The following is a 72,089-nucleotide window of genomic DNA, read 5'->3' on the forward strand; positions in this document are numbered from 1 at the left end:
TGAGATTTTATGTTTAAATAGTTCTTAGTAGCATCATATTACATAGGAGCATCAAAAGCAATCATATTTGGAATATTTCTTTGAATATTCCTATGTTTTAGTTGATATAATCTGAACATTAAGATTTATTGTAGTTTAAATTGATTAGACATCTGGGCCATTTAATTCTACTTGCATATTCATCTACCAAATTCAAATATGAAAAGCAAATTTCACCTCTCTATATATAATTCAGTGTCTGCAGTGTCTCTTTCATGAATGTCCAAGAAGACAAATTGCCCTCATCTGTCAAACATGATTTTGGGCAAGGAAATGGCAGTAAAACCCAAAAAGCTGCCAAAGTTTGGATTTCACAAAACTTTGTGCCTCCTTCAGACACTATTGTAATCTGTCACCATGTGTCAAGTTGAATATGTTTCTTTGAGGCTGCATGTATTCATGTTGGCAGGAAAAACCTAACATTTATAATTGTTATAGTTCACAACTCATCCAAACTAGGGTTGAATCCAAACAGCATTAATGCTAAGAATACATTCCCAAAGGTAAGCCTCCTTCATATAGTCCTTTAGAGTTAAAGGCACACTACTCTCTTTATCAGACAGTACTTTGTTGGAAACGTATGTTTGTTCTTAATAACTCATAAAGTACTCAAAAACATGCAGTTATTAAGTAACTATATAGATTACCTAGTAAAAGGAAGTGGGAAAGTATAAATTTGTGAGCCTAGCCGTTAACGGCTGAGCCCTCTCTCTAGACCAAAAGTGTAAATTTGTAAGCTTGGAGGTTAGAGTGGCTAGAAATTATTTCACAGAGTTTCTTGTGAAATAAAAGTATATAAATTACTAGTTGTCTTTATCATTATTTAAAATTTTCTTTAAAACAAGACAAAGGTTAAAATGCAGTAATTTGATATAAATACACACATAACTTTCCATACCTTTTTCACCTTACATTAACTAGTAATTTGATTCCAATTTAATAACATAGAGAAATTATTGGGTCGTAGACTTGACTCATAAATTCAAAATGCAATTTAATTAACAAGTAATTAATTAGAAACATGAATTTTTCCATGCCTGAAGTGAAACAATACATTTTATGATATTTTCATTATCTATATTTCTTCAAATAAAAAAATTAGGAAAATGAAGCTTAAGAGTGAAAATCAGTTGTTCACAGGTGTTCTGTGGGCAATGTATGAAATCTCTAGCATCTTGTTGACTGACACTTTGTAGAAGTATTAAAATAATTATAGGGACTCATTAGATCATTAAGTAATATGCAATAAAGTACTTTTAATGTTACATCGTTTAGATAAAAAGTTGCATGCATAATCTTTTTACCAAACTGAACTTCACAGACAATAATGATGATAATAAAGAAGATGAAAATAATTATTGAATTTTACTAAATCTTTCTGTCAGACAAGTGACTTGCTAGCTATTAAGACTCAGTTAATCAATCCAAAAATTTCATAAGGCTGTAATACAATTTTTATTTTATAAACTCAAAACATTTAAATGCTTTTTGTTCTTAGACTGACGTAAACATCAGAGGGCAGAGCATAATTCCTAGGATATATGTAAATACATCTTCTAAGTGATTTATTGACATTTTTTTTCATTTTATTGTTTCCAAATGTATTTTAGATAATATAATTTTTGCTACTTGAATTTTAATACCATAATTGAAATCCATGACCTGATTTAGACTTATTTTTAAGCAATGTTTAAATTATAACATATCATATAAAAAATGAATTTAAATTAAAAAGTGAATGATCTTCATCTGATGCCATTGAACTTATTTTACTAAGAAAATAGTTTAGGAGTTCCCTGCTCCCAAATCCTGTGGGGGAAGAGAGCTGAACACCAAGGAGTGTAGACATCCTGAGACCACAGGACAGACTGCTACTTCTGCACACCTCTGCCCACATGCCCAGTCCAAGGTGAAACTGCACAATGCCTCTGGACACAGGAATATAGGAACAGACAGCCGTAGGTACCCGCAGTTCTTGTCTGTGCCCAGGACCAAGCTGAACCAGTCCAACAGCTCCCTGCACCCAAATACCATAGGGGAGAGAGCTGGACCCTCAGAAGTGTGGACACTCCTAAGAAGTCAGAGGAGACTACCCTCTGCCCACCGTCCAGACCCATGAGCGAATTGCCTAGTGCTGACTCTGCCCACTGGATGCAAGGACCTAGGAAAAATGAGGGGCAGGACCCTTCGATTCCTGCCTGCACCTGGAGTTGAAAGACAGTCTCCAGGAGCTCCTGCACCTGAGAGCAGAGTTAAGACCCAGTTTTCTGCTAAAAAGTGACCTGCCTGGTGGATTCAGGACACACAGAGGCAGAAGTTCCCTGGGTCAGAACACTTCCTATATCTGGCTCTGCCCAGAAGTGAACTGATACAATCCAACAGTTCCCTGCACCCAAATTCCATGGGGAAGACAGCTGAACACCCAGGAGTGCAGACATCCTGAGACCACAGGATAGACTGCCATGTCTGTACACCTCTGCCCACATCGCCAGTCCAAGGGGAAACTGCACAGTGCCTCTGGACACAGGAATATAGGAACAGTCCATCAGCTCAGGAGAGAACTGAAATGGCCAAACAGCTCCCTGTACCCAAATCCCATGGGGGAGAGAGCTGGACCCTCAGAAGTGTTGAAGACTCCTGAAAAGTGAGGAGTGTACCCTTTGCACACAGTCCAGACCCAAGAGGGAATTGCCTAGTGCCAACTGTGCCCCTTGGGTGCAAGGACCTGGGAGAAATTAGAGGCAGTGCGCTTTGACTCCTGCTTGCTCCTAGAGCTGGAAGACAGTGTCCAGGAGGACTGACACACCTGAAATCAGAGCACCTGTTCTCAGAAAAGGCTGAAAGAAAACAGGAAAAACAGTTCTACAGGAGTGCTGACACAGAGGCCTACAACAGGGTCAAGTCATTTTCAGAAACAGCAAGACAAGCAAACGCCAGAGACAACCCAATGGCTAGAGACAAGCACAGGAACCTAAGCAACAGAAATCAAGAATACTTGGCATTATGAGAGTCCAGTTCTCCCAACAAAGAAAATACTGGGTTTCCAAACATACGAGAAAAGCAAGATTTAGATTTAAAATCACAATTCGATAATGATGGAAGACATCAAGAAAGATATAAAGAACAATCTTAAAGAAATGCAGGAAAACACAAGTAAACAAGTAGAAGCCCTTAGAGAGCAAACACAAAAATCCCTAAAAGAACTACAGGAAAACACAACCAAACAGGTGAAGGAATTGAAAATGGAAATAGAAACAATAAAGAAAGCACCAAGGGAGACAACCCTGGATACAGAAAACCTAAAAAATGGGACAAGGAACCGTAGATACAAGAATCACCAACAGAATAAAAGAGATAAAAGACAGAATCTCAGGGGCAGAAGATACCATAGGAAACATTGATACAACTGTCAAAGATAATGCAAAATGCAAAAAGCTCCTAGTCCCAAATATACAGGAAATCCAGGACACAATGAGAAGATCAAACCTAAGGATAATAGGTATAGAATAAAATGAAGACTCCCAGCTCAAAGGACCAGTAAATCTCTCCAACAAAATCATAGAAGAAAAATTCCCTATCCTAAAGAAAGAGATGCCCATAAACATACAAGAAGCCTACAGAACTCCAAATAGATTGGAGCAGAAGAGAAAATCCTCCCATCACATAATAGTTAAAACCCCAAAAGTACAAAACAAAGAAAGAATAATAAAAGCAGATATAAAGGCGGACCTATAAGACTTACCCTAAACTTCTCACCAGAAACTGTGAAAGCCAGAAGACCTTGGACAAAAGTCATACAGACCCTAAGAGAACACAAATGCCAGCCCAAGTTACTGTATCCAGCACAACTCTGAATTAATATAAATGGAGAAACCAAGATATCCCATGACAAAACCAAATTTATACAATATCTTTCTACAAATCCAGCCCTATGAAGAATAATAGATGGAAAATTCCAACACAAGGAGAGAACTACACCATGCAGAAAGCAAGAATATAATTTCCTTGCAATGAAACCAAAAGAGAGACAAACAAATATAATTCCACCTCTAACAAAAGGGTAACAGGAAGCAACAATCATTATTCCTTAATATCTCTCAACATCCACAGACTCAATAATCCAATGGAAAGACAGAGTAACAGACTGATTATGTAAAGAGAACCCAGCATTTTGCTGCCTACCGGAAACACACCTTATAGAAAAGGACAGATACTACCTCAGGGTAAATGGCTGGAAAACAAATTTCCAATCAAATGACCCGAAGAAACAAGGTGGAGTTACCATTCTAATATCAAATAAAATTAACTTTCAACCCAAAGACATTAAAAAAGATAAGGAAGGACACTTCATATTCATCAAAGGAAAAGTCCACCAAGATGAACTCTCAATCATAAACATCTATGCTCCAAATGCAAGGACAGCTACATTCATAAAAGGAACCTTGCTAAACCTCAAAGCACACTTTGTACCTTACAAGATTATAGTAGGAGATTTCAACACCCCACTCTCATCAATGGACAGATCATGGAAACAGAAATTAAACAGAGACATATACAGACTAAGAGAAATCATGAACCAAATGGACTTAACAGATATTTATAGAACATTCCATCCTAAATCAAGGATATACCTTCTTCTTAGCACCTCATGGTACCTTTTCCAAAATTGGCTATATAATCAGTCACAAAACAGGCCTCAAGAGATACAGGAAGGTAGAAATAATCCCATACATTTTATCAGATCACCACAGAATAAGACTGTTCTTCACTAACAACAATAATGGAAGAAAGCCCACATATAAACGAATGTTGAACAATGCTCTACTCAATGACAACGTGGTCAAGGAAGAAATAAAGAAATTAAAGACTTCTTAGAATTTAATGAAATAAAACTACGACATTCCCAAATGCATGGGGCACAATGAATGTGGTGCTAAGAGGAAAACTCATAGCACTGAGTGCATGCAAAGAGAAACAGGAGAGAGCATATGTCAGCAGCTTGACAGCACACCTAAAAGCTCTAGAGCAAAAAGAATAAACCCACGAGGAGTAGATGGTAGGAAATAATCCAACTTAGGGCTGAAATCAACCTAGTGGAAACAAAAAGGAATATACAAAGAATCAACAAATCTAGGAGCTGGTTCTTTGAGAAAATGAGCAAGATAGATAAACTCTTAGCTAGACTAACCAGAGATCAAAGAGAGGTCACAAAATCAGAAATGAACAGAGAAACATAACAATAGAATCTGAAGAAATTAAAAAAAAATCATCAGATCCTACTACAAAAGCCTATATTCAACAAAACTGGAAAATCTGGAGGAAATGCACAATTTTCTAGGCAGGTACCAGGTACCAAAGTTAAATCAGGAACAAACAAACCATCTTAACAACTGCATAACTTCTAAAGAAATAGAAACAGTTATTAAAAGTCTCCCAACCAAAAAGAGCCCAGGTCCAGATAGGTTCAGTGCAGAATTCTATCAGACCTCCATAGAAGACCTCACACCAATACTGTCCAAACTATTCCACAAAATTGAAACAGACAGAGGACTACCAAATTCCTTTCTATGAAACAAGAATTACTCTAATACCAAAACCACACTAAGACCTAACACAGAAAGAGAACTTCAGACCAATTTCCCTTATGAATATTGACTCAAAAATACTCAATACAATTCTAGCAAACTGAATCGAAGAAGACATCAAAATGATCATCCATCATGATCAAGTATGCTTCATCCCAGGGATTCAGGGATGGTTTACTATATGAAAATCCATCAATGTAATCCACCATATAAACAAACTCAAGGATAAGAAACACATGGTCACTTCATTAGATGCTGAGAAAGTATTTGAAATGTTCAAAACCCCTTCATGATAAAAGTCATGGAAAGATCAGGAATTCAAGGCCATATCTAAATATAGTAAAAACAATATACAGCAAACCAGTAGCTAACATTAAACTAAATGGAGAGAAATGTGAAGCATTCCCACTAAAATCAGGGAGTAGACAAGGCTGCCCACTCTCTCACTACTTATTCAGTATAGTTCTTAAAGTCATAGCCAGGACAATCAGATAGCAAAAGGAGGTCAAAGGGATACAATTTGGAAGGGAAAGAATCAAAATATCAATATTTGCAGATGATATGATAGTCTACTTAAGCGACCCCAACAGTACCACCAGAGAACTACTATACCTGATAAACAACTTCAGCAAAATGTCAGTGTGTAAAACTAAGTCAAACAAATCAGTAGTCTTCCTCTACTCAAAGGATAAACAGGCTGAGAAAGAAATTAAGGAAATGACACCCTTCACAATTGTCCCAAATTATATAAAATATTTTGGTGTGACTTTAACCAAGCAAGTGAAAAATCTGTATGACAAGAACTTCAATTTTCTCTAAAAAGAAATAGAGGAGGATCTCAGAAGATGGAAAGTTCTTCCATGCTCATGGATTGGCAGGATTAATATAGTAAATATGGTCATTTTGCCAAAAGCAATGTACAGATTCAATGTAATCCCCATCAAAATTCCTACTAGATTCTTTGTACAGATAGGAAGATCAATTTACAAATTCATTTGGAATAACAAAAAACCCAGGATAATAAAAAGTATACTCAAAAATGAAAGCACAACTGTGGGAATCACCATCCCCGACTTCAAGCAGTATTACAGAGCAAGAGTCAAAAAACTCTATGACATTGGTACACAGACAGTGGATAGATCAGTGGAACAGAATTGAAGACCCAGAAATGAACCTACATACCTATAGCCACTTGATCTTTGACAAACTAGCTAAAACCACCCAATGAAAGAAAGATAGCATTTGCAACAAATGGTGCTGGTTCAACTGGCAGTCAGCATATAGAAGAATGCAGATCGATCCATTCTTATCACCCTGTACAAAGCTTAAGTCCAAGTGAATCAATTACCTCCAAAACCAGATACACTCTGACTAATAGAAGAAAAAGTCGGGAAGAGTCTCGAACACATGGGCACTGGGGGAAATTTCCTGAACAAAGCACCAATGACTTATGCTCTAAGATCAAGAACCAACAAATGGGACCTCATAAAACTGCAAAGCTTTTGTAAAGCAAAAGACACTGTAATTAGGACAAAAAGGCAACCAACAGATTGGGAAAAGATCTTTACCAATCCTACAGCTGATAGAAGGCTAATATCCAAAATATACAAAGAACTGAAGAAGTTAGACTCCAGAGAGCCAAATAACACTATTAAAAATGGGGAACAGAGCTAAACAAAGCATTCTCAGCTGAGGATTATCAAATGGCTAAAAAGCACCTAAAGAAATGTTCAACATCTTTACTTATCAGGGAAATGCAAATCAAAACAACCCTGAGATTCCACCTCTCACCAGTCAGAATGGCTAAGATTAAAAACTCAGGTGACAGCAGATGCTGGCAAGGATGTGGAGAAAGAGGAACACTCCTCCATTGCTGATGGGATAGAAAACTGGTACAAGAAGTCTGGAAATCAGTCTGGAGGTTCCTCTGAAAATTGGACATTCCACTACCTAAGGTCCCAGTTATACATTTTTTGGGCATATACCCAAAAGATGCTCCAACTTACAGCAAAGACATATGCTCCCCTATGTTTATAGTAGCCTTACTTATAATAGCCAGAAGCTGGAAAGAACCCTGATGCCCTTCAACAGAAGAGTGGATTCAAAAAAATGTGGTACATCTACACAATGTAGTACTACTCAGCTATCAAAATCAATGGCTTCATGAAATTCATAGGCAAATGGAATGAACTAGAAAATATCATCCTGAGTGAGGTTACTCAACCACAGAAAAACACACTTGTTATGCACTCATTGATAAGAGAATATTAGCCAAAAAGCTCAAATTACCCAAGATGCAATCCACAGACCACAGGAAGCTCAAGCAGAAGGATGACCAAAATGCAGATGCTTCCACTCTTCTGAAAAGGGGAAAGAAAAAATGTAGGAGAGGATATGGAAGCAAATTTAGAACAGCGACTCAAGGAATGGCCATTCAGAGCCTGACCCACATATGGCCCATACATATGTATATGCAGCCATCAAAACTAGATAAGACTGAAGAAGCTAGAAAATGCATGCTGAAAGGGACCGTATATAGATCTCTCCGGAGAGACACATCCAGAGCATGTCCAATACAGAGGTCAATGCTAGCAGCAAACCACCAAGCTGAGAACAGGACCTCCTTGTTCCCCCTTGAGAACAGGGGAATTAGAGGACATATCGAAAGAGTTGAAGGAGGTTGCAACCCCATAGAAACAACAATGCCATCCAACTAAAACTTCCAGGGACTAAACCACTACTGAAAGACCATACATGGACTGACTCAGGGCTCCAACTGCATATGTAGCAGAGAATAGCCTTGTTGGGGCATCAGCAGGAGGGGAAGCCCTTGCTTCTTCCAAGGTTGGACCCCCAGTGCAGGGGAATATGGGCAGGTAATAAGGGGGACATGTAAGGGGAATACCCGTATGGGGGAGGGGAACGGGGAGGGGAGGCAATGTGGTCTTATGTACAGGAAACTAGGAAGGAGAATAACCTTTGAAATGTAAGTAAAGAAATATATATATAATAAAAAATTTAAAAAAATGCTTGCAAACCAAATCGAAGAACACATCAAAACAATCATCCATCATGATCAAGCAGGCTTCACTCCCAGGATGCAGGGATGGTTTGATATATGAAAATCCATCGATGTATTCCACTATATAAACAAACTCAAAGGTAAGAATCAAATTATCATTTCATTAGATGCTGAGAAATCATTTGACAAATTTCAACACCCCTTCATGATAAAAGTTCTGGAAAGATCAGGAATTCCAGGCCCATATCTAAACATAGTAAAAGCAATATACAGCAAACTAGTAGCTAACATTAAACTAAATGGAGAGAAATGTGAAGCAATCCCACTAAAATCAGGACTAGACAAGGCTGCCTACTCTTTCCACTATAGTACTCAATGTCCTATCCAGAGCTATCACATAACAAAAGGAGGTCAAAGGGATACAAATTGGAAGGGAAGAAATCAAAATATTTGCAGATGATATGATAGTCTACTTAAGTGATCCCAAAAGTTCTCCCAGAAAACTACTTAACCTGATTAACAACTTCAGCAAATTGGCTAGGTATAAAGTTAACTCAAACAAATCATTAGCCTTCTTCTACAGGCTGAGAAAGGACTTAGGGAAATGACACCCTTCACAGTGGTCCCAAATAATATAAAATTTCTTGGTGTGACTTTAAATAAACAAGTGAAAGATCTGTGTGACAAAAACTTCAAGTCTCTGAGTAAAGAAATTGAGTAAGATCTCAGAAGATGGAAAGATCTCCCATGTTCATTGAATGGCAGATTTAATATAGTAAATATGGCCATTTTGCCAAAAGCAATATGCAAATTCAATGCAATCCCCATCAAAATTCCTACTTAATTCTTTATAGAGATAGATTGGTAGAGGAAGCCCTTGGTACTGCCAAGGTTGAATCCTCAGTCCAGGGGAATATGGGGGAACAGTAGAGGAATGTATGGGTGGAATACCCATACTGGGGTGGGGGAGAGGATGAGGGCTTATGGATTGGAAACAGGGAATGGGAATAACATTTGAATGTAAGTAAAGAAATATGTCTAATTAAAAAACATCTTCACTAGGTGGAAAAACACTGAACAGTCAGCTCATGCTGACAAGAATGTGGAGCAAGCGGAACACTCCTCCATTGCTGATGATAATGCAAACCTGTACAACCATTCTGAAAATTATTTGAAAAGCATTTCCAGAATTTGTGAATTAAGGTCTACCTCTATACCCAGCTATACCATTCCTGGAGATATATCCAAAGGATGCTGACATTACCATAAGGACACTTGCTCAACTATGTTCATAGCAGCTTCATGTTCTGCTGGTCTATTTCAATATTTGGCAGAAATAAAAAAAATCTCAAAAATTCAGAATGTGTAGGGAGAAGAAGGCAGTTTTTAGTCCTATATTAAATTGTGTTTCATGTGTGTGCTGGTTTGTATATGCTTGGCCCAGTGAGTGGCACTATTAGGAGGTGTAGCCTTGTTGAAGTAGGTACTATAAGTATGGGTTTCTTGTCCTAGCTTCCCAGAAGCCAGTCTTCAGCTAGCTGCTTTCAAAAGCCCCATGTCTGCTTGGATGATGTGAGGATCCCACCTCTATGATAATAGACTGAACCTGTGAACCTGTAAGCAAGCCCCAATTAAATATTGTCCATAGGTGCCTCAGTGCTGGTGTTTATTCACAGCAATAAAACCCTAACTAAAACGATAAAAAGAAAAAAAAAAGAAAGAAAAGGAAAGGAAAGGAAACAGTTTAGGCTAAGATCTAGCCAATTCAGTCACTACCCAATTAAAATTAATGCATTATTCTATTAAAGTAACTAACACACTAATTGAGATAAATTAGACCATAAGCTGAACTGTTTATGAATGATAGCAGTTAATTCAGTGGGAGACAAATGAGAGTACCTTCATTTTTCTGTAGGAAATGTTTTTTTAATCATTATTAGCTGTAGCATTAGAATATTAATTTAATTCCTGCTCCACTCTTTGTCCTTGTATTTTCTCCTGTGAGGGGATATGGGAAAGGAGGGAAAGGGGATAACATTTGAAATGTAAATACGTAAAATGTGCAAGAAAGAGAAAATTACAAAAAGAAAATTAATTAAAAAATTTAAATCTTATTTTCTTAAACTGTTTTTTATTCTTTTGTTCAAGTTTGTTAATAAGGTTTCTAATCAAATGTATCTTCAAATCGTCTGAAATCTGTCAATAACACTTATTTTTAAAATGTTTGTGGCTCTTTGGCATTAGGGACAGTCTTCTATAAACAAGAATACAATTGAACTCCTTATGCAACAGAGAGTGATCTAGAAACCCTTATTCCTCTGCCTATACCTCTGATATGCTAGGATTAAACAGGTACACTACCACACTGACTCATACTATTTTTGAGAACAGACCCAATGCCCGAACCATTCTACATAAGCATTCTACCAATTGGGTAGTCTTAAACTTGATTTTATTTAAAATTTTGACCTTTTGATTTTTATACTATTCTCAGAACTCATACTCTGGTTACTATGTGAGAAATTGGTAAGTGATCAGCTAGTGTCTGTCAAAAAATTAAAAGAACCATATTTGAAAACAGGTAAGATTTTAGATGTATTGTTTTTTGTGTACATGTGTAGCTGTGCATGCAGTCATATGTGATGTCAATTCTATGAAATAACTGTTCTGTTGTGTCTGAAAACACTTTCACTCTAGTTCTCCACAGGCTCTCGGTCCTATATTCTTTTTCCCTTTGTTCTGTAATGATATTTGAGACTTTGGAAGAAGCTGTGTGAAACAAATATCCTAGTGAGGACTGAGATAATAATAATATTTATTAAGTTTTCACAAGGATAACTAGTTGCTTTGTGAGTCTATGTATTAGTAACTATAAACAGCAAAAAAATTACTGATTGGGTTTTATAGTGCCCTTATCTATGGTTATGATTATGTCAGTAGCTTTAAATTAAATATTGTGAGCATTTAGACATATAATAGTAGTATATTGTTTCCTAGGTTCAATAACAGTTGATACCTAGCTTCTGTCTCCTGTCCACAGTAATGATGATAAGTATGATTTCTTTTATCTTAATTTAGTGGGCCTTCATCTAATCATGACATTGTTACCTATTCCTTTAACATCCATTCTCTTATTGCAAAGGTAGACATATTTTTTCCAATTGCTTATTAGTGTAGCTCCAGCTAACCAAAATCACAGAATAGAAATAGAATATATTTAAGAAGCCCAATCCTGGGCACTCAAGATGCAGGTCCCCTGTGGTCTAGACCTCGCTTGGATCTGAAGGGACATGCTCAAACAACTCCCTGCACCAAAATCCCTTGGGAGGGAGAGCTAAACCTTCAGAGGGGCAGACAAGTCTAGGAAGCCAGAGGAGACTACTCTGCCCACATTTCTGATACTAGAGGAAAACGCCTAGTGCCATCTGGACCCCCTGTGCACAGGGTCCCGAGAAAAGGCTAAGCAGGCCCTTCTGGTTGCTGCCCTCATGGAGAGCTGAAACAGTGCCCCTGAGGAACAACTTCAGGCCTGAGACCAGAGGTCAGACCAAGTTTTCTGCTGCAAGTGACCTGACTGGTGGACTCAGGACACATGCTCACAGGAACAGTTGAAGACCAGTAGACAAGAACGACTACAGGCCTGAAAGCAGAGAACTCTGTTCCCATAACTGGCTGATAAAGAAGAGGAAAACATATCTACAGCACTTCTGACACACAGGCCTGTAGGACAATCTAGCCACTGTCAGTGATAGCAGAACAAGGTAACACCAGAGATAATATGATGGCAAGAGGCAAGTGCAGGAACCCAAGGAAGAGAAGCCAAGACTACATGACATCATCGGAGCCCAATTCTCCAATAAAAGCTAACACTGAATATTGAAACACACCAGAAAAGCAAGATCTAGTTTCAAAATCATATTTGATCATGATGCTGGAGGACTTCAAGAAAGACTTGAAGAACTCCCTTAGAGAGACGCAGGAAAACATAAATAAACAAGTAGAAGCCTATAGAGAGGAATCACAAAAATCCCTGAAAGAATTCCAGGAAAATGCAATCAAACAGTTGAAGGAATTAAAAATGGAAATAGAAGCAATAAAGAAAGCACAAAGGGAGAAAAACCTGGATATAGCAAACCAAAGGAAGAGACAAGGAGCCGTAGATACAAGCATCACCAACAGAATACAAGAGATAGAAGAGACAATCTCAAGAGCAGAAGATTCCATAGAAATCAAAGACACAACTGTCAAAGATAATGTAGAACAGAAAAAGATACTGGCCCAAAACATACAGGAAATCCAGGATACAATGAGAAGATCAAAACTAAGGATAATAGGTATAGAAGAGAGTGAAGACTCCCAGCTCAAATGACCAATAAATATCTGCAAAAAAATCACAGAAGAAAACTTCCCTAACCTAAAGAAAGAGATGCCAATAAACATAAAATAAGCCTACAGAACTCCAAATAGATTGGACCGGAAAAGGAACTCCTCCCATCACAAAATAGTCAAAACACAAAATGAACAAAACAAAGAAAGAATATTAAAAGCAGTAAGTGAAAAAGGTCAAGAAACATATAAAGGCAGACCTATCAGAATTATAGCACTAGAGACTGAAAGCCAGAAGATCCTGGACAGATGTCATATAACACTAAGAGAAAACAAATGCCATCCCAGGTTACTGTTTCCAGCAAAACTCTCAATTAACATAGATGGGGAAACCAAGATATTCCATGGCAAAACCAAATTTACAAAATATCTTTCTACAAATCCAGCCCTACAAAGAATAATAAATGGTAAAGCACCACTCAAGGAGGCAAGCTACACCCTAGAAAAAACAAGAAACTAATTGTTTTGCAACAAAACAAGGAGAAGATAAGCAAACAAACATATAGAGCATATATCAGCAGCTTGATAGCACACCTAAAAGCTCTAGAACAAAAAGAAGCAAATACACACAGGACGAGTAGAAGGCAGGAAATAATCAAAGTTAGAGCTGAAATCAACCAAGTAGAAATGAAAAGGACTATACAAAATATCAACAGAACCAAAAGCTGGTTCTTTGAGAAAATCAACAAGATAGATAAACCCTTAGCCAGACTAACCCGAGGACACAGAGAGTGTGTCCAAGTTAACAAAATCAGAAATGAAAAGGGAGACATGATTACAGAATCAGGGGAAATTCAAAAAAATTATCAGATCCTACTACAAAAGGCTGTATTCCACAAAATTTGAAAATCTGGAGGAAATGGACAATTTCCTAAACAAATACCAGGTACCAAAGTTAAATCAGGAACAGATAAACCATTTAAACAACCCCATAACTGCTAAAGAAATAGTAACCATCATTAAAAGTCTCCCAAACAAAAAGAGCCCACGTCCAGATGGGTTCAGTGTAGAATTCTATCAGACCTTCATAGAAGGCCTCATACCAATACTGTCCAAACTGTTCCACAAAATTGAAACAGATGGAGCACTACCAAATTCCTTCTATGAAGCCACAATTACTCTTATACCTACACCACACAAAGACCCAATGAAGAAAGAAAACTTCAGACCAATTTTCCTTATGAATATCGATGCAAAAATACTCAATAAAATTCTTGCAAACCGAATCCAAGTGCACATAAAAACAATCATCCATCATCATCTAGTAGGCTTCATCCCAGGGATGCAGGGATGGTTTAATATACGGAAAAATCAATATAATCCACTATATAAACAAACTGAAAGATAAAAACTACATGATCATTTCACTAGATGCTGAGAAAGCACTTGACAAAATTCAGTACCCCTTCATGATAAAAGTCCTGGAAAGAACAGGATTTCAAGGCCCATACCTAAACATAGCAAAAGCCATATATTGCAAACCAGTAGCTAATATTAAACTACATGGAGAGAATCTTGAAGCAATCCCACTAAAATCAGGGACTAGTCAAGGCTGCCTACTCTCTCCCTACTTACTCAATTTAGTTCACGAAATCCTAGCCAGAGAAATCTGACAACAAAAAGAGATAAAACAGATAAAGATTGGAAATGAAGAAGTCAAAATATTGCTATTTGCAGATGATATGATAGTATATTTAAGTAATCCCAAAAGTTCCACCAGAGAACCTAATAAACACCTTCAGCAAAGTGCCTGGGTATAAAATTAACTGAAATAAGTCAGCAACCTTCCTCTACACAGAAGCGAAACAAGCCGAGAAAGAAATGAGGGAAATGACACCCTTCATAATAGTTCCAAATAATATAAAATACCAATGTGTGATCTTAACCAAGCAAGTGAAAGATCTGTATGATAAGAACTTCAAGCTTCTGAAGAAAGAAATTGAAGAAGATCTCAGAAGATGGAAAGATCTCACATGCTCGTGGATTGGCAGGATTAATGTAGTAAAAATGGACATTTTGACAAAAGTAACGTACAGATTCATTCCAATCCCCATCAAAGTACCAATCTAATTCTTCAAAGAGTTAGGCAGAACAATTTGCAAATTCATCTGGAATAACAAAAAACCCAGGACAGCTAAAACTATCCTCAACAATAAAAGGACTTCCAGGGGAATCACTATCCCTGAACTCAAGCAGTATTACAAAGCAATAGTGTTAAAAACTGTATGATATTTGTACAGAGACAGGCAGATAGACCAGTGGAATAGAATTGAAGACCCAGACATGAACCCACACACCTACTGTCACTTGATTGTTGACAAATGAGCCAAAACCATCCAATGGAAAACAAATAACATTTTCAGCAAATGGTGCTGGTTCAACTGGAGGTCAGAATGTAGAAGAATGCCTATCGATCCATTCTTATCACCCTGTACAAAGCTTAAGTCTAAATGGATCAAGGACCTCCACATCAACTTAATTCAACCAAAGGGGTCATCAACTTCTCTTCATTTGGTTGGGTATAAATATCTGCATCTGACTCTTTTAGCCACTTGTTAGGTCTCTCGGAGGCAAACAAAAAAATGAAAGAAAAATAAGTGACTAAGTAATAAACACAATGATGAATGACACTGTTGATATTACTTGGACTATAGGTGAGCAACATACAGAGCTGGGTCATTTCATTTCTCCTTCTATTAAAGGTCACAGGCATCCGAATTCATTTGCCTCATGCAGCAAACTTTTATTTGAGTTACAGCCTGTCTTTTCATGGCCCTTAAAGCCTAATTGACAGATATGTCCTGCTATCTTCTGTTTAAATTTTAAGCACTAATATCTACAATCTAACATACAAATTTTCTGGGAATAAAACACATGAAGAACCTTTTATCATGGGCTGTGACAATTCAAAGTTTCCATCATGGATTAAAACTAACTCTCAGATAACTGGAATAAAAAGCCAATTTATATCCAGGTTTTGTGGAAAGATACTTTTAAAATAACCAGGGAATAAAGCTATTGCTTTATTCTTATTCTTTAGTTGAAAAGTTGAAGAGCCCCCACAGCACCAGAACAAGACACTAAAATGATTAGTGAAGTATATTTTCAACTGAACTACCTTCTGACATTGAAAACATATGTATTTTAATGATTATTCCTTTTATAGGGTTAGTGCATTTGAAGGACAGTAATGGAAAACTAGAAAAACTATCATCAGTGTAGCATTTTTTGGGTTTGTTTACATTTAACTGAATAGTTCATTATGCATTAAAAATTTTAAATGTCTATCTAAAGGAATTAAGTTGTAACATTACAATCTAGTAAGGCTAAGACTCCTTCTACTTGTCTAGGTAAGAGTAGTGCAAGAGCTATTTACTGTGAGGTACATTAGACAGTCTTAGAAGATGTTAGTCACCTGACACCTAAACATAAATTAAGAGTATTCCTGAGAATATTCTACTTAATTTTATCAGTTCAGTAAACAGTAACATTATAATCATGAGAAATGTCATTAAAGTGTGGTGTGCTATGCATGTTTTATTAACTTCAGAAGTACAAAACAAAAAGAACTGGAAAAAAACCTAAACAATCTACAAAACAACAATAACAACAACAACAATGAAAACAAAAACAAACCAAAACATCAAAAACAAGCGTTTTGGTTAAAAAGAGAAAGAGTGATCTTCGTGCTTTTTCTTGTCATTATGCACATTGTTGTAAGCCATAAGAAAGGCTAATGTTGACCAGAATGGGAATTCTGCCTTTCTCTATTTACGGGGAAAATAAGTTTACTCTTCTACATGATAAATATTTATCTACTGTTTATTAATTCTATACATATATTTATTGACATTTTGGTCTTTGAAGCTATCAGAGACAAAAGTAGGACCATTGGCTTGAATACATACACAAATATCCAAGACCATATCTGTGAATTTGGTCATTCATGCCATAACAATATTCTGAAAGCTGTCTATATATTAGTTTTGAGATAATATTTGTTTTTATTTATCCTAATATTGTCTTATGAGATAAACTAACCTGTACTCTCATTGAATATATACTGTTCCTTATTACATAAGTTTGTACATTCTTTTCAAATCAGGAGCTTCATCTGTCATTCCAAATTTGGATTTAATGCTAATATATTTTCATTCTGTATTTGTTATTTTATTTATATACATTACCAATGTAGTTTGCCTTCAAAGTTTCCCCTCCATAAGGCCCCCTAACTCCTCCCCTCCCCTTCTATAACAGTGTTCCCCTCCCAATCCTCCCTCCATTACCACCCTCCCCCACAACAATCACGTTTACTGGGGGTTAGTCTTGGCAGGACCAAGGGCTTCCCCTTCCACTGGTGCTCTTACTAGGCTATTCATTGCTACCTATGAGGTTGAAGCCCATTTTTTAATAGTGTTATTGGTTCTCTGATGTCTAACTTCATGAATTCTTTGTATATTTTGCATGTAAGTCATCTATCAGATGTAGGGTTGGTAAAGATCTTTTCCTATTAGGTGGAATGTTGTTTTGTCCTATTCAGAGTATCTTTCAGGGATGGAGAGGTGGCTCAGTGGCTTAGAGCACTGACTATTCTTCCAAAATCATGAGTTCAATTCCCAGCAAGTACATGGTGGCTCACAACCATCTGTAATGGGATCTGTTGCCCTCTTCTGGTGTGTCAAGGACAGTGCAGTCATATACATAAAATAAAAAACATTAGAAAAGAGAGAGAGTGTGTGTGTGTCTTTTGCCTTACAGAAGCTTTTCAATTTTATGAGGTCCCCATTGTCATTTTTTTAAATTTTATTTTAGAGCATAAGTCCTTCTTCTGTTAAGGGTATTTTTCTCTGTGCCAATAGCTTCAAGGATGCACTTTCTCTTCTATTAGATTCACCATATCTGGTTTTATGTGGAGGTCCTTTATCCACTTGGACTTGAGCTTTGCACAAAGATATAAGAATGGATCCATTTACAATCTTCTACATGTTGACTGCTCATTGAACTAGCACCATGTGTTGAAAATGCTGTCTTTTTTCCACTGGATGGTTTTGGTTCCTTTTTCAAAGATCAAGTGGCCAAAGGTATGTGGTCATTTCTGGATGTTCTATTTCATTCTATTTCATTCACAGTTCAATTCTATTTCTTTGATCTACCTGTCTGTCTCTCTATTAATAATATGTGGTTTTTATCAAAATGCTCTGTAGTATAGCCTGAATTCAATGATGGTGATTTTCCCACAAGTTCTTGTATTGTTGGAAATGTTTTTTGATATTTGGGTTTTATGTTATTCCAGAAAAACTGAGAATTTCTCTTTCTATCTCTATGAAGAACTGAGTTGGAATATTGATGGAGATTGCATTGAATCTGTAGATTTCTTTTGATAGGATGGCCAATTTTACTATATAAATTTGTTGACCCATGAACATGGAAGATCTTTCCAGTTTCTGAGTTTCTTCAATTTCAATGACTTTAAGTTGTTTTCATACATATCTTTCACTTGCTTAGTTAGCTTCACATCAACATATTTTTTTGTATGTGACTATTATAAAGGGTATGATTTTCCTATTTTCTTTCTCAGCCCATTTAAACTTTGTATAGAAGAAAGCGACTGATTTGTTTGAATTAAATTTGTGTGTTTCCAATGTGCTGAAGTTGTTTATCAGCTATAGTAGTTCTCCTGTGAATTTTTTTGATTACTTATATATACTATTATATCATCCAAAAATAGTAATACGCTGATTTTCTTCCAATTTGTATCCCTTTGATCTCAATTTCTTGCATAATTTCTCTGGCTACAACTGCAAGTGTTATATTGAGTAGATAGGGGTAAAACCTTGTCTTTTCCATGATTTCCATGGTTTTAATGGGATTGCTTCAAGTTTCTCTACATTTAGTTTGATGTTGGCTATTGGCTTGATGTATATTGCTTTTATTATGTTTAAGTGTAAACCTTGAATTCCTATTCTCTCAATTTCTTTTAGCATTGAAGTATTTCCTCAATGGTGTTTCAACATTTATTTAAATGATTATCTTTTTCTTTGAGTTTCTATTTATAGTATATTTTGTTGATGGATTTCAGTTTATTGAACCATCCCTTCATCCCTGGAATGAATACTACTTGATCATGGTGAATGACAGTTTTGATGTGTTCTTGGATTCAGTTTTCAAGAATTGTATTGAATACTTTGCATAAATATTCATAAGGGAAATTGGTCTGAACTTCTCATTCACTGTTGGGTCTTTAGTGATTTAGGTATCAGTGTAACTGTGGCTCCATAGAATATATTGGGAAGTGTTATTATGTTTCTATTTTATGAAATAGTTTTTGAAGTATTGGTATTAGATTTTTTAAGTTCTGATAGAATTCTGCACTAAAACAATGTGGTTTGGGGCTATTTTTTTTTAATGGTTTTTGAGACGTTTAATGATTGCTTCTATTTCTTTAGAACTTATGGGACTGTTTAGATGGTTTATCTTATCCTGATTTAACTTTGGTACAGGATATCTGTCTAAAGAATCATTTAATCTAGGTTTTTCAGTTTTATTGAGTATAGTTTTTTGTAGTAGGATCTGATAATTTTTTTTGTATTCACTTTTTTTTATTAACTTGAGTATTTCTTATTTACATTTCGAGTGTTATTCCCTTTCCCGGTTTCCGGACAAACATCCCCCTAACCCCTCCCTTCTTCTTTATGGGTGTTCCCCTCCCCATCCTCCCCCCATTGCCGCCCTCCCCCGCAACATATTTTTTTTTAATTTCTTCACATTCTGTTGTTATGTCTCCCTTTTCATTTCTGATCTCCCTAATTTGGATACTGTCTCTGTACCCTCTGGTTATTCTCACTAAGAATTTATCTATCTTTTTGATTTTCTCAAAGAACCTGTTCTTGATTTTGTTGATTCTTTGTATAGTTCACTTTGATTCTACTCAGTTGACTTCAGCCCTGGGTTAAATTATTTCCTGCTGTCTAATCCTCTTGGGTGCATTTGCTTCTTTTTTGTTCTAGAGTTTTCAAATGTGTTGTTAAACAGCTAGTGTATGCTCTCTCCAATTTCTTTATGGAATCACTCAGAACAATGAGTTTTCCTCTTAGTACTGCTTTCTTTGTATCTTATATGTTTGGGTATGTCGTGCCTTCATTTTTGTCAAATTCTAAAGTCTTTAATTTCTTTCTTTATTTCTTCCCTGACAAAGTTATTATTGAGTAGACCGTTTTACAGCTTCCACATGTACGTGGTCTTCTTGTTGTTTTTGCTGCTAATTAAGATCAACTTTAGTGTATGGTGATATAACAGAATGTATGGGATTATTTCAATTCTCTTGCATTTGTTAACGCTTCTTTGTGTCAGGTTATATGGTCAATTTTGCAGAAGGTATGTGAGATGCTGAGAAGGTATATTCTTTTTTTGTAGGGTACAATGTTCTGTATATATCTACTAAATCCATTTGGTTCATAACTTTTGCTAGTTTTATTGTATCTCTATTTAATTTCTGTTTCCATGATCTGTCTGTTGCTTAGAGTGGGTGCTTAAAATCTGCTAATATTATTGTATGAGGTGCAATGTATGGTTTGAGCTTCAGCAATGTTTGTTTTGCATTGTGTGAGCCCTGGCCTTTGGGGCATAGATATTCAGAATTGAGAGATACTCTTGGTGGATTTTTCCTTTGATGACTACTTAGTGTCCTTCCCCAACTATTTTGATAACTTTTAGTTGAACGTCTATTTCATTGAATACCAGAATTGCTACTCAAGTATTTTTCGTGGTACCCTTTCCTGGAAAGAAACTTTTGTCGGCCTTTTACTTTAAGGTTTCTGTCTTTGTCATTGAGGTGTGCTTCCTTTTTTCATCAAAATGCTGGGTCCTATTTACATATCCAGCTTGTTAGTATTTTTTTATTGGACTATTGAATCCTTTGTTGTTTAGAGATATTAAGGACTAATGATTGCTTCTTCCTGTTATTTTTGTTGATAGAGGTGGAATTATGCTTGTGCAGTTCTCTTCTTTTTGGTTTGTTGTGGAAAAATTAGTTTCTTGATTTTTCTGGTGTGTAGTTTCCCTCCTCGTGTTAAGGATTCGTATCAGACTAGATTGTTGGAAAGATATTGTTTAAATTTGGCTTAGTTGCCCAGACCCGGTGAGAGAGAAACCCAACCGCCTGGTCAGGTGGGCACTCCTGAGGCTGCAGAGCGGAAGAGACCACCAACACCGCTCACCCCTGCCCACATCCCTGGCCCAAGAGGAAACTGTATAAGGCCTCTGGGCTCCCATGGGGGAGGGCCCAGGAGCAGCAGGACACCTGCCAGAGACACCACCAGACTCTGAAGGAAACAGACCGGATAAACAGTTCTCTGCACCCAAATCCCGTGGGAGGGAGAGCTAAACCTTCAGAGAGGCAGACAAGCCTGGGAAACCAGAAGAGACTGCTCCCTGCACACACATCTCGGACGCCAGAGGAAAAAGCCAAAGACCATCTAAAACCCTGGTGCACTGAAGCTCCCGGAAGGGGCGGCACAGGTCTTCCTGGTTGCTGCCGCTGCAGAGAGCCCCTGGGCAGCACCCCACGAGCGAACCTGAGCCTCGGGACCACAGGTAAGACCAAATTTTCTGCTGCAAGAAAGCTGCCTGGTAAGCTTGGGACACACGGAAGCAGAATTTCTCTAGGACCAGGCACTTTCTGTGTTTACCGGAAGTCCCACACCCGAGGATCCCGGCCCGCAGCAGCTCTCTGCTCCCAGACCCGGTGAGAGAGAGACCCAACCACCTGGTCAGGTGGGCACTCCTGAGGCTGCAGAGCGGAAGAGACCACCAACACTGCTCACCCCTGCCCACATCCCTGGCCCAAGAGGAAACTGTATAAGGCCTCTGGGCTCCCGTGGGGGAGGGCCCAGGAGCAGCAGGACACCTGCCAGAGACACCACCGGACCCTGAAGGAAACAGACCGGATAAACAGTTCTCTGCACCCAAATCCCGTGGGAGGGAGAGCTAAACCTTCAGAGAGGCAGACAAGCCTGGGAAACCAGAAGAGACTGCTCCCTACACACACATCTCGGACGCCAGAGGAAAAAGCCAAAGACCATATGGAACTCTGGTGCACTGAAGCTCCCGGAAGGGGCGGCACAGGTCTTCCTGGTTGCTGCCGCTGCAGAGAGCCCCTGGGCAGCACCCCACGAGCGAACCTGAGCCTCGGGACCACAGGTAAGACCAAATTTTCTGCTGCAAGAAAGCTGCCTGGTGAACTCAAGACACAGGCCCACAGGAACAGCTGAAGACCTGTAGAGAGGAAAAACTACATGCCCGAAAGCAGAACACTCTGTCCCCATAACTGACTGAAAGAGAGGAAAACAGGTCTACAGCACTCCTGACACACAGGCTTATAGGACAGTCTAGCCACTGTCAGAAATAGCAGAACAAAGTAACACTAGAGATAATCTGATGGCGAGAGGCAAGCGCTGGAACCCAAGCAACAGAAACCAAGACTACATGGCATCATCGGAGCCCAATTCTCCCACCAAAACAAACATGGAATATCCAAACACACCAGAAAAGCAAGATCTAGTTTCAAAATCATATTTGATCATGATGCTGGAGGACTTCAAGAAAGACAAGAACACACTTAGGGAAGCACAGGAAAACATTAATAAACAAGTAAAAGCCTACAGAGAGGAATCGCAAAAATCCCTGAAAGAATTCCAGGAAAACACAATCAAACAGTTGAAGGAATTAAAAATGGAAATAGAAGCAATCAAGAAAGAACACATGGAAACAACCCTGGATATAGAAAACCAAAAGAAGAGACAAGGAGCTGTAGATACAAGCTTCACCAACAGAATACAAGAGATGGAAGAGAGAATCTCAGGAGCAGAAGATTCCATAGAAATCATTGACTCAACTGTCAAAGATAATGTAAAGCGGAAAAAGCTACTGGTCCAAAACATACAGGAAATCCAGGACTCAATGAGAAGATCAAACCTAAGGATAATAGGTATAGAAGAGAGTGAAGACTACCAGCTCAAAGGACCAGTAAATATCTTCAACAAAATCATAGAAGAAAACTTCCCTAACCTAAAAAAAGAGATACCCAGAGACATACAAGAAGCCTACAGAACTCCAAACAGATTGGACCAGAAAAGAAACACCTCCCGTCACATAATTGTCAAAACACCAAACGCACAAAATAAAGAAAGAATATTAAAAGCAGTAAGGGAAAAAGGTCAAGTAACATATAAAGGGAGACCTATCAGAATCACACCAGACTTCTCGCCAGAAACTATGAAGGCCAGAAGATCCTGGACTGATGTTATACAGACCCTAAGAGAACACAAATGCCAGCCCAGGTTACTGTATCCAGCAAAACTCTCAATTAACACTGATGGAGAAACCAAGATATTCCATGACAAAACCAAATTTACACAATATCTTTCTACAAATCCAGCACTACAAAGGATAATAAATGGTAAAGCCCAACATAAGGAGGCAAGCTATACCCTAGAAGAAGCAAGAAACTAATCGTCTTGGCAACAAAACAAAGAGAATGAAAGCACACAAACATAACCTCACATCCAAATATGAATATAACGGGAAGCAAAAATCACTATTCCTTAATATCTCTCAATATCAATGGCCTCAACTCCCCAATAAAAAGACATAGATTAACAAACTGGATACGCAACGAGGACCCTGCATTCTGCTGCCTACAGGAAACACACCTCAGAGACAAAGACAGACACTACCTCAGAGTGAAAGGCTGGAAAACAACTTTCCAAGCAAATGGTCAGAAGAAGCAAGCTGGAGTAGCCATTCTAATATCAAATAAAATCAATTTCCAACTAAAAGTCATCAAAAAAGATAAGGAAGGACACTTCATATTCATCAAAGGAAAAATCAACCAAGATGAACTCTCAATCCTAAATATCTATGCCCCAAATACAAGGAACCTACATACGTAAAAGAAACCTTACTAAAGCTCAAAACACACATTGCACCTCACACAATAATAGTGGGAGATTTCAACACCCCACTCTCATCAATGGACAGATCATGGAAACAGAAATTAAACAGTGATGTAGACAGACTAAGAGAAGTCATGAGCCAAATGGACTTAACAGATATTTATAGAACATTCTATCCTAAAGCAAAATGATATACCTTCTTCTCAGCTCCTCATGGTACTTTCTCCAAAATTGACCATATAATTGGTCAAAAAACGGGCCTCAACAGGTACAGAAAGATAGAAATAATCCCATGCGTGCTATCAGACCACCACGGCCTAAAACTGGTCTTCAATAACAATAAGGGAAGAATGCCCACATATACGTGGAAATTGAACAATGCTCTACTCAATGATAACCTGGTCAAGGAAGAAATAAAGAAAGAAATTAAAAACTTTTTAGAATTTAATGAAAATGAAGATACAACATACTCAAACTTATGGGACACAATGAAAGCTGTGCTAAGAGGAAAACTCATAGCGCTGAGTGCCTGCAGAAAGAAACAGGAAAGAGCATATGTCAGCAGCTTGACAGCACACTTAAAAGCTCTAGAACAAAAAGAAGCAAATACACCCAGGAGGAGGAGAAGGCAGGAAATAATCAAACTCAGAGCTGAAATCAACCAGGTAGAAACAAAAAGGACCATAGAAAGAATCAACAGAACCAAAAGTTGGTTCTTTGAGAAAATCAACAAGATAGATAAACCCTTAGCCAGACTAACGAGAGGACACAGAGAGTGTGTCCAAATTAACAAAATCAGAAATGAAAAGGGAGACATAACTACAGATTCGGAGGAAATTCAAAAAATCATCAGATCTTACTATAAAAACCTATATTCAACAAAATTTGAAAATCTTCAGGAAATGGACAATTTCCTAGACAGATACCAGGTATCGAGGTTAAATCAGGAACAGATAAACCAGTTAAACAACCCCATAACTCCTAAGGAAATAGAAGCAGTCATTAAAGGTCTCCCAACAAAATAGAGCCCAGGTCCAGACGGGTTTAGTGCAGAATTCTATCAAACCTTCATAGAAGACCTCATACCAATATTATCCAAACTATTCCACAAAATTGAAACAGATGGAGCCCTACCGAATTCCTTCTACGAAGCCACAATTACTCTTATACCTAAACCACACAAAGACACAACAAAGAAAGAGAACTGCAGACCAATTTCCCTTATGAATATCGACGCAAAAATACTCAATAAAATTCTGGCAAACCGAATTCAAGAGCACATCAAAACAATCATCCACCATGATCAAGTAGGCTTCATCCCAGGCATGCAGGGGTGGTTTAATATACGGAAAACCATCAACGTGATCCATCATATAAAGAAACTGAAAGAACAGAACCACATGATCATTTCATTAGATGCTGAGAAAGCATTTGACAAAATTCAACACCCCTTCATGATAAAAGTCCTGGAAAGAATAGGAATTCAAGGCCCATACCTAAACATAGTAAAAGCCATATACAGCAAACCAGTTGCTAACATTAAACTAAATGGAGAGAAACTTGAAGCAATCCCACTAAAATCAGGTACTAGACAAGGCTGCCCACTCTCTCCCTACTTATTCAATATAGTTCTTGAAGTTCTAGCCAGAGCAATCAGACAACAAAAGGAGATCAAAGGGATACAGATCGGAAAAGAAGATGTAAAAATATCACTATTTGCAGATGACATGATAGTATATTTAAGTGATCCCAAAAGTTCCACCAGAGAACTACTAAAGCTGATAAACAACTTCAGCAAAGTGGCTGGGTATAAAATTAACTCAAATAAATCAGTTGCCTTCCTCTATACAAAAGAGAAACAAGCCGAGAAAGAAATTAGGGAAACGACACCCTTCATAATAGACCCAAATAATATAAAGTACCTCGGTGTGACTTTAACCAAGCAAGTAAAAGATCTGTACAATAAGAACTTCAAGACACTGAGGAAAGAAATTGAAGAAGACCTCAGAAGATGGAAAGATCTCCCATGCTCATGGATTGGCAGGGTTAATATAGTAAAAATGGCCATTTTACCAAAAGCAATCTACAGATTCAATGCAATCCCCATCAAAATACCAATCCAATTCTTCAAAGAGTTAGACAGAACAATTTGCAAATTTATCTGGAATAACAAAAAACCCAGGATAGCTAAAGCTATCCTCAACAATAAAAGGACTTCAGGGGGAATCACTATCCCTGAACTCAAGCAGTATTACAGAGCAATAGTGATAAAAACTGCATGGTATTGGTACAGGGACAGACAGATAGACCAATGGAATAGAATTGAAGACGCAGAAATGAACCCACACACCTATGGTCACTTGATTTTTGACAAAGGAGCCAAAACCATCCAATGGAAAAAAGATAGCATTTTCAGCAAATTGTGCTGGTTCAACTGGAGGTCAACATGTAGAAGAATGCAGATCGATCCATGCTTATCACCCTGTACAAAGCTTAAGTCCAAGTGGATCAAGGACCTCCACATCAAACCAGACACACTCAAACTAATAGAAGAAAAACTAGGGAAGCATCTGGAACACATGGGCACTGGAAAAAATTTCCTGAACAAAACACCAATGGCTTATGCTCTAAGATCAAGAATCAACAAATGGGATCTCATAAAACTGCAAAGCTTCTGTAAGGCAAAGGACACTGTGGTTAGGACAAAACGGCAACCAACAGATTGGGAAAAGATCTTTACCAATCCTACAACAGATAGAGGCCTTATATCCAAAATATACAAAGAACTCAAGAAGTTAGACCGCAGGGAAACAAATAACCCTATTAAAAAATGGGGTTCAGAGCTAAACAAAGAATTCACAGCTGAGGAATGCCGAATGGCTGAGAAACACCTAAAGAAATGTTCAACATCTTTAGTCATAAGGGAAATGCAAATCAAAACAACCCTGAGATTTCACCTCACACCAGTGCGATTGGCTAAGATCAAAAACTCAGGTGACAGCAGATGCTGGCGAGGATGTGGAGAAAGAGGAACACTCCTCCATTGTTGGTGGGATTGCAGACTGGTAAAACCATTCTGGAAATCAGTCTGGAGGTTCCTCAGAAAATTGGACATTGAACTGCCTGAGGATCCAGCTATACCTCTCTTGGGCATATACCCAAAAGATGCCTCAACATATAAAAGAGACACGTGCTCCACTATGTTCATCGCAGCCTTATTTATAATAGCCAGAAAATGGAAAGAACCCAGATACCCTTCAACAGAGGAATGGATACAGAAAATGTGGTACATCTACACAATGGAATATTACTCAGCTATCAAAAACAACGGCTTTATGAAATTCGTAGGCAAATGGTTGGAACTGGAAAATATCATCCTGAGTGAGCTAACCCAATCACAGAAAGACATACATGGTATGCACTCATTGATAAGTGGCTATTAGCCCAAATGCTTGAATTACCCTAGATCCCTAGAACAAACGAAACTCAAGACGGATGATCAAAATGTGAATGCTTCACTCCTTCTTTAAATGAGGAAAAAGAATACCCTTGGCAGGGAAGGGAGAGGCAAAGATTAAAACAGAGACTGAAGGAACACCCATTCAGAGCCTGCCCCACATGTGGCCCATACATATACAGCCACCCAGTTAGACAAGATGGATGAAGCAAAGAAGTGCAGACCGACAGGAGCCGGATGTAGATCGCTCCTGAGAGACACAGCCAGAATACAGCAAATATAGAGGCGAATGCCAACAGCAAACCACTGAACTGAGAATAGGTCCCCTATTGAAGGAATCAGAGAAAGAACTGGAAGAGCTTGAAGGGGCTCGAGACCCCAAAAGTACAACAATGCCAAGCAACCAGAGCTTCCAGGGACTAAGCCACTACCTAAAGACTATACATGGACTGACCCTGGACTCTGACCCCATAGGTAGCAATGCATATCCTAGTAAGAGCACCAGTGGAAGGGGAAGCCCTGGGTCCTGCTAAGACTGAACCCCCAGTGAACTAGTCTATGGGGGGAGGGCGGCAATGGGGGGAGGGTTGGGAGGGGAACACCCATAAGGAAGGGGAGGGGGGAGGGGGATGTTTGCCCGGAAACCGGGAAAGGGAATAACACTCGAAATGTATATAAGAAATACTCAAGTTAATAAAAAAAAATAAAATAAATGAAATAAAATATAAAAAAAAATAAACTCATAAAACATTAAAAAAAAATTTGGCTTAGTCGAGCAATATCTTTGTTTCTCCGTTTATGGTAATTGCGAGTTTTTAAGGATGTAGTAGCCTGGGCTGGCATTTGTGTTCCCTTAGAGTATGATATCTACCCAAGATCTTCTGCTTTCAGAGTCTCTGTTGAGATTTCTCTTTTAATTCAGATAGGTCTTATTTTATGTTACTTGACCTTTTCCCTTAATGTTTTCATATTCTTACTTTGTTTTGTACATTTGGCATTCTAATTATTTTGTGACATGAGGAATTTCTTTTCTTGTTCTATTTGTTTGTTGTTCTGGAGGCTTCTTATATGTTTATGGCATCTCTTTCTATTGCTTAGGGAAGTTTGCTTCTATAATTTTTTGGAGATGTTTGCTGACCATTTGAGTTGGGAATCTTCACTTTTCTATACCTATTATTTTTAGGTTTGTTCTTTCTATTGTGTCATGTATTTGTTGAATGTTTTGATTAGGAGCTTTTCAACTTTTTTGTTTTTTATTTGACTGTTGTGTCAATGTTTTCTAGGGTATCTTCTATTCCTGAGATTCTCTCTTCTATCTCTTGTATTCTGTGGGTGATATTTGTGTTTGTGTCTCTTGTTCTCTTTTCTTGGTTTTTCCATCTCTAGGGTTGTTTCCCTTTGTGTTTTCTTTAATGTTTCTATTTGTATTTTTAGATCCTGGATTGTTTTGTTCAATTCCTTCACCTCTTTGATTGTGTTTTTCTATATTTCTTCAAGAGATTTACTTGTTTCTTATTTAAGGGCTTCTATTTGTTTATCTGTGTCTCCTGTATTTCTGTAAGTTAGTTATATCCTACTTAAATTACTCTATCATATTCATGAGATGGGATTTTAGATCTGAATCTCACTTTTCTGGTGTGGAAGAGTGTATGGAGCATGTTGTGGTGGGAAAACTTGGATCCGATGTTGTCAAGTGCCGTGCCCAACCTCGACCAGCAAGGTAGACATGACCAGCGAAGATCTTCTTCAAGCAGTTTTACTCAGAATCATTGATACAATCTTCTGACCCCGGGGAACGCCCACACCACACTTAAATAGCTAGCGCTGGCCAATCCTAGCAAGCCACATGGGTCATGCAGATAGGCTGTCACTATGTGGAAGCTAGCAGGCCAAGCAGGCATAGCCAAATAAGGACTTGTTTACTACAAGGAGTGCTCACCGTTGGGAGGGTGGAAGGCAGAAACCAGCACCATCTTTGAGGGGCAGCACGTCACAGCTCCCTACAGCCAAGTAGCTTTGGTTTCTGTTACTTATGTTCTTCAACATGCCTTTTGCTCTCTGGTAATCTCTACTGCTAACTGCCCTTATTGTCTCCAACTGGAGCCTACTCCTCTGTGATCCTGGTTGTATCATAATTCCTTGGGATCCATCTATCTCTGTGATTCTGGCATCATGTGAACCTGGAATCTAGGGTTATTAGAGCTAATGGGAGTCAAGATATCCTGGATCATGAGGTCTTCTGTCAGTGCTCCTAGGAGTCAAGTTTTCTCGGGGCTTTGCAGGACTGGATGGGGAACCAAAGTCCTCCATCTGCTCCGGGCACAGATACAAGCTTGAATGAACATGTGCCTCCTGTTTGGCTGGGGTTCCTGGTCCCTGGATCCCCGAGTGTTCTCAGTTATGCTGGGTGTTGTGGCAGATGTGGCCTCAACTGTGATTTTGGGTGTGTCAGAGCTCCAATGATCCTGGGTGTTTCAGATATCCTGGAAGATGACTTTGTTCTGTACTCCTGTGATCCTGCACTGTCAGAGTACCTGGGAGTCAAGTTTCCTCTTTGTGTTTTAGGAGTAGGTTTGGAGCCAGCACCCCAGATCTGCCCCAGCCACAGGTTAACACAGGATGGAACCTGTGTTTCTGGCTGGTTTTTGAGGCCCTGGATCCTGGGGTTCCCAGGTTTACTGGGTGTTGGGACAAATGTTGTGTCCTCACCTGTGATCATGGGCATTTCAGAGCACCTGGCAATCAAGCTTACTTTGGATCTTGTGGGGGTTGGTCCAAAGCTGGCCCCCACCTCTGCTCTGGGCATGGGGTCAAACTGGAAGGAACTTGTGCCTTTCATGCTTAAAATTTTTAACACTTTAGTTAGGCTAAAGATTTTATGTGTTTACTCATTTATTTATTTATACATTTTATGGCCATATGTAGATATGCAGGTAGAAAAGCTTCTTAGTGTCTCTGTCTAGGTGTGTGTGTGTGTGTGTGTGTGTGTGTGTGTGTGTGTGTGTGTGTGTGTGTGCATGTGTTGTGGATATATGTGTGCCTATGCCTGCAAGTGGTGCTACCATAGGTTTTTCTTGAGGGTGTCTTTTTCATAGACGCTCCACCTTGTATAATGAAATAGTGTCTTTCAGTAAACAGAGACCTGACATAATACTAGTTTTCATATCCAGGTTGCTCTTCCTAAGAATCAGGATTTTACATGGGCAATTACATTTGTCAGATATTTAAATGGAGCTTGGGGATTCCAACTTTTACGCTCATATTGGTATAACAAATTCATCATTCAATAAGCTTTTTTTCTTTCCTCTATATACATTTTTTTGTACATCCGGTATCCCAAATTTTTTCCTTTGACCCAATTGGTAAGATATAATTGCCCACCTAAACATACAAAGCCCAGTACCATCCATCCCTTAAGAACACTTGTAACAACCTGTAAAGGTACAGCGTGGAATCCTTATATCACCTGCCATATTGTTCTGCCATGGCTTCTCTCCCTCTTCTCTCCCTCCTGCCCCCTCCTTTCTGTTCTAGTCTCCTCCTCTTCCTTCAAACTTCTCTCTTGCCCATCTTTCCTTCTCATCCAATGACAGGCCTCCTTCTATATTGTGCCTGCCTCACCTGTGACATCATCCTACATTTCACCCTTTTTGTCTAATTAAAAAAAACTTATCTCTCAAATATAAGCTGAGCACAACTATTTTCATTTTGTATTTAAGAGCATAAAATATATCTAACACCCAGTCCAACACTCTATCAGTTAAACAGAACATTTAGTTATCCATTCCAGCTTAAGAAAGGCTTAAAATCTGTATTACATCTTGGCTAGCTTATATACTATCTGATAATTATCCAATAAAATATGTATATTTAGAGTTAAACAGCCTGACAGGCTATGAGACTATAATGTCTTCAACCAAATCAGAAATCTGGGAATGACCAAATAATTATACACATAGGAAGCCTAACACAGCTTCCAGAACTGAGAAGTTGTAGAGACAAATCTCCACTAGCACAGTCCCCTGTTAGCAACATATGAGCGCAAATCTTCAGCTTTCTGGCCCAAAATCAACTGACAGACCCTTGAAATGCAGATTTTGAAGGGCTGATCACCCTGTCTTGGCAGGGTTTATCAGTCAACTATTCTGCATAATTTGTCCTTTTCTGGACTGTATTAGTCTGCAGATGAAACAGGCAGTTTTGTCCAGTGGCTGCCCAGCCACAAAGTATTGCCTCACCTTGAGGTAGAAATGTTCAAATTCTTTGTTAAATCCACCAAAGGAGAATTTTTAGAAGCAGATATTTCTCAACAAAAGATAAATAACTTTAAATCTCAAATTTTGTATATTTCTGATGTTTTTAAAAACCATCTATCTATGAATATGAGTGCACTGTAGCTGAAAACCATCTATCTATATAAGACAATCTGGACTGTTCTATTTCTATCTTAATTATATCTTGAAATTTCTCACACAAAGTCAGTAATATGTTTGCTATTTGGTCCTTAACTCACATGTGTAATCAACTCAGAAAGTTTGTTATGACATCAATAGAAGGATTGACTCTGAACCTTGTACTTCTAAACTTTTAACAAATAAGTTCTATATCAAAGCAATTTTAGCTTAGTTACCAAAAGAGATTGTGACTGTATAACTCAATCTACCTAACCCCTCCCTGTTAAATTACAACCATTTCTAAATTCCTCATAATTCCCAACTTTAGAATAACCACTTTCAGCCCCCCAAAGTCCAGGGAATTGGGGTGACAACTCCTCTCTAACTTCTTCAAGCTGTACATGGGCGTTGAGATATCCTTGGGGGTAGGGGGTAGGAAGAATGAAATAAATTCTATAGCCGATGTGTCCTGATTGGACCCAGTTGAAACTCCTTGAGACCAGGAATCCAAGTAGGCAAACTCTGTAAAATACAACTCTTAAGACAAAAGTTTAGAATTGAGATATCTTTTTGTTTGATTCTCCTGAATAAATTTTTCAGGCAGTCTACCTCTATCAAATCTGATCAGTATGACTCTATGAGGTTTCCAGAGCCGAATCACACTTTTTTAAAAACACAAATACAAAATCTTTCTCTCAAAATACTGTGTTCCTTAGTCTGAAAACAGAAAAGCTTGTATCTTGCACTTTCTCCCAGAGTAATAATATAACCATAAAACTCAAAGTCACACCCATCATGAAGACTAAACAATTCTTTAAACAAGGAAGCAAGCCAAACAATGAGCCTGATAGGCTTTTGTACTCTATGATAGCAGGAAATGAATCCAAAATTCCTGTGGAGCCCATGTTAAGAGAATCCAAGCTTCCTGATGTGGTAAATATCAAAAAGTAACCACAAACCCTGGCTAACCAGCATCAACAAGCCATATGGCCTTTAGCAGGTTAATTCATAAAACAAACCAAATACCTTCTATCAATTCAAATATCAGTAAGCAACATATCAAACCAGGACTTTTGCCCAAAATATCTCAATCTGTTAAGCTCTCTACTCAGAGCCACAGATTTTTATTTAACCTTAATTACTTCTATAATATATGTCTGCATTCACTCTCCCTGGTGTTACAGACATTTATCACAACTCTCTACTTGGAGTTAGTGACCAATTTTTCCCTATCTAAGTTCTGAATCATAGATGAAAATCCCCACGTGATTCGGGTAATCTCTTTACTCTCCTTAAAACAAACTTAAACAACTTCTATTAATTCTAAAACCAATAAGCAACTTAAAACTCAGGACTTTAGCCCAAAATATATCCATCTCTTAAGCTCTCTACCCAGAGCCACAGATTTTTCTTTAACTTTAATAACTTCTATAATATATGTCTGCATTCACTCTCTCTGGTGTTACACACATTCATCACAACTCTTTACTTGGAAGTAGTGACTAATTTTTCCCTATCTAAGTTCTGAACTGTGGATGAAAATCCCCACCTGATTCAGGTAATCTCTTTACTCTGTTCTTTCTAAAAAAAACTCAATCACCTTTTAATAATACCTAAGAAGTAGCTTGTCTTACTAGGATTTCAACCCAAAATTTCCATGGAGCCCACATTAAAAAAAAAAAATATGAGTATCCTGAAAGACTTTCTAAATAACTTTCTTTAAAAAGCAGCTTTTAATCTCTAACTCTCTGAGCTGCCATTACTTATCACACAGTAGGGGACCTACAGTCTGCCAGTCTGTGCTGCTTCCCCATTTCTTTGTTCGAATTCCCGCCCTTAATATATCACATGACTTAACATGGCACCGACCTCCTCTTACTTAGAAAATAAAAACTTTCTCTCAACTCTTAGGATTACTAGTGGATTCTTGCCCATCACATTAGTTCGCCATCTGTTGCTGTAAAAATATAAAAATAAAAGAAGTATGGGTATCTTTTACCTTGCTAGGTCCAGCACCGCTGTGCCCGAAGATATCTGCTAGATATCTTGGCAGAAACACATCCCAACACCTCGGCTGCCCTGAGTCTCCTGCCGCCACACACTTTCCTACACTCAAATCATCACATAAAAGAACACATAACACAATAATCTTTGACCCAATTGATAAGATATAATTGCCCACCTAAACTTACAAAGCCCAGTACCATCCATTCCTTAAGAACATTTGTAACAACCTGTAAAGGTACAGTGTGGAATCTTAATGTCCCCTGCCATATTGTCCTGCCACGGCTTCTCTCCCAGTATCCCAATTTTTACAAATAGCTTATCCTTAGCTAAATATCCATGAACCCTGAGATTCTAAGAAAACTACATCAATGCTTAAAATTCTGTTTCTTTAATAAGAGTCAAGGGTTCATAAAGTTATCATGTTTTCTGACAGAGGTGGGGGAGTCTAAAATTGCCAGCTTTATTTAATGTGGACATCTGCTTTTTCCACTGCTCTGCATATTGGTCTTTAATTATGCTAAAACTGTGTCCTAGATTATTTGCTGAGCACTGAAACCATTTAAACAAATTATGTCCAGAGTAATAAGCTAATTTGCTTTCAATATATGATTTCATATCCATTTATAAGGCATATGCTCATAAACCTGGAGGTATTGTGCCATCTAATTGATGTATTCATTTCTTTATTAACTTGTCCATGTAGGTTACATATTACCTTGTGTTTTGAGGCCAATATTTGGTATGATAATCCAGAATAAAGTTGAATTTGATGCATACATGTGTTTATGTTAGTTATTAGTGGTAAAGTATTTGAATAATTTTCATAAATCATGTCATCTATGTCACTATAAAAGGTCAAATCAACAGAGTGAAAGATTCAGAAGAAATTGAGTTTCCAGAATATTTCAAAGTAGCAGCTCACATACTGACATTGAAATGACAATTCTATACATTTATTGCCAATGTTACATTAGTTCAGAAGAACTCCTACGTATTCTGATTAAAATTTTTTTACCTTAAGTGTTCACTAGAGAATTCTGTATTTATTTATTTATTTATTTATTTATTTATTTATTGGCCAGGGAGTTCATGATACTAAAATCATAAACCATTTTGCTTAATACTCACTGTTTCACAATCATTTCTAGTGCACCAAAGACACAGAGAAAAATAATTTCTATCAATTTTATTTGTATCACTTGTTCTGAAACTTCTTAAATATATAATTTTCCATCAATACGGTTTCTATTTGAGTGCCTCAACCTATCCATTACTCATACAGTCTATCAATTGTTTTGCTGAAAATAGGCAGATGGCACACAGTAGGTAACATACCTCTGTAACAACTCTTTGTGGTGAATAGGAGAACAGGTGGTCCAGTTGAAATTCTGTTATTTGTGAGTAACATCCTGGAAAGAATATGTGAATAAAGAGAAGGACAGCATAAGGTCATTTTGGAAAGTTTATGTTGAAAAGGGAAATTGAAAAGAGGGGAAATCAAATTTTTTGAAGAGCAAGTGTTCAGTGCTGGCCTAGTTTGGAAGAAATTCTCTTACATACTAATGCTGTCCAAGAACAAATTCTTCAAAGGAGAGAGAGTAAAAGTATAGTAAGTAAAGTCAATGAGGCAACAGCAATTCTTGAAAAATGAATACCTTGTCAGTTATCCGTCATAAACTACTATCATGTTTTATTTATATTCTACTACAGCATTAGCTGAGAGATGTTGGAGTAAAGTATAATAAAAAAAATACTGAACAAAGCTTAAAATAATTCTTTATTTGTACAAAATTTAGAAAAAGAGTAATTTTCTATAGTGAGAATTTTGCTTTCTTTTAGACCACAGTTATGTTATATGAATATTATTTCATTTTAATCCCAGGTGTGAAGTATGGGGCTGCTGCTTCAGTTTGACCACAGTATTAACCATGATTGTCTCATGCTTTAGCTCCCTAGTTTCATGCTTGCCAGTTTTCGATTCTGGGGACTCTGGACATGGTACTAATTTGAGAGCCCAGAGAGGGCCTGTGGTAGCTGCTGATCTCTCCTGCTCTTGCCCCTGTTGTTGTTTTACTTGTTATCACTAGATTGCTGAGTTGCTGAATTTCTGCACAGCTGGATATTTTGATGTTGAAGATTGGATTCTCCCAAGAAACAATGTGACCCTCATCGGCAGGAAGTTTTGAGGGTCTGGGTCTTTTGTACTCTATATTTATGTGTTCATTTTTAAGCTGAAACATTCCTTAGAGTCTGGAAAATGGCAGACCCAAGCATATTTAGTTACAACGTTATGCACAATCTCTGGTTGGTTAACACAGAACCATGTAGACATAGTTTTTTGTTTTTTTTTTTTTTGTTTGTTTTTTGTTTTTTATTAACTTGAGTATTTCTCATATACATTTCGAGTGTTATTCCCTTTCCCGGTTTCCGGGCAAACATCCCCCTCCCCCTCCCCTTCTTTATGGGTGTTCCCCTCCCAATCCTCCCCCCATTGCTGCCCTCCCCCCAACAATCATGTTCACTGGGGATTCAGTCTTAGCAGGACCCAGGGCTTCCCCTTCCACTGGTGCTCTTACTAGGATATTCATTGCTACCTATGAGGTCAGAGTCCAGGGTCAGTCCATGTATAGTCTTTAGGTAGTGGCTTAGGCCCTGGAAGCTCTGGTTGCTTGGCATTGTTGTACATATGGGGTCCAGAGCCCCTTCAGGCTCTTCCAGTTCTTTCTCTGATTCCTTCAACGGGGGTCCTATTCTCAGTTCAGTGGATTGCTGCTGGCATTCACCTATGTATTTGCTGTATTCTGGCCGTGTCTCTCAGGAGCGATCTACATCCGGCTCCTGTTGGCCTGCACTTCTTTGCTTCATCCATCTTGTCTAATTGGATGGCTGTATATGTATGGGCCACATGTGGGGCAGGCTCTGAATGGGTGTTCCTTCTGTGTCTTAGACATACTTTTTTTAAAGACTACTTTATTTATTTATTTATTTATTTATTTATTTTTATTGACTTGAGTATTTCTTATTTATATTTCTATTATTATTCCCCTTCCCGGTTTCTGGGCCAATATCCCCCTAACCCCTCCCCCTCCCCTTCTATATGGGTGTTCCCCTCCCCATCCTCCCCCCATTACCTCCCTCCCTCCAACAATCATGTTCCCTGGGGGTTCAGTCTTGGCGGGACCAAGGGCTTCCCCTTCCACTGGTGATCTTACTAGGCTATTCATTGCTACTTATGCAGTTGGAGTCCAGGGTCAGTCCATGTACAGTCTTTGGGTAATGGCTTAGTCCATGGTAGCTCTGTTTGGTTGGCATTGTTGTTCATATGGGGCCTCAAGCCCCTTCAAGCTCTTTCAGTCCTTTCTAAGATTCCTTCAACGGGGGTCCCGTTCTCAGTTCAGTGGTTTGCTGCTGGCATTCACCTATGTATTTGCTATATTCTGGCTATGTCTCTCAGGAGCGATCTACATCCAGTTCCTGTCGGCCTGCATTTCTTTGCTTCATCCATCTTGTGTAATTGGGTGGCTGTATATGTATAGGCCACATGTGGGACAGGCTCTGAATGGGTATTCCTTCTGCCTCTGTTTTAATCTTTGCCCCCCTATTCCCTGCCAAGGGTATTCTTGTTCCCCTTTTAAAGGAGTGAAGCGTTTGCATTTTGATCATCCGTCTTGAGTTTCATGTGTTCTGTGCATCTAGGGTAATTCAAGCTTTTGGGCTAATAGCCACTTACCAATGAGTGCATACCATGTGTGTTTTTCTGTTATTGCGTTACCTCACACAGGATGATATTTTCCAGTTCCATCCATTTGCCTATGAATTTCATAAAGTCATTGTTTTTGATAGCTGAGTAATATTCCATTGTGTAGATGTACCACATTTTCTGTATCCATTCCTCTGTTGAAGGGCATCTGTGTTCTTTCCAGCTTCTGGCTCTTATAAATAAGGTTTTTTAAATGCTTCTAACTCCCTTCTTACACAGGGCCACAGGTAGGCAAGAACGATGTTAAAAGGGTAACCTGTTTAGAAGTCCTTTTTTGAGGCAATTCTACTACTTTCTGTTGCTGGTTATCAGCTATCCAGACTGATAACAAACTCTAAATATGAATGAAGAATAGTACTCAATCCAGCAGAAACTGCAAGTATCAGTTGCATTGGCACAAGGCAGTGGAAGTGGCAAGAATCAACCAGAATACTACAAAAAGATCTTTACCACATTTCTCTCCTTAAAGTGAAGACCAGGAAGACCAAGAAAACATTTATAACATACAATACAAGAACACCCTCTCACTGACTATGGGGTGATATTTATATTCTTTCTACATATTGTGTGCTCTTTCAAGCATCCACTCCAACAAAATATCATATGCCCCCTTAAGTTTCTGCTTCAGCAAAACATCCTCTCATAAGAGAGATTCCAGGAAAATGTAATGTGTTAAACTGATTTTTCAAAGAAAGCAGAAAATTTCACTTCAGAGCTAATTCAGCCTATGACAGGGCAGGTGAGATAGGGAGACCAGACTTCATAACCTAGCCAGGAGTGCCAGGGAGAGATGTTAGAGAGAGGACAAAGGAAGTAGGGACCATGAAGCAGAGAGCACACATGGAGTGATCATGAGGTCTTTATGAGAGCACAGATATGAGGAGACAAATGGACCAGAACATATCAGGACAAGATTAGATTGACATACAATGGGGCATTTGTTTATTATTTACAGCCTTAGAAGGTTAAAATATCTCAGAACCTGCCTCCTGAAGGCTCACAACTTGTTAATACACTTAATAGGTCCTTGTCTTAATTTGTTGGGAAATAAGACAGTAACTGATATGACTTTCAAGCATAAATAACAGTCTACAAGAAGTAGTCTATAGAGGTCTATGTCCCCCTTTCTTTTCTAACATTCTTTCTTCATTATTTAGTGTTTCAGAAATGGAAGCTATTAGAGTGGAATAAAGGTTGGAAGGGAGTTAGAGATATTAAAACACAAAAAATCATATATATATATATGTATATATATATATAAATGCACATATATTTATATATACATAATTTTCAACTCTTTGAACAACAAAATCTCCTTTAAAAGTTATAAGGAGCTGCTCCTCCAAAATGTGCTTCTTCTATTCAACTTTCTCCTCATGGTCTTAATAGTTTATTATTTGCCTTTAGGAAGAGTTTTAAGAGAAATTCCTCTTGAAGTCTTATAATTTGAAGGAACACATATTTGAATAACAATAGAAAATGCTGAAAAAAATGGGATTCATATAGGAACCAAATTCCTAAATAAAAAAATACTTGAGTAAGAGTTATTACAAATATGATTAGATAATAGGCTTAATTTTTCAAAGAATATGACAATTTTAATCATAAATAACATGGGATAATTTGTGAATGAATGTTTGTGGTGATCAACTGTGAGGAGCTGTCCAAGGAGCTGTCCTCACATATGTGAGGAGCTGTCCTCACATACTCCATTACAAGATGGCACAGGCATCCGACAGAATGCACCTAGTAAAAAGGGCAATACGCAGGCACCTGGTAACTTCCCTACTCAAAGGGACACGTACGCTTTGGTATGTCATCTGGCATAATTGGCAATGACCAGTCAGAGAGTGACACGTCCTAGGCGAGGATAGTTTCCTATATAAGGGATGGTTATTCCTCACTCGGCGTCTCCACATTGTAAGCTTATGCTCTCCCTCTCAAGACGCATTAAAGCTTTTCTGCAGTAGGATCCTGTGTGTGCCGTGTCGTTCCTGCAGGCGAGATGTAGCACGGGACATCTGGTGCAGAAAACCTGGGAAAGACCTCGCCATCGTCAGCACCTTCGGAGATCCCTTGGCGACAAGGAGGATTCAGAACTGCAGGTAGGTACGTTCGGAGAGGCAGCCCTCTCTTGGACTTTGGTCTGGGGTTGTTACCACCTTGGGAAGGATTTGTTGAGGCTATAGTATTTGTCCTGGGAGCCACACTACTCTTTATGTTCTGTTTTCACCGTTTTTGCTGTTAAAAGGACGATCACAGCAGCTGAAGGCACATCTCAGTCTCTCGTATATAAGTGAGCTTCGCGCAGCTCCCTTTTACCTTCGATTTTGACTGTTGAGGAGCAAGGACGCGATAAGGCCAACGTAGATAAGCGGCACCGTCCGGGGAGGCGCATGTAAGACTCCCGTACATAAGAGAGCAGCGTGTCCGTCTCTACCCTTTCACCTCAGGCCTTGTCAGACGGACGTAGATAAGCCGCCGGCGTTCCTGGCCCATCATGGGATCCTCACAGTCTGTGGTCACGGCCTTGGAAACAGTGTTATAGCAGAGGGACATCAAAATTGGAGGAAGAACACTTAAAAACTTTGTGAAGGAGGTAGAGAGGGTGGCTCCTTGGTTTGCCTGTTCAGGCTCGTTTACAATTGCCTCATGGAACAAACTTGGAAAAGAACTTGACAGAAAATTGGCAGAAGAGGATCTGTGCCTAGGGACCAAAGCTATATGGAAGCTGGTTAAGAATTGTTTAAAGGATGAAACATGTAAGGCAGCAGTAGTAGAAGGACAAGCCACTCTCGAGGTAGTCCGGGAAAGTCTGTCAGAAACCGAACGTAGTGAGAGGTTGGGCACGCGCAAGAAAAAGGACGTCCTAAGAAAGAAAAAAGGCCCTCCTGGTAAGTCCGCAGACAAGGGAGCGTTGAAATTTTCAGATTCCAGCACTTCCTCCTCTACACATAAACCAGGAGGGGGAGCCAGCCTATACCCTGTGAAAGAGCTAGAAGCGCTGAACCTCGACAGTTCTGAAAGCTCTGAAAATAAAACCTTAGACTCAGAGGAGGAGGCCGAGCTAGATGAGGAAGCAGTTAAGTATGAGGAGGAAAGATATTACCCCGATGAATGTAGGGGAAGTAATAGAAGCCTTCTAGCGCGGCCGCCACCAACGGTGCCCCCTCCATATGAGACACGCTCACGCGCCTTCTCACTAGTCCCCGAGAGGGTGAGAAGAAAGCTGAGTATGACATTTCCTATCTTTGAGACTCCGGAGTGAGGACGGGTCCATGCCCCTGTTGAATATAATGAGATTAAGGAATTAGCGGAATCAGTTAGAAAGTATGGAGTCACAGCCAACTTTACTCTAACACAACTCGACAGGTTGGCCATGACGGCATTGACACCAGCTGATTGGCAGATGATTGCTAAGGCAGCCCTTGCCAGCATGGGCCAATACATGGAATGGAAAGCGCTCTGGTATGAGGCAGCCCAAACACAGGCCAGAGCCAATGCTACGGCCTTAATACCTGAGCAACAAGAATGGACTTTCGAACTCACAGGGAAGTTCTACCAAATACGCTCCCTGGAAGGCATGTCATATTACATGAGTGTTTCTGCCCCAGTTTTCCCTCCCTCGAAAAATGGCAGTGCGACGGGTCGGGAGTGCCCTGGGTCCCAACAACAGCCTAAGGGTATCTCTCTTGTACAGGTTCGCCAACTTTGTACGAGGATATGACCTCTGTCTTCGCCCTCCTATATCTGGGTGTCCTGTTTGCTTAAAAAAAAAAGAAAAAAGAAAAAAAAAGAAAAAAAAAGAAAAGGGGGAGATGTGAGGAGCTGTCCGAGGAGCTGTCCTCACAGATGTGAGGAGCTGTCTGAGGAGCTGTCCTCACATATGTGAGGAGCTGTCCTCACATACTCCATTATAAGATGGCACCGGCATCTGACAGAACGCACCTAGTAAAAAGGGCAATACGTAGGCGCCTGGTAACTTCCCTACTCAAAGGGACATGTACGCTTTGGTACGTCATCTGGCATAATTGGCAGCGACCAGTCTGAGAGTGACACGTCCTAGGCGAGGATAGTTTCCTATATAAGGGACGGTTATTCCTCACTCGGCATCTCCGCATTGTAAGCTTATGCTCTCCCTCTCAAGACGCATTAAAGCTTTTCTGCAGTAGGATCCTGTGTGTGTCGCGTCATTCCTGCTGGCGAGACGTAGCGCGGGACAATCAACTATAGAGAGAATGATGACAGAGTTTATAATGATGCCTAGGACTATGATATTGTTTAATAAAGGGTGAGTGCAATATATCTTCTCCCTTGAAGATATAAGCAAGTAGCTACTCAACCTAGATTGGGTACTGATAAGAGACAAATGAAGTAATTGGACATAAGTCTAATTTAGGGAGTCAACATTGGGACTCTTTGCAGGAGTATGAATGTGCTTTTTTGCTTTTTGTTTTTGTTTTTTCATTGATTATTATATTTCTATTATTATTATTATTATTATTATTTATTTGACACAAGCTAGGGTCATCTGGAAAGAAGAAACATCAAGTGAGAAATTGCATCCTTCAGATTAGTCCATAGAAAATTCTGTAGAACATGTTCTTGAGTAATGATGATGTGGAACTCTAGAGGTTCTATCACATTGAAAGCCTTGCTACACCTTGTTGGGTGGTCTTATGGTTTATAAGAATGATAACGATTCAAAGCAGGCAAGCAAGCAAATAAATAACTTTCTCATGTGGTTTCTGCTGTAATTATTTTACTCCAGGTTACCAAGTTTAATTCCTGTTTGAGGATTTCTGGGCCCTGATTTCCCTTTATGATGTACTCTAAGCTTTAAGATGAAATAACTATGTTCCTTTCTAAAGTGGTTTCAGACATATTGTTAAAATAAATAGAAATGAACAAGACTCTTCCAGTCTCCATCTGAGCTCAGAGCTAAGGCTATATTACAACACTCCTTAATCAAAGCCTGCCCAGAGAGAGCTAGACTCCCAGGAGTGCTTGCACTCCTAAACTCACAGGTGAGATCTCACTTTTGCTCCACTAAATGTCCAAAGAAAGACACACCAGGAGCACACAGGACATGGTACCATTGAGCAGCCTGGGACAGGATCCTTCCAGTTTTCATTTGCACCAAGAGTAAAGACTGTACACAGCCCTCCAGACCCAAACCCTGTTTAGAGAGAGATGGTCTCCCAGGAGTGCTCTTACTCCTACAACCACAAGCTCACAGTGCCACCAGATGGACAAGCAACAGTCACAGAAAGCAAGACTAATTAACATCAGAGATAACCAAGTGACGAGAGGCAAGTGTAAGAACTTAAGCAACAAAAACTAAGACAACTTGGCATCATCAGAACCCAGTTCTCACACCACAGTAAGTTCTTAATCATGAAAAGCAAGATTTGGATTTAAAATCATGGCTCATAATGATAATAGAGGACTTTAAGAAGGACATAGATAAATCCCTTAAAGAAATATAGGAGAACACAGGTAAAAAAGTAGAAACACATAAAGAGGAAACACAAATACCCATTAAAGAGTTAAAGCAAAACACAACCAAACAGGTGAAGGAATTAAACAACAACAGCAACAACAACAACAACAACAATCCAGGATCTAAAATGGAAATAAAAACAATAAAGGAAACACAAAGCGAGGCAACACTGGGGACAAAAATAAATAAATAAATAAATAAATATATATATATAAATACTAGGAAAGAGATCAGAAGTCATAGACAAAAGCACCACAAACATAACACAAAAGATAGAAGAGAGAACTTCAGGAAAAGAAGATAGCATAGAAAACATTGACACAATAGTTAAAGGAAATGCAAAAAGCAAAAAGCTCCTTAACCAAACCATATAGGAAATCTAGGGGACAATGAGAAGACCAAACCTAAGGATAATAGAGAGAGAAGAGAGCAAAGATTCCCAACATAAAGCACCAGTCAATATCTTCAACAAAATTATATAGGAAAACTTCTCTATAACCAAAGGAAAGAGATGCCCAGGAAAATACAAGAAGCCTGCAGAACTCCAAATAGATTGAACCAGAAAAGTGATTCCTCCTGTTACATGCTACTCAAAACACCAAGTACAAAAACAAAGAAAGAATATTAAAAGCAGTAAGGGGAAAATGTCAAGTAACATATAAGGGCAGACCTATCAGAATTATACCAGACTTCTCAGCAGAGACGATGAAACAAAGAAGATCATACAGACCCTAAAAGAACACAAATACCAGTCCATGCTACTATATCCCAAAAAACTCTCAATTAACATAGATGGAGAAACCAAGATATTCCATGACAAAACCAAATTCATACAATATCTTTCCACAAATCCAGCCCAAGAGAGGATAATGGATGGAAAATTCCAATACAAGGAGGGAAATTACACAATAGTAAAACCAAAAAAATAATTTTCCTTCAACAAAGCCAAAAGAAGATACCAACAAAAAACATAATTTCACCTTTAACAACAAAAATAACAGAAAACAACAATCACTCTCCCTTAATATTTCTTAACATTAAAGGATTCAATTCTCCAATATAAAGACATAGACTAACAGACTGGTTACATAAACAGGACAGAGCATTTTGTGGCATACTAGAAACATTCTTCAGTGAAAAAGACAGGTAGTACCTCAGAGTAAAAGGCTGGAAAACAATTTTCCAAGAAAGCAATACCAAGAAACAAGCTGGAGTGTAGGGAGCTGCGAGGTCCCACGCTCCGGGGATGGCGCCAGTTCCACGTTCAGCTCCTTGAGAAAAACAAGTCCTTATTTGGCTGTTCCTGCTTGGCCTGGTGGCTTCCGCATAGTACAACCTATCCGCTATCTCCACGTGTCTTGCTAGGATTGGCCAGCCCTAGCTATTTAAGTGTGGTGCGGGGATTCCTCGGGGTCAGAAGATTGTATCAAGGTTCCTGAGTAAAACTGCTTGAAGAAGATCTTTGCTGGTCTTGTCTTCCTTGCTGGTCAAGGTTGGGCACGACACTGGAGTAGCCATTCTAATGTCAAATAAAGTCAACATTCACCCAATAGTTATCAAAAAAGATAAGGAAGGGCACTTCATACTCATCAAAGGAAATATCTACCAAGATAAACTCTCAATTCTGAACTTCTATGCTCCAAATGCAAGGGCGCCTACATTCAGAAAAGAAACTTTACCAAAGCTCAAAACATAATTGTACAAAACAAATAATAGTAGGAAACTTCAACACCCCATTCTTATCACTGGACTATTCATGGAAAAAGAAACTAAAGAGAGACACAGTAAAACAAACAGAAGTTATGAACTAAATGTGTTTAACAGATATATGAATAGAAATTTTCATCCAAAACAAAAGAATATATCTTTTCAATACCTTATGGTACCTACTCCAAAATTAACCCTATTATTGGGCACAAAAATCACACCTCAACAGATACAAGAAGATTCAAATTAACCCATGCATCCTATGAGATAAATATGGAATAAAGTTGGTCTACAATAACAACAAAACCATAAGAAAGTCCATCCACACATAGAAGCTGAACAAAGCTCTACTCAATGATAACTTGGTCAAGGAAGAAATAAAGAAGGAAATTAAAGACTTTTTAGAATTTAATGAAATTGAAGGCACAACATACCCAAATCTGTGGGATATGATTAAAACAGTGCTAAGAGGAAAACTCATAGTTCTGAATGTTTACAAAAAGAAACTGGACACAGCAAGCACTAACAACTTGGTAGCACACTTGAAAGCTCTAGAACAAAAAGAAGCAAATACTCCCAAGAGGAGTAGATGACAGGAAACTCAAACTCAGAGGTGGAATCAATCAAGTAAATAAAAAGAACTGTACAAAGAATCAACAAAACCAGGAACTGATTCTCTAAGAAAATCAACAAGATAGATAAACTTTTAGTCAGACTAATGACATTTCACAGAGACTAGGTCCAAGTTAAAGAAATCAGAAAGAAAAAGAGACATAACAGGAGAAACTAAGGAAATTCAAATATTTATCAGATCCTACTATGAAAGCCTATACAAAAAAAATCTGTATGAAATGGACAACTTTCCAGACACATACCTGATTTCAAATTTAATTCAGGATCAGGTGTATCTTCTAAACACTCTCAAAAACCCTGAAGAAGTAGAAGCAGTCATTAGCAAAAAAAAATCTCAGGACTGATTGGGTTTAGTGCAGAATTCTATCAGAACTCCAAAGAAGATCTAATACCAATTTCTCTTCAACTTATTCCACAAAACTAAAACAGAAGGAATACTATCCAATTCATTCATTGAAGTCACAATTACACTTAGACCTAAACAACACAAAGAACCTCTAAAGAAAGAGAATTTCAGACCAATTTTCTTAATGAATATCAATGCAAACATAATCAATTAAATTCTAGCAAACAGAATCTAAGAACACATAGAAATGATCATTCACCATTATCAAGTAGGCCTCATCTAGGGATGAAAGAATTGTTCAATATATGGAAATCCATCGATGCAATCCACTATTTAAACAAACTCAAAGGAAAAAAAAATAACATCATCATCTCATTAGATGCTGAGAAAACATTTGAAAAGTTCAATACCCTTTCATGATAAAAGTCTTGGTAAGATCAGGAATTCAAGGCCCATAACTGAACATAGTAAAAGCAATATACAGCAAACCAGTAGCCAATATCAAACTTGAAGCAATACCACTAAAATAAGAAACTAGGCGAGGCTGCCCACTCTCTCCTTACTTATTCAGTATAGTATTGAAGTTCTAGCCAGAAAAATTAAACAACAAAAGAGAGGTCACAGTGTGCAAAAGAAGTCAAAATATCACTATTTGCAGAGGATATGATAGTATACATAAGTGACCCCAAAACTCCACCAGAGAACTCCTAAACCTGATAATCAACTTTAACACAGTCATTAGATATAAAGTTAACTCAGATAAATCAGTAGCCTTCCTCTACTCAAAGCATAAATAGGCTGAGAAAGAAATTATCGAAATGACACTGTTCACCATAGTCACAAATTATTTAAAATATCTTGTTGTGACTCTAACCAAGAAAGTAAAAATCTGTGTGACAGGATCTTCAAGTTTCTGAAGAAAGAAATTTAAGAAGATCTAAGAAGATAGAAAGATTTCTCATGTTCATGGGTTGTTAGGATTAATGCAGTAAAAATGGCCATCTTGTCGAAAGCAATTTATGGATTCAATGAAATCTCCATTAAAAGTGCAACTCAATACTTCATAGTTAGAAAGTGCAGTTTGTAAATTCATCTGGTATAACAAAAAATCCAGTAGAGCAAAAGATGTTCTCCACAATAATAGAACTTCTGGGGGAATAGCCATTCCTGACCTCAAGCTATATTATAAATCAATCATAATAAAAACTGTATGGTATTGGAACAGAGACAGGCAGGTAGATCAATGGAATAGAATTGAAGTCCCAGAAATAAATCCATACAACTGGTCAACTGATCTTGGACAAAGAGCTGAATCCATCCAGTGGGAAAAAAAAACATCATTTGCAACAAATGTTGCTGGTTCAACTGGACATCAGCATGTAGAAGAAGGCAAATCAACCTATTCATTTCTCCTTGTACAGAGCTCAAGTTCGAATGGATCAAAAACCTTCACATAAAACCAGATACACTGAAACTAATAGAGGAGAAAGTTGGGAAGAGCCTTGAATATATAGGAACTGAAGAAAATTTACTGATCAGAACACCAATGTCTTATGTTCTAAGATCAAGAATAAAAAAAATGGGACCTCATAAAATTGCAAAGCTTCTGTAAGGCAAAGGATACTCTCAATAGGACCAAATGGCCAGCAAGGTATTGGAAAAAGATCTTTACCAACCCTTCATCTGTTAGAGGGCTAATATCGAATATATACAAAGGACTCAAGAAGTTAGACTCCAGAGAACCAAACAATCTTATTAAAAAAAATGGGCTACAGAGCTAAACAAAGAATTCTCAAATAAGGAATATAGAATGGCTGTGAAGCACCTAAAGAAAAGCTAAACATCTTTAGTCATCAAGGAAATGCAATTCAAAACAACCCTGAGATTCCACCTCACAGCAGTCAGAGGGCTGAGTTCAAAAACTCAGGTGACAACAGTTGTTGTCAAGGATATGGAGAAATGGAACACTGTTCCGTTGTTGGTAGGAGCACAAGCTATTAAAACCACTCTGGTGGTTACTTAGAAAATTGAACTTAGTGTAACCTGAGCACCCAATTCTACCACTCCTGGGCATATACCCAAATTATTATCCAATAGATAACAAGGATACATGCTACACTATGTTCAAAGCAGCCTTATTTATACTTGTAGAAGCTGGAAAGAACCCAGATGCCCTTCAACAGAGGAATGGAAACAGAAAAAGTTGTACATTTACATAATGAAGTACCACTCAGCCATCAAAAACAATGATTTTGTGAAATTCTTAGGCAAATGGATAGAACTACAAAATATCCTGAATGAGGTAAACCAGTCACAAAAGAACAAACATGTTATGTATTCACTGATAATTGTATATCAGCCCAAAACTTGAATTACCCAAGATAAAATTCACAGCCCATGTGAAATTCAAAATGAAAGAAGATCAAAATATGGATGCATCAGTCTTTTTTTGTTTGTTTTGTTTTGAATTTTATTACTTTTTTCTCATTTTTATTGAATTATTTTATTTACACTTCAAATTTTACTCCCTTTTGCAGTTTCCTGTCCATAAGCAATTCTTTCCCTCCTCATTCTTCTATGAGGGTGTTCCACCTCCCCAACTATCCCCCCTTCTGCCCTGATTTTCCCCTACACTAACCAGCCTTGGGAGGATGAAAGGCTTCTCCTCCCACTAGTGCCCAACAAGGGCACTTTCTGCTACATATATAGTTAGAGCCCTGAGTCTGTCCATGTGTATTCTTTGGATAGAGGTTTAGTCCCTGGGAGCTCTGGTTGATTGGTACTGTTGTTCTTATGGGGTTGCAATCCCTTCAGCTCCTTTAAACCTTTCTCTAACTACTCTGGTGGGGACCCTGCTCTCAGTTTGAGGGTTTGCTTCTAGCATTTGGCTCTGTGTTTGTCATGTTCTGGCTAAGCCTCAGGAGACAGCTATATCAGGCTCCTATTAGCATGCACTTCTTGGCTTTTTTAATATTGTCTAAGTTTGGTACCTGTATGTGTGTGTGTGTGTGTGTGTGTGTGTGTGTGTGTGTGTGTGTGTGTGTGTGTATGCATTATCCCCAGATGGGGCAGGCTCTGAATGCTCATTCATTCAGTCTCTGCTGCAAACTGTCTCCATATTTCCTGCTACAAATATTTTTATTTCAGTCCTTCTTGTAGGGGAGAACACAACACTCACAGGAGGAAATAGAGGGACAAAGAGTGGAGTAAAGACTGAGGGAAAGGCCACCTGTAGACGGCCCAACCTGGGGGTCCATCCAACATACAGCCACCAAATGCAATCACTATTGCTGATGCGGAGAAGAACTTGCTGACAAGAACTTGATATGGACATCTCCTAAGAGGCTCTACGAAAGTCTTATTTATATAGAGTAGGATGCTTGCAGCTAACCATCAGACTGAGCACAGGGACCACAATGGAGGAGTTAGAGAAAGGACTGAAGGAGCTGAGGGTTTTGCAACTCCATAGGAAGAACAGCAGTATCAACCAAATAGACCCCGCAAAGCTAACAAGGACTAAACCACCAACCAAAGAGTATACATGGGGGGACTCATAGCTCCAGCCACATATGTAGCTGAGGATGGCCATACCTGACATCAGTAGTAGGAGAAGCCCTTAGTACTGTGAAGGCTCTTTTCCCCATTGCAGGGGAATGCCATGGTGTTGAGGTAGGCGTGGGTAGATGGAAGAGGGGGGCATTCTCATAGAAGCAGGGGAAGGGAAACAGATGGGAGAGGTTGGAACCAGGAAAGGGAATAACATTTGAAACGTAAATACATAAATGATCCAATAAAAGAAGAGATATGAAAAAAAGAAAAAAGAAATGAACAAGGACTATGGGTGAATCAGTTTCAGTTCCATCACTGGAGACTGATTCGACCATGAATGAGGATTCGTGAATGCTGTATCATGAAAACATCTCTCCATTCAAGGGTCTGTCGAGATACCTGATTCTACTTACATAGCCATGAGGCAGAGCCTTGTGAATTTTAAAATTTTCATTAGCTCCTTGAGTCTTCTAAGATCCGTAATTTTTTAAAATCATGAGTCCCTGTCTTTCTCCAGAAAAGCATGGTATAATTAGCATGAAATAGCGATACAACAGGCATTCAGGTGAATAATACATTTATCTGACTTTTGTGTTAGCTATAGTATTGTCCCATTTTCTTGTTTTATGTATAATATATATAGTAATGTATATGAAAGTGCTTATTCATTTGTGAATACTGAACCAGTAAGAGGAACTTTGAAATCACATTTACACATAAATAGGCACAAGTCTTAGCACATTTATAAATCAAATAAATGTTTTATTATGCTATTACCATACTAATTTTCATGGAACATTAACCTCAGGAAGAAGCTGTATTTGTTTATATTCCAAATATAAGTTGAAAACTTGTCTTTAAACTGCCTACTTATATATGTAAGAATCAGACACCAAATTTTTACCCATAGTATACTTTGAGAATCAGGAACCTTATTCTGAGTTATTTATAGGAATATAACTAAGATATCTGCACCACTGGAGCTACCTACATAACTTTCAAGAAGCTCTGCCAAAAAGATTCCTATCTTACATAACCATGTGTCGCTTATAAAGGCCATTGTAGGGCCTCACGAGTGGTGAGTTATTTGAATATCTCTCCTCTTAGAGGTGGTTTTTCAATCTAGAAGAATCAGTCATATAAAAATATTTTATCTGTTCTGCGATGCTTTATGTAAAAGGTTTGAATTGCATTCATTTTTCTAGTGTAACCATAGAGACATTAGACATCGTGACCTTGTTACATGAAATGCAGTTGACCATGGTTTTGAGCATATTTAAGGGTTCTCCAATCTGTGCCACCAATTTGTGGGCTAATTTATTTTCATATCACAATTCAGCACTGGCTATCACAGTTTTATAATTTTCATAGAAATCAGAAAGTGATATATTTCTAGATTTGTTTTTTCTCATAAGTACGTATGATATTTATATTCTCCTGTGATTTGCAGGGAACTGAGTACATAAAATATATTGATATAAATTAATCTTTTTTATACTACTAATAAAATATCTTAGATTGATCAAAAATACAATGCTTAACAGTTTTGGAATATAAGCCCTTAACTTTGAAGGGCTGATAAGTTCTAAAAACATCCTTCTTGTTTCTACATATAAAGTAGTGCCAGTCTAGAAAGTGAGCACATCATCTTTCTTGTGGCAACATTAGTCATTCCAAGAGAGTGTAGCATTCAAATCTGATGCAGTTTCTGTACCCAGTTTCCCCAGAGGGTACCTTTGGGATGATGTTATTAATACATACATTTAAAGAACTCATTTAGATTGTAACAAAAACACATAAAACTTCTAAACACTAGAATTGGCAATGCTGTTTTCAGTATCAAACAAAAGCCCAGGTTTAAATGTGGAAAATAACTATTACATTATAATTGTCTGATCTTCGTCAACTTCATACCTACATGTATTTTAATTACTTTCTTCTTCTGCCACTACTTATTGCCTCTCCCTCATATCATCACGCATAACACATCCCAACCCATTCCTTCTCAAAAGTCAAAATCTTTAGTCTGTTTTTCTATCACCAGTTTATTTTATCTGTGTGATCATTGTGTTGAATCAAAAGCTCATATCCATTTAACTGACTGGAGTTATCGGTGAGTACACATGTCTTAGTTAGGGTTGCATTGTTGTGGCAAAACTTTATGGCCAAAATGATTTGGGTGAGGAACTGATTTATTAACTCTTTGACCTTGTGATCCACCATCAATGGAGTCTGGGAAGAAATTTAAGTAACAAAGGAAAATAAACCAGAATGGAACAAATCAAAATAAAACCAAGTCTGTAGGTTTAACAGGTTGATAGATTATAGGGCCCTTCATCTCCTGATTTGCTCAGATAATTTTCTTTTGCATTCCATGACCATTTGGCCAGACATAGCAACAGACAAGTGGGCTGGACTCTCCCAAATCAAACAGTAACATGTTTCACAGGCTCGTGTACTTATTGGTCTTACAGAGATATTTTCTGATCTTCTCTGATTACTATATTATGTCACAAGAATTTTTTAAAAAAGGCAACAACAATAAAATTTAAAAATACTAACACTAGCCAGCATGGTATGCAAAGATAGTCCATATATCTTTGAGTCTTTCAGCACTCAATTAAGCAGAGAGAGTTTTAAGCAGAGAGAGTTAGTATTGTGGAAATCTTCAAATTTGGTAAGCCAGTGCAAAGAAAACACAACTCAATTAATGTGACTACAAATAAAATAAACCAGTCATTGTTACAAAAATATTTCAATATCTCATTTAAATACTGAAATTGAAGTAATGTAGTAGCAACTATGGAAAAATGGAGAAAATAACCATGTCTTTGGATTATTACAGAGATACAAAATTTACTGCATTAACAATAGTTTATGCGTGTGGTAGTCAAATCTAGGCAAGTCATGAACAATATAAAGACTAAAACAAGGAAACTACATTTTATATGAATATTTTGCACAATTGGTGTATTTTAGCTATTTTCAGTGAATGTAGTCTGGTTATTTACTGAGCTGTAGTTCATGCATATTGATCCCACATGCTTCTTCTTTTTTTTTTTTTCCTTTTCTTTTTTTCAGAGCTGGGGACCGAACCCAGGGCCTTGCGCTTGCTAGGCAAGCGCTCTACCACTAAGCTAAATCCCCAACCCCGATCCCACATGCTTCTGATCCGCATTTTTTCAGTAAACCACAGCATATTACTCTCTGACTGAGATGCCCAATAATATTTAAGATAAGATTGTAAATCATCAATAAACTATAATAGTTAAAGATTTCTCTGAAATAAAATGCAAATGTTGAACAGTGTTAGAAATTCTTTTACAAAATACCTGAAGGAGCAGGCTATTTGGAAACACATATTTGTGAGACTGAACACTGAATTTGCAATGTTGAGAGAATTGCATAAGTGATGTGGCAGAAGACATAGATGTTTGAAAACTCTTCTTGGTTCTGACATCTTCTGGAAGTGAGAACTTAGAGAAATCATTTACAAAACATTGACAAAAATAAATTTGTCTCATTATAGAGACATGGGGAAGATAAGATCTGGTATCACCTGTGAAATAATTTTATAAAATTTATAGTAATCTTTAAGTCACCATTTTCTTATTAATTGTTACCAAGAGCCTTTACACTTAGCACAGCGGTTACCTTTATGAAGCTGCCTTTTGTCTTTTCCAAGAGCACTGACAGAAAATTTAACTTCTGCATTTAGTAAAGATTTCAGTAGCTTTTCCCTGGAGTCTGCAAAGTCAAAGCCAAGTATAAGGAGCTCTGAGCACAGGTCTGAAACTGAACTAAAGATCAGGGAACTACTGAGAGTCTAGTTCAAGGTAAAGTTGCCTCTTGGTAGCTTTCACTGGAATGAAAAAAAAAATGAAAAGGTAACATGAAGAAAAGACTACAACCTGGAATGTAAGTCTTGATGTATAATAATGTCTGAAACTGTCTCCTTGAGAGGCGTTTAATCAGCTCTCACTTAAGAATGAGACAGGAGAAATGCCTGTCATTCCCTTCCCTGAGGAGAGAGGTCAAAAATTTGTCTCAGTTTAGTACAGCAATTAATCCCATGGCATTCTCCTTGTAAGATATCCTGGAGATGGAAAAGCCTTTCTACATATAGACTCTATATCATGATTATACATCCATGTTGCAGGGACAGTATGTGTCTGAATGCTCTGTACAGTGAGTGTGCAGCGCTGTGAATAGAGTACACATCCAAAGTCAGAAAAGATAAAGTGTGCTAAGTGTCTAATTGTTTGTTGCAGGTGCACTATATTTGTCTGCACAGTTGGCATTTGGAAAACACTTCTGCAGAATCACTTTCAGGAGACTTGAATGTGTAATCTCGGGCTCCACAGAAACATTGAGGTCAGGATTAATTAAAATCCAATAAGGATTTAATTGCTGCAATCTTTTTTTCTCACAATATAAAAATTAAGATGGAAAATGTGACTTTGGAAAGATTAGAAATTATAATCTATTGTACATAAGCACATACTGAACTAGAGAAGCACACATGTATTTCTCTTGCATATTTTCTTCTCATAAAAATAAATGCTAATTTTATTTACATGCACATGTGATTCCTTGACTGCACATGGTCATGTTGTGGCTTCGGGTACTAGAGAAGGGCACTGGATCTGCTGAACCTTAAAAAATAAGCTGTTGCAGGCTTCCTGATATGGATACTGGACTCTGACCTCTACTCTTCACATGAGCCCTGTTAACAAAGCATTATATTTACTACCATTTACATCCACATTATTAACTGCTATAACACAACTGTAACTGCATACAGTTAGACAATGAGTTATTTTGTCTTTTCTGTTTGTGTTAGGAATCTTTGGTCATGAGCTCACTCTTCACACTATTTAGCATGCAGACACACTTTCTTTGTAAATAGATGTATATTGATGAGCAAAAATCCAGTGAACTCCTCCTCTTCCTCCTCTTTTCACGTTGTGATACTGGGTATGCTGACCAAATACTATGCTCCTGAAGTTTTTCTGCCTTTGCCTGTGCTATTTTCTAAGGAAAAGGATGAATATCTACTGTTCAGTTGAATTTTCTCTTTCATAATCTTTAAGAGCAAAACTTCTTTTAAAGTCAATATAAATTTTGAGAAAGCTATGAAAAAGGCAATGGGAATAGTAGCACACAGAGGCTAGCATCACTTACTTCAATTTTGCCATCTATGGGAAATTTTATTTTTGTCATTTAATTTGTAGTAGAAAGGCATAGGATCCTGAAAAAGTGAATGACTTAGAAGGTCACAAAAATGAATTATTTTTAAACCAGCATGAGGCATTACTTCTTGGCTCCTAACCTTGTGAGCTTACTGAGTTGTATCATTGTCCAGTCTTAACCCCAGAAATAATTCTGTGCCAGATGCCTCTAAACAAGAGGAACACTTGTCCTATAAATGTCACCTTCAATATGCCTCAAGCCAGAAACTCTTATGTTAAATTTTACCCTTTGATTATATTGCTGTGTCCAGAGGAGATAATGAAGAGATCACCAACGCCTTTTTAAAGTATATTGGGTATAAAATAAATTCCATTTTCTGAGTTAAATTTTAATGTAGTAAGTAAACATTCTAATAAATATTTTGTGGTATTTTACCATAAATTCAGAAACGGTATTACTTTTTTAACCAAAACAATGGATATAAATCTTATATCATTGAAGCTGTTAAAACTAAGTAATCCCAGAAGATGATAAATAGTATCATTATAACAAAATGCTGATCTCAAAGTAAACAAATGCCACGTTTGTTCCATTGATCTCAGCCCGGTCAGTGGATTATCTCAAGTCACTTTGTGTACTTTCGGTTACCTTATTCCTTCTATCTCAAGTTTCTCAATAAATAATACTATAATCCTTGTCAATGTGGAGGCTAAATGATATGTCTATAAGGAGTTAGTCCTATAAATGGCCTATAGCAAATGATAAATACAATGTACTACAACCAGATAAATAGACCTATAGTCAATTTAATAAAAGGGAACAGACACAGTATGGAAATTAACAAAATCAGAAATGAAAAAGGAAACATAATAACATAAACTGAAGAAATTAAAAACATCCCTCAGAACCTACTACAAAAGCCTATGCTCAACAAAACTAGAAAGTCTAGATGAAATGGATGATTTTCTAGACAGATACTGCCAAAGTCATCTGAATATAATGCAGAATTCTACCAGACTTTCAAAGAAGATCTAATTCCAATACTTCTCAAACTTTTCCACAAAATAGAAACAGAAGGAATACTATTTTATGCATTTCATGAAGCCACAGTGACTCTGACACCTAAAACACACAAAATCCAACAATGAAAGAGAACTTCAGACCCACTTCCTTATGAACAGTAAGGCAAAAATACTCAAAAAAAAATGCTTGAAAAACTGAATTTAGGAAAACATAAAAAACATTCTTCACCAGAGCAAGTAAACTTCATCCCAGGGATGCAAGTTTAGTTTGATATGAAAACCCACCAAGTAATCAACTATATAAACAAATTTAAAGAAAAAAGCCACATAATCATCTCATCTGATGCTAAGAAAGGTTTTGACAAAAAAAACTAACCTTCATGTTAAAAGACTTGGGAAAAGCATGAATTCGTAGCACGTATTTAAACATTATAAAAGCAATATATAGCAAACCAAAACCCAACATCAAATTAAATGGAAAGAAAGTTGAAGGACGTTCACTATAATCTGGGACAAGATAATGGTTGGCATTCTCTCTCTATCTATTCTATAGAGTACATGAATTTCTAGCTAGAGCAATTAAACAACAAAAGCAGATCAAGAGGATACATGTTGGAAAGGAAAAAGTATCACAATTTGCAGATGATATGGTAGTATACAAAAGTCGAAGATACAAAAGACAGCCCTCTCTTGCCCTGGCGTCATGAAAAAAAGGCAGCCCTCTCTCCTCTGTCATTTAACTCCTGAAACTGAGTTTAACACTCCCTTCAGTGTTAGTCTCAGTGCACAGTTAAATGTTAGCACTCCACCAGGTACAGATGCCTCCTGTCTTTGAAGGAGGCAGAAACATAATGCCCTTGAAGTGGTAAGTCCCCCACTCTTGAGGTATGGGCAAGAGACAACCAAGCTTTCCCAAACAGCTGTGCCAGCTTGTAAAAATGCACTGGTCACTGATAATGCAATGAATTATTTCTTCACAGGTCAACAAGGTACTTTTCCAGATGTATGGTCCCTCCTTGCTGTCTGAACAAACGTTATTTGTTTTAAAGAATAGCATTACTTTACCCCTTACACAGTCTTGTAATGCCAAGGCTCGAAATCCGCAGCTTATGTATTTCCAATATATAAACCCAAGATCCTAGGCCCAGGTGTCATGTTCCTAATCTTCAGAGCAGGGAAGGTTGAATCCCAAGTTCAGAATAAAATAAAAGGCTCCTGTGTGTTTGTCATGACCTCTGGTGGTGTCCTGGAATTCTCTTGACTTGGGAATAATGTTCTGAGGTCTTGTCTAAGGGGATACTCTAGCATATCTCCAATTACCCGTCCTAGAGATTATAGTGCCGATGGATGAGTGTAGAGGGACATTATTTTTATATTGTCTGTGTCTGTTCTTGCTTTTAGTACTGAAAATGACTTTAGGTGTCTGAATAAGTGGCAGAAGGTGCCTAAGAGCTGACTTGCTGTAAGGTCACCGCCCTGGGGGTCAGGTAGATGTTCCTGATACCAAGGGTATAATGATTGATTACCCATCAGCGGAGGAAATTTGTGGTAGAGAAAGAGGAGCTTTGTCACAGGTTACTTTCCTCCCTTGTCACTTCCAGTTTCTGAGGCGACAATCTGTGTGTTCCATTGTTTGGTTTTACTTGTTCAATTGTGACTTGGACACTTTGTGCTTGTGCGTTTGTCTGCTGAGTTACATGTGTTTGGTTTTGCTCTGTACAGGACTTTGGCAGAGGCTATGTGGGAGATTGAATTTCACCCTCTTAATACTGTTTCAGTTCATTTTAAGAAGTTAGGGCTAACTACCCAAAGATTATACATGGACTGACCCTGGGCTCCAACTGCATACTTAGCAATGAATAGCCTAGTAAGAGCACAGTGGAAGGGGAAGCCCTTGGTCCTGCCAAGACTGAACACCTAGTGAATGTGATTGTTGTGGGAGAGGGTGGTAATGGGGGGAGGATGGGGAGGGGAACACCCATATACAAGGGGAGGGGCAGGGATTAGGGGGATGTTGGCCTGGAAACCAGAAAGGGGAATAACAATTGAAATGTAAATAAGAAATACTCAAGTTAATAAAGATAAAAAGAAGAAGAAGAAGAAGAAGAAGAAGAAGAAGAAGAAGAAGAAGAAGAAGAAGAAGAAGAAGAAGAAGCAGCAATACAAAGCTCCCAAAGAATAACAAAATTCTCTCAATATTTAATTTGCTGTACAGGGCCAAAAACAAAACAAAACAAAATACCCCAAACCTATTCTATATATTTTAAAAGTAAATGGGAAAATCTTTTCATAAAAAGAATACCCATGGGCCGGGGATTTAGCTCAGTGGTAGAGCGCTTACCTAGGAAGCACAAGGCCCTGGGTTCGGTCCCCAGCTCCAAAAAAAAAAAAAAAAAAAAAAAGAACCCCAAAAAGAATACCCATGATCAGGCTGAAATCTTTTTCTTTTCTTTTTTTCGGAGCTGGGGGCCGAACCCAGGTCCTTGCGGTTGCTAGGCAAGTGCTCTACCACTGAGCCAAATCCAGGCTGAAATCTTTTATGCCAGTTTTGTTCCCGGCTGTTTCAATTTTGATTTATAGTGAGTCATTTATTAGCACTTGGTAATGGAAATGCTGAAAGCTGTATAAATATTGCAAAGCTTGTGGGGAAAAAAACAAAACAAAACAATAAAGAATAAATTGCAAATATAAAAAAAGAAAAAAAGAAGAAGTTAGGGCTAGAGCTCGCATCTCTCAGTGGATGTGAGGAAAGGAGAGATGACCTTGTACTACAGCCCAGAGTGGCCATCTTATGAAGTTTGCAGGCTTCCAGAGGGGACCTTGTTCCAAAAGGCTCAGAGACACCCTATCAGGTACTATATTTAGTAGTTTGGAAGGGTTTGTTTACCTTGGATTAAGTCTTTCTTCATCCCCCTTGTTAGCTTTTCTTCATTGACAAGAACAGTGTTGGCCCTGGTGGCAGGAGAATGGAAAGGGGACATCCCCAAACCTCCCATACCTCTTTACCCCATCTTACAAGACAGCACACCTGAAGATGTCCTCTTTCCCCTACCTTACAGGCAGGTCTCACACCACCTGCCCTTTACCTGGTGCCAAATCTGTTACCTGCCTTGGCACCACCGGCACTTCCTCTGAATACCACCTTTGTGCCTGCTCCATCACCACCTGCACTTCTGGAAGTTGAAGCCTTGGAGGAAGCCCCAAGCGCCAATAGTGTTAGCTTCAGGGATAGGAGAGGGTCGGGGACAGCACAGGAATGAGAAGCATGCATGGGATGCCTCCTGAGACTGTAGAACAGGAAGCAGATTCTACTGTTTTACCCCTAAGGGAGACAGGCTGGTGAATCAACAAGGGAATAAAACCCACCATTATTGGTTCTTCACTATGACTGATCTTTATAATTGGAGGAGAGAAAATGCCTGATTCTCTGACAACCCTACAGAACTCATTGGTCACTTAGATACAATTGTATTCATTCAGCCCACCTGGGATGATTGTTAGCAGCTCTTGCAGATTCTCATTACCACCAAGGAAAAGAAACACATCATTTTGGAGGGCAGAAAGAATGTTCCAGGAGCTAAAGGCACTCCAACCCAGAACCCTGCTCTTATAGATGATAGATTTTCCCTCAGGAGACCAGTTTAGTACTGCAATATGGGTGAAGATAGGGAGTGTCTTGCAGCCTATCACCAAACCATAATGGCAGGTCTCAGGACAGCTGCTTGGGCACCAACAAGTTTGGCTCAGCTTTATGATGTCAGGCAGGAGAGTAATGAAGACCCAGTATTGTTTCTCAAGCAGATTATGGATGTTTTCTGCCATTTTCGACACCTGGATCTGGAGGAGGCAGAGAATTCTAACACACCTATGCTGGCCTTTATAAATAAGTCTGCACCATACATTACATGGAAGTTTCAGAGTTTAGAAAGATCAGGAAAGAATTAATTAAGGGATTCAGTGGAGGTTGCAGACAAGGTGCAGCATAATAGGGAAAGTAGAGATGAAAAGAAGATTAAGAAAGGAAAGATATTGAACAAAAAATGCCAAAGTCTTCAGGCCAATAGTATTCTAGACCAGACAGAAAGGAAGTGCCAGTTCCGGAATGAAAGAGCATAAAGAAGGCCATCAAACAATATTTGGTAAGAACCAATGTGCATATTGCAAGGAGGAAGGAGCTTGGTCTAAAGAATTCCCAAAGAGAAAGACAAAAATTAAGATTATAGAGAAAGAAGATTGAGGGAGTCATGGTTTAGAGCCCATCCCCGAATCCAGAGTAACCCTTAGAGTGGAGGGGAAGACTCTCGACTTTCTGGTGGATAGCGGAGCTCAATATTCAGTGTTCTTTTGTTTCCCCCTTTTTTCTTTATTAACTTGAGTATGTCTTATTTACATTTAGAATGTTATTGCTTTTCCCAGTTTCCGGGCCAACATCCCCCTAACCCCTCCCCCTCTCCTTCTATATGGGTGTTCCCCTCCCTATCCTCCCCCCACTACCGCGCTCCCCCCCCCCAACAACCACGTTCACTGGGGGTTAAGTCTTAGCAGGACCCAGGGCTTCCCCTTCCACTGCTGCGCTTACTAGGCTATTCATTGCTACCTATGAGGTTAGAGTCCAGGGTCAGTCCATGTATAGTCTTTGGGTAGTGGCTTAGTCCCTGGAAGCTCTGGTTGGTTGGCATTGTTGTTCATATGGGGTCTCAAGCCCCTTCAAGCTCTTCTAGTCCTTTCTCTGATTTCTTCAACGGGGGTCCCATTCTCATTTCAGTGGTTTGCTGCTGGCATTCGCCTCTGTATTTGCTGTATTCTGGCTGTGTCTCTCAGGAGAGATTTACATCAGGCTCCTGTCGGCCTGCACTTCTTTGCTTCATCCATCTTGTCTAATTGGGTGGCTGTATATGTATGGGCCACATGTGGGACAGGCTCTGAATGGGTGTTCCTTCTGCCTCTGTTTTAATCTTTGCCTCCCTATTCCCTGCCGAGGGTATTCTTGTTACCCTTTTAAAGAAGGAGTGAAGCATTTGCATTTTGATCATCCGTCTTGAGTTTCATGTGTTCTGTGCATCTAGGGTAATTCAAGCATTTGGGCTAATAGCCACTTATTAATGAGTGCATACCATGTGTGTTTTTCTGTGATTGGGTTACCTCACTCAAGATGATATTTTCCAGTTCCCTCCATTTGCCTATGAATTTCATAAAGTCATTGTTTTTGATAGCTGAGTAATATTCCACTGTGTAGATGTACAACATTTTCTGTATCCATTCCTCTGTTGAAGGGCATCTGGGTTCTTTCCAGCTTCTGGCTATTATACATAAGGCTGCTATGAATATAGTGGATCATGTGTCTTTTTTATATATTGGGGCATCTTTTTGGTATATGCTAAGAGAAGTATAGCTGGGTCCTCAGGTAGTTCAATGTCCAATTTTCTGAGGAACCTCGAGACTGATTTCCAGAATGGTTGTACAAGTCTGCAATCCCACCAACAATGGAGGAGTGTTCCTCTTTCTCCACATCCTCGCCAGCATTTGCTGTCACCTGAGCTTTATGATCTTAGCCATTCTCACTGGTGTGAGGTGAAATCTCAGGGTTGTTTTGATTTGCATTTCCCTTATGACTAAAGATGTTGAACATTTCTTAAGTGTTTCTCAGCCATTCGGCATTCCTTAGCTGTGAATTCTTTGTTTAGCTCTGAACCCCATTTTTAAATAGGGGTATTTGTCTCCCTGCAGTCTAACTTCTTGAGTTCTTTGTATATTTTGGATATAAGCCCTCTATCTGTTGGAGGATTGGTAAAGATCTTTTCCCAATCTGTTGGTTACCGTTTTGTCCTAACCACAGTGTCCTTTGCCTTACAGAAGCTTTACAGTTTTATGAGATCCCATTTGTCAATTCTTGATCTTAGAGCATAAGACATTGGTGTTTTGTTCAGGAAATTTTTTTCAGTGCCCATGTGATCGAGATGCTTCCCCACTTTTTCTTCTATTAATTTGAGTGTATCTGGTACTTCAGTGCTCTTAAAGGCTGATGGCCCCTGTCTTTCAAGAAGACCTGGGTCCAAGGAGCCATAGGTGCTAAATAATATCCATGAAGAACTGTAGACTTAAGAATGGGGTGTGTAAACCATTGGTTCACAGTCATCCTTAGTGCCTCTACTAATTACTGGGTAGTGATCTCCAAGGAAAAATGAAGGCCCAAATTCATTTTACACCTGGGAAAGTCAATTAAAGGATTAAAACAGTGATCCAATCCAGGTATTGATACTTAACTTGGCTTCTGAGACTGAGTATAGACTCCAGGAGTCACCAGCCTCCCCCAAACAAGATTAATATGTTTGTTTAACAAAGTTTCCCCAGGTATGGGCAGAAACTAGAGATATGGGCTTGGTGAAACATTAAATCATTCTGTTTGTAGAGCTTAAACTGGGCTGTACCCAGAACGAGTCCGGGAACAGCACATATCTCAAGAGGCATGGAAAGGGATCATCTCCCATATCTGAAAACTGCTGGCCCTGGGAGTCCTCGGGCCATGTCAATCTATCTGGAAAATTCCATTATTGTTAGTGAAGAAGCTAAATCCCAATGAATATTGCTCCATTCAGGATGTCTAAGATGTTAACTGAAGGGTAATGGACATACATCCCACTGTGCCTAATCCTTATACCTTATTGAGCTTATTGCCACCAGATTGTGAAGGATAGTCTGTTCTTGACCTAAAAGATGCCATCTTCAGCACACTCTTGGCTCCCAAAAGCCAGGAATGTTTTGCCTTTTTGAATAGTGTGATCCCAACAGAGGCGTTAATGAACTCTCATGGACCAGTCTTACTTAAGACTACAAGAATTCACCCACCATTTTTGATGAAGCTTTGCATGAGGATTTGGATGAGTACTGGGCTAGTAATCCAGATATAACTCTTCTTCAGTATGTAGATGACCTATTCGTTGAAGGAGAACACAAAGAGAGTTGCTATACAGAGACCCAGAATCTCCTACAAGTTCTGGAGCACATGGAATATTGCGCATCTGCAAGACAAGTGCAGCTCTATACGACCAAAGTCACCTATCTCAGTTATATTCTGAAAGAAGGTCAGTGATGGCCTCCCACGACAAAAAAAATGAGGCTGTCATCAACATCCCTACCTCCCAGAGCCCATGACAGGTGAGAGTGATTTTGTGGTCCACAGGCTTTTGCTGATTATAGATTCCAGGCTTTGCGAAAATAACTAAGACTTTGTATGAAGCCACCAAGGAAGCTAAAGAGTTTGTGTGGCCTCAGGAACATCAAATGACCTTTGAGAGATTAAAACAGGCCTTGATGTCAGTGTCAGCTTTGGCCATTCTATGTGTATGTTGATGAATGTAAAGGAATAGCAAAAGAGTCCTGACCCACACTCTGGGGCCATGTAAACAGCCAGTGGCTTATTTGTCAATGAAATTAGACCCAATGACAAGGCCCAAGGATGGCCACCTTGCCTGCATATCATTGTAGCTACAGCATTACTAGTTAAGGATGCAGATAAATTAACTTTGGGACTGAATTAGCTATAACTACCCTCAATTCAATTGAAGGAGTAAAAACAGCCACCTGATCTGTGACTCAATAATGACCATATCACTCACTATCAGAGCTTACTAACTAACCCTGACTGAGTTACCTTCCAGCCACCTGTGTCTTTGAAATCTGCAACTCTTCTCCCTGACCTTGATCAGGACCAGCCATTCCACGAATACAGCAAAATGTTGTCCCAGGTACATAGTACATGACCCAACTTGAAAGACTAATCTCTGCCAGAAGCAGAGTGGCCTTGGTTTACACATGGAAGCAGCTTCGTCAGTAAGGAAGGCAGGAGCAGCAGTAACAACAGAAACAGATAATCTGGGCTCAGTCTCTTCCACCCAATACATAAACTCAAAGAGCTGAACTGACAGCACTAACCCAGGCCCTCATCATGGGAAAAGGACTAGTTGTTAACATTTACACAGACAGCTGATATTCATTTGCAACTGCTCATGTAAATGGAGCCATTGACCATGAGAAAGGATTCTTAGTTGCAGAAGGGAAAACTATCAGAAATAAAGATGAAATTCTACAGCTACTCAAAGCCCTCTGGTTGTGAAAGAGGTTGGCAATTGTACATTATCCAGACCAATGCCAGTGGCTAGAGGTAACAACTTAGCCAACAAAACTGCTAATGAGGTAGCCCTGGAAGAAATGGCTGCCTCTGGGTTGGCTGCTGTCCTGCCTGAACCAATGAATCCCAACTTGCCAGAATGCCCATTCTACATGGAAGAAGACATCACATGGGCTAAGAATCAGCCCATGAGCCAATGTTCAGAAGGCTGATGGTAAAAGTCTGAAGTTAATCTAATATTAGCTATCTTCTTGGCAAGAACAATCTTCAGGAAAATCCTTAGAGTCACTTACATGGGAGCAAGATGGATTACTGATGCACTGAGGCAATCTAAGGTAACTTTCAAGGACATGCACAATACCATGGAGAATACAGTGCTAAGCTGCAGAGCCTGACAGCTAACCAAGACCCATAACCCTACCAAACATCCAGGTTATCGACTATGAAGTAAGAGATAGGGGACCTATTGGGAAATTGATTTTACAGAAGTCAAACCAGGGAAGTATAGCTACAAGTACTTGCTGGTGTTTGCGGACACCTCCAAATGGACAGAAGCATTAACAACAAAGGCTGAGACTCCAAAGGTAGTTGCTAAGAAGTTGCTGGAAGATATTTTACCTAGGTATGGATTCCCTCATATTTTAGGGTCAGACAATGGAGCAGCATTTGTGTTCATGGTAAGCCAGATGTAGCAAGATTTATTAGGGTAAATTAGAAATTGCATTGTGTATATTGACCCCAAAGTTCAGGAAGGAAGAAAGAATGAACAGAACATTAAAGGAGACCTTAATTAAATTGACTCTGGAGACTGGCAGAGTCTGGATGATGCTCCTTTCCTTTGTCCTATATCCAGTGAGGAATTCTCCTTACTGGATTAGATTAACCCCTTTTGAGATTATGTATGGTGTCCCTGCCTCCATTGTACTTGACCTGCAGTTGGTAGCTGCAGAAAGAATGCACATGATATGCACTTACTAATAAGCAGATATTAGCCCAAAAGCTAGAAATACACAACATGCAATTCACAGACCATATGAAACTCAGGAAGAAGGAAGACCAAAGGGTGAATGCTTCATTTTATTTTTGAAGGGGGAACAAAATACTCACAGAAGGAAATACAGGGACAAAGATTGGAGCAGAAACTGAAGGAAAGGCCATCCAGAGACTGGCCCATCTGTGGATCCATCCCATATGCAGCCAACAAACAAAATCACTATTGCTCATGATAAAATGTGCTTGCTGACAGGAGTCTGATATGAAAGTCTCCTGAGAGTCTATGTCAGAGCCTTACTGATACAGATGAGGATGCTTGCAGCTAACCATGAGACCGAGCATGGAGACCCCACTGGTGAAGCCAGAGAAAGGACTGAAGGAGCTGAAGAGCTTTACTTTTTTTTTAAATCTTTATTAACTTGAATATTTCTTATTTACATTTTGATTGTTATTCCCTTTCCCGGTTTCCAGGCAAACATCCCCCTAATCCCTCCCCCTCCCCTTACTTATGGGTGTTCCCCTCCCAACCCTCCCCCCATTGCCGCCCTCCCCCCAACAGTCTAGTTCACTGGGGGTTCAGTCTTAGCAGGACCCAGGGCTTCCCCTTCCTCTGGTGCTCTTACTAGGATATTCATTGCTACCTATGAGGTCAGAGTCCAGGGTCAGTCCATGTATAGTCTTTAGGTAGTGGCTTAGTCCCTGGAAGCTCTGGTTGCTTGGCATTGTTGTACATATGGGGTCTCGAGCCCCTTCAAGCTCTTCCAGTTCTTTCTCTGATTCCTTCAACGGGGGTCCTATTCTCAGTTCAGTGGTTTGCTGCTGGCACTCGCCTCTGTATTTGTTGTATTATGGCTGTGTCTCTCAGGAGCGATCTACATCCGGCTCCTGTCGGTCTGCACTTCTTTGCTTCATCCATCTTGTCTAATTGGGTGGCTGTATATGTATGGGCCACATGTGGGGCAGGCTCTGAATGGGAGTTCCTTCAGTCTCTGTTTTAATCTTTGCCTCTCTCTTCCCTGCCAAGGGTATTCTTGTTCCCCTTTTAGAGAAGGAGTGAAGCATTCACATTTTGATCATCCGTCTTGAGTTTCATTTGTTCTAGACATCTAGGGTAATTCAAGCATTTGGGCTAATAGCCACTTATCAGTGAGTGCATACCATGTATGTCTTTCTGTGATTGGGTTAGCTCACTCAGGATGATATTTTCCAGTTCCAACCATTTGCCTACGAATTTCATAAAGCCGTTGTTTTTGATAGCTGAGTAATATTCCATTGTGTAGATGTACCACATTTTCTGTATCCATTCCTCTGTTGAAGGGCATCTGGGTTCTTTCCAGCTTTTGGCTATTATAAATAAGGCTGCGATGAACATAGTGGAGCACGTGTCTTTTTTATATGTTGGGGCATCTTTTGGGTATATACCCAAGAGAGGTATAGCTGGATCCTCAGGCAGTTCAATGTCCAGTTTTCTGAGGAACCTCCAAACTCATTTCCAGAATGGTTGTACCAGTCTGCAATCCCACCAACAATGGAGGAGTGTTCCTCTTTCTCCGCATCCTTGCCAGCATCTGCTGTCACCTGAGTTTTTGATCTTAGCCATTCTCACTGGTGTGAGGTGAAATCTCAGGGTTGTTTTGATTTGCATTTCCCTTATGACTAAAGATGTTGAACATTTCTTTAGGTGTTTCTCAGCCATTCGGCATTCCTCAGCTGTGAATTCTTTGTTTAGCTCTGAACCCCATTTTTTAATAGGGTTATTTGTCTCCCTGCGGTCTAACTTCTTGAGTTCTTTGTATATTTTGGATATAAGGCCTCTATCTGTTGTAGTATTGGTAAAGATCTTTTCCCAATCTGTTGGTTGCCGATTTGTCCTAAACACAGTGTCCTTTGCCTTACAGAAGCTTTGCAGTTTTATGAGATCCCATTTGTCGATTCCTGATCTTAGAGCATAAGCCATTGGTGTTTTGTTCAGTAAATTTTTTCCAGTGCCCATGTGTTCCAGATGCTTCCCTAGTTTTTCTTCTATTAGTTTGAGTGTATCAGGTTTGATGTGGAGGTCCTTGATCCACTTGGACTTAAGCTTTGTACAGGGTGATAAGCATTGATCAATCTGCATTCTTCTACATGTTGACCTCCAGTTGAACCAGCACCATTTGCTGAAAATGCTATCTTTTTTCCATTGGATGGTTTTGGCTCCTTTGTCAAAAATCAAGTGACCATAGGTGTGTGGGTTCATTTCTGGGTCTTCAATTCTATTCCATTGGTCTATCTGTCTGTCTCTGTACCAGTACCATGCAGTTTTTATCACTATTGCTCTGTAATACTGCTTGAGTTCAGGGATAGTGATTCCACCTGAAGTCCTTTTATTGTTGAGGATAGTTTTAGCTATCCTGGGTTTTTTGTTATTCCAGATGAATTTGCAAATTGTTCTGTCTAACTCTTTGAAGATTTGGATTGGTATTTTGATGGGGATTGCATTGAATCTGTAGATTGCTTTTGGTAAAATGGCCATTTTTACTATATTAATCCTGCCAATCCATGAGCATGGGAGATCTTTCCATCTTCTGAGGTCTTCTTCAATTTCTTTCTTCTTTGTCTTGAAGTTCTTATTGTACAGATCTTTTACTTGCTTGGTTAAAGTCACACCGAGGTACTTTATATTATTTGGGTCTATTATGAAGGGTGTCGTTTCCCTAATTTCTTTCTCGGCTTGTTTCTCTTTTGTGTAGAGGAAGGCTACTGATTTATTTGAGTTAATTTTATACCCAGCCACTTTGCTGAGGTTGTTTATCAGCTTTAGTAGTTCTCTGGTTCTTTTGGGATCACTTAAATAAACTATCATATCATCTGCAAATAGTGATATTTTGACTTATTCTTTTCCGATCTGTATCCCCTGTACCTCCTTTTGTTGTCTGATTGCTCTGGCTAGAACTTCAAGAACTATATTGAATAAGTAGGGAGAGAGTGGGCAGCCTTATCTAGTCCCTGATCTTAGTGGGATTGCTTCAAGTTTCTCTCCATTTAGTTTAATGTTAGCAACTGGTTTGCTGTATATGGCTTTTACTATGTTTAGGTATGGGCCTTGAATTCCTATTCTTTCCAGGACTTTTATCATGAAGGGGTGTTGAATTTTGTCAAATGCTTTCTCAGCATCTAATGAAATGATCATGTGGTTTTGTTCTTTCAGTTTGTTTATATAATGGATCATGTTGATGGTTTTCCGTATATTAAACCATTCCTGCATGCCTAGGATGAAGCCTACTTGATCATGGTGGATGATTGTTTTGATGTGCTCTTGGATTCGGTTTGCCAGAATTTTGTTGAGTATTTTTGCGTCGATATTCATAAGGGAAATTGGTCTGAAGTTCTCTTTCTTTGTTGGGTCTTTGAGTGGTTTAGGTGTAAGAGTAATTGTGGCTTCATAGAAGGAATTTGGGAGTGATCCATCTGTTTCAATTTTGAGGAATAGTTTGGATAATATTGGTATGACGTCTTCTATGAAGGTTTGATAGAATTCTGCACTAAACCCATCTGGACCTGGGCTCTTTTTGGTTGGGAGACCTTTAATGACTGCTTCTATTTCCTTAGGAGATATGGGGTTGTTTAACTGGTTTATCTTTTCCTGATTTAACTTCGATACCTGATATTTGTCTAGGAAATTGTCCATTTCCTGTAGATTTTCAAGTTTTGTTGAATATAGGCTTTTATAGTAAGATCTGATGATTTTTTTAATTTCCTCTGAATCTGTAGTTATGTCTCCCTTTTCATTTCTGATTTTGTTAATTTGGACACACTCTCTGTGTCCTCTCCTTAGTCTGCCTAAGGGTTTATCTATCTTGTTGATTTTCTCAAAGAACCAACTTTTGGTTCTGTTGATTCTTTCTATGGTCCTTTTTGTTTCTACTTGGTTGATTTCAGCTCTGAGTTTGATTATTTCCTGCCTTCTACTCCTCCTGGGTGTATTTGCTTCTTTTTGCTCTAGAGCTTTTAGGTGTGCTGTCAAGCTGCTGACATATGCTCTTTCCTGTTTCTTTCTGCAGGCACCCAGCGCTATGAGTTTTCGTCTTAGCACAGCTTTCATTGTGTCCCATAAGTTTGGGTATGTTGTATCTCAATTTTCATTAAATTCTAAAAAGTTTTTAATTTCTTTCTTTATTTCTTCCTTGACCAGGTTATCATTGAGTAGAGCATTGTTCAATTTCCACGTATATGTGGGCATTCTTCCCTTATTGTTATTGAAGACCAGTTTTAGGCCGTTCTGGTCTGATAGCACGCATGGGATTATTTCTATCTTTCTGTACCTGTTGAGGCCCGTTTTTTGACCAATTACATGGTCCATTTTGGAGAAAGTACCATGAGGAGCTGAGAAGAAGGTATATCCTTTTGCTTTAGGATAGAATGTTCTATAAATATCTGTTAAGTCCTTGGCTCATGACTTCTCTTAGTCTGTCTACGTCTCTGCTTAATTTCTGTTTCCATGATCTGTCCATTGATGAGAGTGCGGTGTTGAAATCTCCAACTATTATTGTGTGAGGTGCAATGTGTGTTTTGAGCTTTAATAAGGTTTCTTTTACGTATGTAGGTGCCCTTGTATATGGGGCATAAATATTTAGGATTGAGAGTTCATCTTGGTGGATTTTTTCTTTGATGAATATGAAGTGTCCTTCCTTATCTTTTTTGATGACTTTTAATTGAAAATTGATTTTATTTGATATTAGAATGGCTACTCCAGCTTGCTTCTTCTGACCATTTGCTTGGAAAGTTGTTTTCCAGCCTTTCACTCTGAGGTAGTGTCTGTGTTTGTCTCTGAGGTGTGTTTCCTGTAGGCAGCACAATGCAGGGTCCTCGTTGCGTATCCAGTTTGTTAATCTATGTCTTTTTATTGGGGAGTTGAGGCCATTGATATTGAGAGATATTAAGGAATAGTGATTATTGCTTCCTGTTATATTCATATTTGGATGTGAGGTTATGTTTGTGTGCTTTTCTTCTCTTTGTTTTGTTGCCAAGACGATTAGTTTCTTGCTTCTTCTAGGGTATAGCTTGCCTCCTTATGTTGGGCTTTACCCTTTATTATCCTTTGTAGTGCTGGATTTGTAGAAAGATATTGTGTAAATTTGGCTTTGTCATGGAATATCTTGGTTTCTCCATCTATTTTAATTGAGAGTTTTGCAGGATACAGTAACCTGGGCTGGCACTTGTGTTCTCTTAGGGTCTGTATGACATCTGACCAGGATCTTCTGGCCTTCATAGTTTCTGGCGAAAAGTCTGGTGTGATTCTGATAGGTCTGCCTTTATATGTTACTTGACCTTTTTCCCTTACTGCTTTTAATATTCTTTCTTTATTTTGTGCGTTTGGTGTTTTGACTATTATGTGACGGGTGGTGTTTCTTTTCTGGTCCAATCTATTTGGAGTTCTGTAGGCTTCTTGTATGCCTATGGTTATCTCTTTTTTTAGGTTAGGGAAGTTTTCTTCTATGATTTTGTTGAAGATATTTACTGGTCCCTTGAGCTGGGAGTCTTCACTCTCTTCTATACCTATTATCCTTAGGTTTGATCTTCTCATTGAGTCCTGGATTTCCTGTATGTTTTGGACCAGTAGCTTTTTCTGCTTTACATTATCTTTGACAGTTGAGTCCATGATTTCTAGGGAATCTTCTGCTCCCGAGATTCTCTCTTCCATCTCTTGTATTCTGTTGGTGAAGCTTGTATCTACAGCTCCTTTTCTCTTCTTTTGATTTTCTATATCCAGGGTTGTTTCCATGTGTTCTTTCTTGATTGCTTCTATTTCCCTTTTTAATTCCTTCAACTGTTTGATTGTGTTTTCCTGGAATTTTTTCAGGGATTTTTGTGTCTCCTCTCTATGGGTTTCTACTTGTTTATTTATGTTTTCCTGGAATTCTTTCAGGCATTTTTGCGATTCCTCTCTGTAGGCTTCTACTTGTTCTCTAAGGGAGTTCTTCACGTCTTTCTTGAAGTCCTCCAGCAGCATGATCAAATATGATTTTGAAACTAGATCTTGCTTTTCTGGTGTGTTTGGATATTCCATGTTTATTTTGGTGTGAGAATTGGGCTCCAATGATGCCATGTAGTCTTGGTTTCTGTTGCTTGTGTTCCTGTGCTTGCCTCTCGCCATCAGATTATCTCTAGTGTTACTTTGTTCTGCTATTTCTGACCGTGGCTAGACTGTCCTATAAGCCTGTGTGTCAGGAGTGCTGTAGACCCGTTTTCCTGTTTTCTTTCAGCCAGTTATGGGGACAGAGTGTTCTGTTTTCGGGCGTGTAGTCCTTCCTCTCTACAGGTCTTCAGCTGTTCCTGTGGGCCTGTGTCTTGAGTTCACCAGGCAGGTCACTTGCAGGGGAAAAGTTGATCCTACCTGACGTTCCGAAGCTCAAGTGTGCTCGTGGGGTACTGCCCAAGTCCTCTCCGCGGCAGCAGCAACCGAGAAGATCTGCGCCGATCTTTCCGGGAGCCTCCGTGCCCCAGGGTTCCAGACGGCGTTTGGTGTTTTCCTCTGGCGTCTGGATGTGCGCAGAGTGCAGTCTCTTCTGATTTCCCAGGCGTGTCTGCCTCTCTGTATGTTTAGCTCTCCCTCCCACGGGATTTGGGTGCAGAGAACTGTTTATCCGGTCTGCTTCCCTCAGGTTCAGGCGGTGTCTCAGGCGCAGGGGTCCTGCCGCTCCTGGGCCCTCCCCCACGGGAGCCCAGAGGCCCTATACAGTTTCCTCCCGGGCCAGGGATGTGGGCAGGTGTGGGCAGTGCTGGTGGTCTCCTCTGCTCTGCAGCCTCAGGAGTGCCCACCTGACCAGGCGGTGAGGTCTCTCTCCCACGGGATTTGGGAGCAGAGAGCTGCTGCGGGCCCAGAGCTTTACAATCCCTTAAGAAGAACCGCAATATCAACCAACCAGACCCCTAGAGGTCCCAGGGACTAAACCACCAACAAAAGAGTACAGATGTGTTCCATGGTTCCAGCTGCCTATGTAGCAGAGGAAGGCATTGTCTGGCATCACCTCTGTTCTCCTGTATTTCTTTAAGTAAGTTATTTATGTGCTTCTTAATTTCCTCTATCATACTCATTAGATGTGATTTTTAAATCTGATTCTTGCTTTTTCGATATGATGAGGTATCCAGGACTTACTGCAGTGGGAGAACTGGGTTCTGATGATCCCAAGTAGCCTTGATTTCTGTTGCTTATGTTCTTGGGCTTGGCATCTGGTTTTCTCTACTGCTACTTATCCTGTTGTCTCTGACTAAAGCCTGTCCTTCCTTTGTTCCTGGTTGTGTTAGAACTCCTTAGTGTCCAGCTTTCTCTCTGATCCTGTGATTCTAAGATCCTGTGATCCCCTGCTCTTGGTTCTATCAAAGCTGCTAGTAGTGAAGCTGCCTCTGGGATCCTAAATTCTGATGTGACCAAGA

This window comes from Rattus norvegicus, chromosome 13 (assembly GCF_036323735.1).
Source record: "Rattus norvegicus strain BN/NHsdMcwi chromosome 13, GRCr8, whole genome shotgun sequence".
Lineage (NCBI taxonomy): Eukaryota > Metazoa > Chordata > Mammalia > Rodentia > Muridae > Rattus > Rattus norvegicus.